At 27.8% G+C, this 72,089-nt stretch overlaps 3 protein-coding genes across 4 annotated transcripts; all 3 read left to right on the forward strand.

The window, feature by feature from the left end:
• Window positions 1-806: 806 nt before the first annotated feature.
• LOC145831864 (pecanex-like protein 1) lies at window positions 807-31,509 on the forward strand. Of its 2 annotated transcripts, none has more exons than XM_082939210.1 (46): window positions 807-1,051; window positions 3,089-3,242; window positions 4,474-4,497; window positions 4,908-4,983; window positions 5,176-5,203; window positions 5,520-5,577; window positions 6,536-6,583; window positions 7,078-7,109; window positions 8,256-8,327; window positions 9,009-9,184; window positions 9,426-9,509; window positions 9,734-9,816; window positions 9,992-10,084; window positions 10,442-10,546; window positions 10,651-10,717; window positions 12,734-12,827; window positions 13,074-13,300; window positions 14,073-14,224; window positions 16,067-16,250; window positions 16,882-16,977; window positions 17,043-17,130; window positions 17,415-17,563; window positions 17,981-18,167; window positions 18,852-19,029; window positions 19,717-19,827; window positions 20,099-20,196; window positions 20,436-20,533; window positions 20,815-20,956; window positions 21,355-21,447; window positions 21,652-21,795; window positions 22,000-22,142; window positions 22,726-22,903; window positions 23,392-23,630; window positions 23,972-24,121; window positions 24,431-24,555; window positions 25,047-25,192; window positions 25,549-25,659; window positions 26,190-26,423; window positions 27,923-28,050; window positions 28,419-28,579; window positions 28,654-28,792; window positions 29,151-29,380; window positions 29,828-29,954; window positions 30,148-30,281; window positions 30,479-30,620; window positions 30,724-31,509. In XM_082939210.1, the coding sequence occupies exons 1-46, from the start codon at window positions 899-901 to the stop codon at window positions 30,806-30,808; spliced, it is 5,766 nt and encodes a 1,921-aa protein (XP_082795336.1). In that variant the 5' UTR covers window positions 807-898; the 3' UTR covers window positions 30,809-31,509. The 2 variants fall into 2 exon arrangements, with proteins under 2 accessions (XP_082795336.1, XP_082795337.1); XM_082939211.1 differs by having other exon boundaries at window positions 13,074-13,285.
• Window positions 31,510-45,940: 14,431 nt separating this feature from the next.
• LOC145832374 (pecanex-like protein 1) lies at window positions 45,941-50,091 on the forward strand. Its single transcript, XM_082939692.1, has 9 exons — window positions 45,941-46,027; window positions 46,419-46,546; window positions 46,829-46,989; window positions 47,206-47,344; window positions 48,178-48,407; window positions 48,848-48,974; window positions 49,431-49,564; window positions 49,763-49,904; window positions 50,007-50,091. Exons 1-9 carry the CDS (start codon window positions 45,941-45,943, stop codon window positions 50,089-50,091), a joined length of 1,233 nt encoding a protein of 410 aa, XP_082795818.1.
• An 18,281-nt stretch (window positions 50,092-68,372) lies between these two features.
• Window positions 68,373-72,046, forward strand: LOC145832375 (pecanex-like protein 1). Its single transcript, XM_082939694.1, has 9 exons — window positions 68,373-68,548; window positions 68,866-68,979; window positions 69,262-69,422; window positions 69,640-69,778; window positions 70,138-70,367; window positions 70,807-70,933; window positions 71,385-71,518; window positions 71,717-71,858; window positions 71,962-72,046. Exons 1-9 carry the CDS (start codon window positions 68,373-68,375, stop codon window positions 72,044-72,046), a joined length of 1,308 nt encoding a protein of 435 aa, XP_082795820.1.
• The last annotated feature ends 43 nt before the right edge of the window (window positions 72,047-72,089 follow it).

Raw genomic sequence — 72,089 nt, forward strand, 5'->3', positions numbered from 1 at the left:
GCTGACCGAATCGACTAATAGTAAGGGTTAGGAGGGGTATTAGTGATAGTGAAAAATAAAAAAAACACAGTAAAATACAATGAATAAAACAATAAGTGAATAAAAAGATGGGTGGATATTATGCAGGTAGGAATTGATCGCGGATGGGAATTGTAAGTATACCATTTTTTATGGTAAACATTTTAAACCAAAAAAAAAAAACTTTAAGATAAAATTAATTAAAAAATAAGTATAAAGCTAACCAAATATAAATTTTAGATTAAAATAAAAGTAACCACTCATTAAAAAAACCATTACTGCCAATTTTAACTATGGCAACCATAGTCTATTATGGGCACCACTTCGTTTTCTCCCTAAAACTTCTAATTTATAATTATTTATGTTCACTTTTGTGTAATCTAAATTATATTAAGAAACCTGATGATCTGGACGGTATGACGGTAGGATAGGAGCATTGCCGCCCGTTGCGCTTGTCGATTGGGTGTCTGCTGAGCCTATGAACTGCTATGCTAATTAGTTTGGGTTTAGGTGCCTATTCTTAGCAACAAGATACATGTAACGAAACAAAAAAAATCAGAAAAAAGAGCTCCGTCCGACAGTATCTCCTTTTTCGAAAAAAAACAATTTTCTGTTTTCCCTTTTGACGAGAGTAACTACAAAAATTGTTTGCTTGACTCTTTTACAGAACAGGGAACTTACCGTACATGATATTTCTCCTTACATAAAAATTATTATTTAGTGTACTACTTAAAATTTCAATATAATTGATATAAAACTTTAGTACTTTTCTTACTAGGCCTTCTAGATTATTTTATATAAATATTTAAAGTAGCATGAAAGGTACCCAATAGAGATGAAATAGAAATAGTTTTGATGATAATTAACTGATAAAAAGCATATGAAAGCTTATGTTATTAAGTTTCTCCAACAAGGAGTTTGGGCTTCTTTATCAGGAGGATGGTATTATGATGATAACCATAGCACATTTACAAACATATTTCATATGTACTCATGGCTTTTCTTATTTCTTTTACCATTGAAACTTTATTTGGTTAGTTTCAAATTTAAATTTGATATTGTGAAGTTAATTTAACAGTTTCTAGATTAAAAAGTTATAAGCTTTTATCTTATTTTAAACTTATTTTCCTAATATTTAAGTAGCTGAAGGAAAAATACAGCATTGCTTTTCTTTTTTTGCTATATAGTTTGCTAGGGCTATCTGAGGATAACTTGTATTTTGGTACAGTTGTTAATTTGGGTGTGATGAGTTTATTCATAATGCTTAGTTTTTGTCAGATTAATTAAAAAAAAATTAACCAATTAGAGATCAATAAGATTTTTATTTTGAATTATAAAAAGTGTTTTTGTCTTTGTTTTTGATTTTCTTACAATTAAAGTTAAATTTCAACTAATAGGATTTACTTTCGTTTTTTATACATAAAATAATCATTTATTTAATAGTTTTAAAGGCTTGTTTATAAATTAGTTGTATGTAGCGTAATTTAAAAAGAGTCACCAACTTTCAAGCTTTAATTTATACTCAATTTAACATAAGTTAAAAAATTACTTTCTGTTATACATAAATATAAACATAGTTTTCAACTACACTTATTGTACGATTAAGAAAGTTAAAAACTGTTAATATTGTTGTTACAAACTGTTATGATTTTTTCTACATATTTAAAATAAATATGCATGTCCAGTACATACAGTGCATTTAGCTTAGTGGTATTTGGGTCTTAATGATAGCAATGAAAACTGTATAATTAAAATCAAATATTCAACGTATAAATAAAACAAATGTGTATACATAGTTCTACTTTTTAATTGTAAAGAAATATAATGAAATTCAAGTTTAGTATAGTAATAGTTTGTAAAAGAAACAGAACTGTTTCTTTTTAATTTATAATTGCTGAAAATAAGTATATTTTATAATATATTAGATTAGTCTTGTTTTTTGTAACATTGGCAATTTAATAGCTTATGAAATATTAGTTTTTAAAGAGTCAAATTAGTTACTAAAACACTCTATATTTACATAATTTTATTAATTTAAAGATAGTTTTAAATTTTATATTGCTTTGTACATTAGGTTAAAATGTATTTAGTTAAGAGTTACTTTTAAATAAAATAGTTTATACAATTAACTGAAATAGTTTTTTTACTACTTAACTAGGAGTATCAAACTGAATTTTTTTAAAACAAATAGGTTTTTGCTCAATTTTGATTTGAAAACTTTACTACAGGGTTGCCACACATTCAGGCTACTCAGACTTGTATAGATATTTTTCAAAATCTCAAGTTCACTTTTACTCACTTAGGCTAGCTTTTTATTTCAAAGAGTGGCACGCCTGTATCTATTAAATATACTGGTTTAGTTTAAAATGGATTCATGTCTTAAAACTACAAGATCCTACTTAAGGGCATAGATTTAAATAAAATTAACAATTGCTTTTATACTTAAGCTTAAAGTTTGAATTTAAGTCACATTTTATAAAGTATAAAAATGTTAACTATTATTTGAAATACAGTAATTTTGTAAAATTTTTCAAAACAAACATATAAACCACAATTTTTTTAATGTGAATTTCATTGGAAGCTTAAAGTTTTTCTAAAAACTATCTTCTTTTTTTTTTAGCTAAAATCCTAAATTTTTCAGGAAGTGTTTGTTTGTAATTTTCAGAAAGTATGTTGTATATAATTAAAAAAAAGGTTTATGACCAAAATAAATGAATGTTAAAGTATTTTATGTTTATATTAAAAAATCAATCAAAAATTATTTTATAATTTCATAATGATTAGGCCGAAAAAGTTTTAAAATGGTTGCTTAAAATTTGAAGAAAGACTCTAGTTGATTTTTTTGTCTTTTCAATTTGTGCCTTCATAGGATTGTATGATGCTGTCAAACTTTGGTTGCTTATATCTGAAAAATTATTTAAAGTATTAAAAAATGGTAAAGAAACTGTTGGTAAATTAGTTATTAATGTAAAAATAAGACCAAATTATAAAAAAATTAGTATTAAAAATTCTTAGTTAAAGTTACAAAATTTAGTTCCATAATATTTAGAGTTTGAAAAAATATTTACAGATAACTGACCTGTCTATTATCACTTCTTCTGTTTATTGCATAGTAGATGTGTTGTTCCTTGCCTTTCTAAAGTTTACTAACTTTCATTTTCACAAGGCATTTGATAATGGTGAACAAATTAAAATAAAACAAAAAGAGCCAGTATCTGTTCCAGGTAGCTTTTAAATATTTTTTATCTAAAAGATTACAAAAACTATTACTTTTAAATATGCTTTAATTTATGTATATTTGAACTAAGCTTTGACAAAATAACTTATTTATGCTCATAATATTATGAATAAATTTGTTTGTGAACATAAAAGAATAAAAAAGTTTCAGAGAAAAGGAAGTTTTAATTATTTAAAAAATATGAATTCTAATAAAAAACTATATTCACTGCAATTAAAACTATATTGTACTAAAATAAGATAAGTATATATACTAATAATAGTATGAAATATTTACACTTTTTTTTGGTTAATAATACTTATGTTAGTAGCTATTATTAAAGCGTATATGTTTATTAAGTAGGTTATATAGTTTATGTTTAAACTTAGTTTGTAGTAATTATTGTTTTGTGTTATAGAAGTTTGTTGTAGCAATAGGGTGGTCACTAAACCCAGAATCCTGGGAAAACCTTGAAACTGAAATTTTAAACAAAAATCACTAAAAAACCTGGATCTTTGAACATTTTTTACATGTTAAGTGAAGAAATTTCGATACGTCACAAAAAAAATCAAATCAATAAAAAACTTTTATCATCGTCAAGTGTTTTAATATTAAAAAGGAGATTTCAAGTAGCTTTATAGTATCTTTTCAATGTCGTTATACTATTCAACACAGTTTTTTACTTTCAAATTAAAAAAAGACCCAAAAGCAAAAACTTTCAAAAACCTGGAAGAAATTTTGAAAACCTGAAGAAAATTTTTGAAAGCCAGTGGCCACCCTGTAGTAACTAACTATTATTTTATTTTTTTTAGTTTCTGTAAAAATAATTAAAAAAAATTAAACTCCAACAAGAAAATTTTTGTAAACTTAAGTTTTTACTTTCAAATATTTTGACTGTAAACTACCAAAAAAGTGATGGATTAATGTAAATTATATTAGTCTGTTCTTAATAAAAGTTTTTATTATATATTTTAACTAAACTCACTTGTATACTTAAAACAAAAAGTTATATTTTACCTTAACATTTTCTTTAAGCAACTTGTAAATTAAATTAAGCTTTGATCTATGATTTATTTTACTATAGCATTTATATTCATATATTCATAGTTCAAACATAGTTCTACCTATCTAACTACTTCGTTCTGAAGATAAGTTTTAAACGTTGAAACTTAGTAAACAATATGAAAAGTAGTTGTTTTTTGTTTCTAAATATCTAACTATGGATACTGTTTACACAGGTCCATCTGCAAAGCGAACTGATAGTTAGTTATTCGATTTTAATTTGTTTTGTATTTTACATTAGTCTTAAAGTTTTGTAATTAGTATTCAGTATATTTTTATATTTAAGCTTATATTAATTTTACTTTTGAATATGATTTTTCAAATGAAACTAAAATACATTTAAGTTTAAAACTTTAAAGAAATTATTATGTAATGGTATCAGTATTTTTGAGGATTTAAAAATTTTTTAATGTTTCTTTTTTCTAATCTAAATTTGTTTAACTTACACTTTATTATCACTATTATTTGTGTTTGAGTTTTTGAAATAATGTAGATTGTTTATTGAATTTATTGTGGTTTTGTTTTATATTAAGAAACAAATCATTATTTAAAAAATTATTGTTATTAATATATAGCTTTGTTTGAGCCCAAAATAATTTTATTTTTACAGAGTCTAATACTTTACCAATTAGTAGTAATCAAGTAAGACTTTCGGCTTTGAGTGATGAAAGTTTGAATACTGATAGGTATATATTTTTATATATTTATTTTATTAAAATATTGATTTGAGTACATATTTAAAAAAATTATAAATACTTAACTACTTTTGTTAAAACAACATGTGTAACATAGATTTTTTTCAAAACAAATGAACTAAATAATTTTTGTCATATAATGAGTTTGTTTTTTACTTAATACTATTTTTTTTTATATTTCAGAAAACTATTGGATCAAACTCTTAAAAGAGTAAGTTGAAGTTATAGTAATTAAAACTAAAAAAAAAAGTATAATTTACTTGATAAATTACTAAAACACTTAAAATTTTTACTTTTATGAATTGTTACTAGAATGATGCAATAAGGTTACAAAACTAGTCTTTGCTTATTTTAAGTACCCTAAAAAACTATGAAAAAATATTTAAGTAATAAAATGCAGTACTAAATTTTTCTAACATCAATAGAGAAAGGTTAATTATTTTGTTTGAAACAGTAGTAGGTTGAAAGATTTATTTTTAGTTAGTATTTTAAGTTAACTTTTAATTCCTAAAATTTACTAAAATCAGAGCTCATCAGATGAAAACAAAATACAGGACACCATTGACACAGATGAAGACTTTTCAGGTTTGAATTTTTTTCGATTTTTAAACTATTATTTTTGTTAGATGAATCTAATTTTTAAAAGTCTAAAAGAAAATAATTCTTTAAACAGCGTTTTGATTTAAAAACTACATTTTTATTTAGAATATACAAAAACAAACAGCAAAACTAAATACAAAGAAAACAAAAATTTGTAAACAATTTTAAGCCTACATGTTTCACCAAAAATAGTTATGAAAATTTAACTGAACAATTTAATTAAAACATAGAAAAATATTATGATAAGGTATAAAACTACAACATTGTCATATAAATGCAGGTTACCCTTTTAAAGGAATATTTTTTCTTATAAAAAGCGTAATTAAAAAATACAAAATAATGATCAACTATGGACCATTTGCTGAAAAAAAAGTTTATCAACTTAAAAATGATGTATTAGGCAAAAAAAAGTTACAAACAACATAACAAAAGTTTAAAGTAAAAGCAGAGTTGACAGTACAACAAAAAACTATCTAAATATATAATGCATAAACGTATATAGATTAAAGCTTTAGTTTGAAGTGAATTTTTTTAAGTAGAGTCAAAAAAAAGTTAACATAATGATATGTAATAATGCAACAATTAGTAACTAAATTAGTTTATAAATCTAATATTACATGAATTATTACAAGGTTGAAAACTAAAACTGAAAAAAAAGTACTTTAAATTAAAGAAAAACTCCTGTGTCAAAAAACTCTATTTCCAAATATTTAAGAGTAGTTTGATTTTAAATGTAAACCTCTTACAACTTATTGTGTCATATTGTAAGTTTAATACTCAAAATTTTAAGAAAAATACTTGCATTTTATTATTGTTTGTTTAAAGTTTATACTGTTAGCTGATAAGTCAGCAAAGTCACGTTGCTTATCCAAAGATAGAGAAAAATCGTTAATTGCACACATTTTTTAAATGTATGAGAAATTTTAACATGTATTAATTATAGATTCTCAGAAAACTGAAAGAAGAGTGAAAGTCCATGCTAGATTTGACGGTAAATTTTGCAGTTTGATTGTTTTACTAGAAAAATATTTTTTCATTTTTTTTTTTTCATTGTTTCCTGCATTAAAAAAAAAGTTTCTAATTTTGAACTTGAACTTTCAATAATAAGATTTGAAACTGTTTCGAAAAAGTTATAATACAACTTTTGTACTTATACTTAATAAATATTATATAGTTTTTTTAGAAAGTAAGAACTTTACTGAATATTTAAACTGATAAGTTGTTTTAAGTCAAAACTGTTTTTTCAGTTTAATTACTTAACTTTATTAATAAAACGTATTTTGTTTTTATGTCATAGCTATTAAGTTTCATATTTAGGTCATACTATTTATAACGAAAAAATTAGGCTAACATTCCAAAATTTTGTTTATTTTACTTACGTTTATGAAATAATTTAAAACTATTATTTTAAGTGTTTCTTGTATTAAAATTAACTTACACTAACAATAATAACAAATAACTTTAAAAAATAACTTAAACTTGCAGAGATGCAGAGCACAAGAAAAAGAATACGTAATGTGAGTTTATATTGACCAAGTAGTTATCTAAATGTTGCTTAATTTGAAGACATTTATTATATACCAAAGTTTAAAAGCATTTCTGTCAACTTTTACATTTAATAAATTTTCAAAAACAAAGGAAAAATTGTGTACATTACGAACTAAAATTTGATGAATAAGCAGAATTTAAAGGTATGTGTCTTCTAGAAAATCATACTACACCATCTAGTTTGCTTTATTGTACACAATTTTTTGCAGTATGTGTCTAAGCTAAGTGTCTGCTTTCATAAATTAAGAAGGGCAAAGGCGATCCACCATTTTTATTTTCACAATATTAACATCGGCTCTTATTTTAAAGTTTAGAACGTATTCTAAAAGCTACTTTTTACAGAATAAAAAAGTTTCGATGAACTTTTGAGATATAACCAGTTTGGTAAAAAATATCAGATACAACCGTTTGGAATCAAAAATTTTTAAGACCAATTTTCCCTGAACTTTGAACAATTTACCAAAAATCTATCTCCTTCATTATTTTTTACACTATTGACCTCAAATTTTCAGGAAAATTCCCTTGCGTTATAAGAAAGACACCTATTATAAAATTTAAAAAAACTAAAAATTAAAAATTTTATGATCAAAAGAAGAAAAAAAAACTTTTGAAAAATCATTTCAAAACTAATAAAAACCATGTTCTTGGACAAAATTGGGTATATAAAATAACAAAATATTGAAAAAGGACCTACTAAGTTAAAAAATTTCCTACAATAGGATTGTTTATTTTAAGTTAATATTAAACTAAAAAAGTTTGAAAAAGATCGCAAAAAAACTGTAGGAGAAGATATTTTTTAAATGAAATAGTCTTTGTTTCACCTTTCTAACTTTGCTCTTCAATAATGATCCTATTGGACTCTCTGACTATATCCCCTCATATCTCAAAAACATATTTCAATTTTAAGAATTAGTAAACCAACTGTTAGCTAAGGTGAAGATTTTCAAAATAGATCACCATATAAAAAGTGCCTAACCCCTCTATGTCCTTAATAGTGTTAAACAAGAAATATTATACAAACTGTTTTTAATTAATAATTACACATGAGCGTTTATTAAATACATTTTAAATAGATTTTGTAACATAAGTTTTGCAAATTTAAGTTTTTACCACAGACAATTCCTGGACCATCGAAATCAAGATTGTCAAGCGAAGAAGAATCTAATGCCAGCACACTTGGAAAGAGAGTTAGATCTTTTTTATTTTAATTACTTACAAAAACTACATTTTACTTAACAAAAATTATAATTTATGTATATGTCTAGTTTTATTAACTAAAAGTAAAATTTTATGAGTCTGATTGAGTTTTTATTTCTTCTTTCAAGGTTTGAAATAAAGGCTGCCTAAAAGATACTTTTAGTTATTTCAGAAATTTATAAATAAAAGTATTTACTAAGAATCTTTAAAATGTTTTTCAATGGTTTTTGTGAATAATAAACATCTTTTTTAACTTTATGCACACACAGAGTAGTAAAAGTATCATAAAATATTTTGTGCAATTTCTTACTTTGTAAACCTAAAAAATAAAATTTATAATCAAGATATTTTGTGAACATTATTTTATTAAATTAATGTTAAAAGTAGAATTATTTTTTTATAATTTTTGAATAAAAGTTTTACTTTAAAGAATGATTTTGGAAGCAGAAAAACTAGTTAATTCTAAAAAAGTGTTCAGTGTTCTAAACTGACTGTAAAATGTTAGAAAAATATTTTAATTAAGTTTAAAAAAAGTGTGTTCTGTTAAAAAAGTTTGTTCATTTTAGTTAAAAACTAGAATAAGAAAAAAGGATAAATTTAAGTTGTCACTTGAACAAACAATCATTTTGATTCTCAACACACCATTAATAATTCAACATAAAAACTCGCAGCAAAAGTTGAACATGAGCGCCGACAAGAGGAAGTTTTTCAAAGTGGTGAAAACGCAAGTTCACGATCCTCACGACCTTATGGAGGATTTCAACGACGACTCCTCATCCTCGACATTAACCAATTCCACCGTCAGAAAATTCCTCAGCCAGAACTCCCTGAGCCAAGGCGCTAACAGGTTTGACACCGTTTTTGTTAATACATAAGTGTTAGGTTAGTTTTATGATCATAACGTCAAGTTGGTTATTTTGTTTACTCAGCAAGCTCTCTTGGGTTATTTAGAGTTAAATTTTGAAGGAGTTATAAGTTTCAATATTCTGCAAGTTAAATTATGTTTTTAAATAGATGTAAACGTGATTAAATTGTAATAAATATACATATTGAATTTTATTTTTTAATTTATATTTTAATTAAAACAGAGAATCACCATTTAGCCATGAAAAAGAATATGAAAATCAGAAAGATAATAGTTCTTTTGATGTTAAAGACAATTTTAATAAAAAGTTTGTTGAAACTTAAAAGCTTAGTGTGAATTTTTGCTTATAAAACTTAATCAACTGATAAAGAAAGTATCATTTTTAACACAAGGTAACTAAATTGTAAAAATATTTCAATTAAAAAAGTTCTCTATGCATCCTAGATATATTAGTTTCCAAATTTTTCATGTAAATGAAAAAGTAATTATTTTTAGTAAATTTTTTAAAATTGAAAAACTAAATTCAAACAGTGAAAATAGTGAAGACAAGGATTCGGAAGATATTTTTGAAGTCAAGGATGAAGGCGATCAACCTTCTTGCAGTAAAACATTAGGTTTTAGTTTGTTTACAGTTTATATAACATATAATTTTCAGCTATAAGTTAAAGTAATTGATTTTATTAATATGTTTTTGATGGTTAAGTCAAATTAAGAAAACTTATAAAGGAAATTTATAGTATTTAATTTAAAATTAAGTAAGTAACTTTAAAATTTTTTTTTGAAAAATAGAAACTCGTCCTCGGAAAATCACCAACGAAAACAGAAATGTGCGTATATTACGAAAATACAACGAGCGAGCTCCATGGGTAGCAAGACATAATGGTAACTTGTATTTAACAGTATAAATTATTTTATATTATAATAACAAATACAATGTAACATGTATAATTATTTTAATGAAGCTTAATATTAACTGGTAGCAAACAAATTATCTTAATAATATATAAGATGATGATATTGTTTAAATTGGAAAAAAAGCTTACATTTGGTTAAAAAAAAATCTCACTAAGATATCTCAAAGACAAAATAATTTCAACAATTAAAGTAAACTTTTGTTCTTTTCAAAGTTCATATGTCTTTCTATCTATACGCCCTATCAAAAAATTTTTTAAGAGCTATCTAGTTTGGCAAACTTCATTCTTTTAATCTTTTAACTAAAATGTTTAAATGTTTCAACAGACTTCTCTTCAAGATACTCGGAAAGCGGCAGAAAAAGACCAAATAACGCGTATATAACTCAAACTGCAAATCCGTCAGATTCTGCTGGTTTTCATCATGTAATGAGTTGGTTTTTGTTATACTTACTTGTCTGATAAAAGTAAACTTTTATACTAGCTTTTATATTGTCTGATTGACATATGTATATGCAAAATAATAAACATTTTTAGACAATTTTGTTCCTGTTCCTTCTGCTGGGCCGTCATTTGCAGTTGATGATGAAAACTCTGAAAAAATGTTAGTCTTTTTTGATTGACTTAACTTAAATAAGTTTTTTTAATGAATTGTCATAGTTAATGCGGGCCAAGAAATAAATTTTTGTAGTAGTTGTTTAAATAATTTATTAATTTAGCTGTATGTTCTTTGAGTAGACTGTTTGTACTACGTATTTTATTGTTTAAAATCTGTTAGAAAGTAGTTAAAAAACATTTATAATTTTTGTTGGTCTGTTTGTATTTACTACCTATGCAATTAGACTTGATATTAGTGTAGATTTGAAAAAAAATAAATCATATACAAAACTGCAATTTAAACTATGAAGAAATGTTTTTTTTTTGACGAATACATTATCTTAGGATTTTTGCAACATGATTAGTAATTTATAAAGTTTTGTATTATTAGTCATATATGTAGTTAAGATATTTTTCTTGCATGTCTACGTAAAAGTTTTATATAGTTAACCCTGAAAACTCACATTTAAGAGCTATAGAATGCTTAAATACGTTGTGAATAACAGTTTTATTAGAATCTTTATATAATTTAAAAAGTAGTTCTTGAATTAATTATGTAAGTTTGAAAAAAAAACTTTATTACTCAAAAAATTATAAAGGTATTGTAAGTACATTGAACATTTTGTTGCGCCTCATTTAAAACTATAAGAAAATGTTTCTTGTTGTAAGGTTAGACGACAAATGACAAGTTCACAGCCGATTATCTGAGGCTATTTGATGTCATTGTGGGTAAAAATAACTCTTTATCAAAGCAGAGTTTATTAAAACTCTTTTGGTTGCCAAACTCAAGATTATTTGAAATTTTGGAAAATCTCAGGATTACTAAATGTAGCTCAGGATAGTTTGGTTTTTTAATAAAAAATTCAGGATAGTTATAAAGATTTTTCAGCTCAGGCTATTTTTTTTTCTAGATATTGAATGAGATTTAGTTATTCAGTTTCAGTATTTTGTTATTTTAAGTGTTTGCTCTCTTTTGCTAAAAAACTTAACTTTTATTGATTTGAAAAAGTTCAATTAATTTTTTTTCGCCCTGCAGCTAGCTTATTAGTTCTTAAAGGATTTTAAGAACTCAGGATATCTGAACCTAGTTTAAGATTTTTTATAGTTTTTTCACTCAGAGAGTGGAAACCCTGTTACAGTATTTGAACGATAGATGTTAGATGATGAACTGCACATAAAACAGTGCTGTTCTTACATGTACCTAAAAATAGCAATTGAATTGATTTTACAATTTTAAAATGTTATGTGTAACATATCTATTTAGATTTATTTAAGCACTGACGAGGTCTTTGACTGAAACTTAGTTTGTAAAATAAATTCTTGAAAGAATAAATTCATTTTAAAAATGTTTTAGAAAACATAGAACTTACAACTTTTAATGATGGTAAGAATAAACAATGTTATAAGCCTTTAACCAAATAAATCAGTGTTTTTTTTTTTGTGGTGTTGTTGTCTCAGTTTTTATCTTTTTAGAACTTTTAAAGTTGTAATTAGTTACTTTGTTCAATGTTAATTACATATATATTAGTATTGTTTTTTTTTTTATAAACTTGTCTTGCTTGGTAACTCAAATTTAGAGAGACTAGCATTAGTTTATCTTAATGAAGCTTTATATTTACTAATAGCAAGAAATTATCTCAGTAGTTTTATATGTTTTAGTTATAAAACATTGTGCACTACTTAGTGTTTGCAGTATAAGATATTTTATATTTTTTTTAATTCTCAAATAAAAGAATAATATTTTTCTATATGAAAAACTAGGTGAACTCATTTTAAAGGAGATAAAAATTTTACAGTTGATAAAAGTTTGATAAGGTTAATAATTTTGTTTTATATTTAAGATTTGTATTCTTGTAGATAAAACAAAAGCTAAATGTTGCATATACTAAAAATTAGATTAACCAAGGAAATTAGAATTTTTTTTTACTAAGTAAAACTTTTCATTAACATCTAGCAAGAATGATAAAACAAAAATGTAGCAAAGTTATATGTATTTTTTTATTTTACACTCATGATTACGCAGGTCAGACAATGAAAAAAATGACAAAAAAGTTGATGAAAATTTCAGGGAATGCCTGAACAATTTCAAGCAAATAAACACACATGTGCACAACACGGTAAATTTTTTAATTTTAATTAAAGTAATAACTTAATTGTTTAACTATAAAAATCAAACCTTAATTTTTAATATTCATACTAAACAGTTTTATTGCTAAGCATAACCTTTCGATTGATCAAGTTTGTTTGTTATAACAAAGTGCAACCAAAATAAAACTTTTCAATTTAACTAATAATAATTGAATTATTTCAAAGCAAAACTTAAATTGTTTATGATAACGTAAAACATTCGTCATGCAAAACAGGGCGCAAGCAAGCTGGGTCGGTCCCACACCCACCGCGTCGCCATGCCGACCAGGCAGTACCAGTACACGAACTCGGGCAGACTGCGCCGCACCGCCTCCGACGTGCGCCCCCGTCACCTGGCAACCCCGCCGTCGCCACGGAGACCGGCAAGGAGGAGGCACCCGGCGGGAGACGTGGGGAGGAGGGAGGAGGCCGAGGAGGAGGAACGCCTGTTAGTTAGCATGAGGTTCACCAACGAGTTTATATTGAGCTTTTGTGCTTTTATTAGAAAATAAGGTATAACAAAAAAAACTTATTGCTTTTAAACTAACTTGTTGATAAAAGTTCTAACTTGCTTCGTTTCTGTGAGCTTTCAAGCAGTTTAATTGCGCCAATAAAAACAAAAGTATTACTTAAGTTATTTGTGCTTTTGTAACTTACTAGCATGAAAATTTTGTTAAATTTTTACCGTATATTTTATTTTAATTACTTATAACAAATAAAAGCAAATTTACTTTTGAAATGTGCTTTGATTACTAAGATAACTTGTAAAGCAAAAAATAAAGTAGTATGAATTAAAATTTCAAAATTTTCAAATCAAAATTTGAGTCTGTATTTGTTACGCATTAGTTATATGATTGTTTGAGAACTCCGAGTAAATAAAAAATTATAATTATAAAGCTTTGTTTACAAATTTATAATGAACTTTGTAAAATAAATTTAAATTTTTTCAAATATTAAATGTAATGCTGATAAATGCTTTTACTAAATAATTAACTCAACTAAACTTGTTTATCAACATTATGCATAGTGTTTATTAACTGTTAAAGTTTAGAAAAAAAGTTAATTAAAACCAACTAAATACATATTTTTTTTCATAAACTAATTTAATTTATATTGTTTGAAACATATACTGTATAAAATTTATCAATACTACTTGCTTTTGTTTCTAAACAAGCTAAAATGATCAACTTTTAACAAAGGTAACTAAAACAATAGCTAAGTTTATGACGTAACAGGCGTGATGATGTCACAGTGGAAGTTGAAGACGTGACAACAAGCGACGAAGACGCGTCGATGTTGGATTTGTGCTCCACCAATCAGAAGCCGCCAACTCACATCGCGAAAGATCACCACGACACGAGCGAGGGCGCCGTTCACACGTTCACAGGTTCTTATTGGCTGAAATTTTAAATGGTCTTAAAGATTCAAACTTATCATCTTAAACATATTTACCCATGTATGTTTATGTATTCAATTTGTTGGGACTACTAATCGTGATTGAATACTTACCTATTTAGTTACTATCTAATAAGTACTATAGGCTACTTTATATGGGAGCGGGTCTAAATTGCACGAAGACAAAATTGCACAAGGGCACAAAATTGTACAAAGACGATTTTGCACCAAGTGTCAATTTTGCACGAGTTACATTTTTGCACGAGAGTAAAAATTACAGAAAAAAAAAAGAAAAAAAAAAAAAAAAAAAAACTAAAAGAAAATTTGATAAAAAAAAAAGAAAAAAAAGTTACTGACCGAGGGTAAGGGTTAGGGATAACAGTGTTAGTAAAAACAAATAAAAATATAACAAATAAAATTATCAAAAAAAAAAAAGAAGCTACCGAGGGTAAGGGTTAGGGGTTACAGTTATGGTAAAAATTAAAAAATAAATTAACCCGTGCAAAATTGTCTGCTTGTGCAAAAGTGTCTTCGTGCAAAAGTGACCCTTCGTACAAAAGTATCTTCGTGTAATTTTCTCCCCTCGTGCAATTTTGACAGCTACACACTTTTTATGTGCCAGACAAGTCAGTTTGAACAATGTAACTATTATGATATAGAAGCAAAAAACACTAATATAAAAACTCTACTTCAAATATATTATTTACTTTTATAAATCAAATGGAAATAGATAAAACTTAAAATCAATTTTAGTAAAAGTGTTTAACCATCGATGTAGATTACTTAAACACTCAACAATATGGTTATAGTGTACCTTACATCCACACTATGACCCATACCTTAAACTTAACTTAATGATACTGAATATCTACTAGATATGCTACTTATAAAAACTAGAGGCATGACACTGAATAACATATTGTATTTAAAAACCATTGCAAACTCTAACAAACATAAAGAACCATGTACAATATTAAAAACTTTATGCTTTAAAGAATCTTTTGAGTGTTATTAAAACCTTAAAACACAACAATTTTATTTTGAGAATAATAAAAGTAGAATGAGAATTAAATGCTTGAACTTAAATTTATAAAAATCTTTATGCAAATAAAGCATTCTTAAATAAAAACTATATAACTCAAGAAAACTATATACATGTCTATTCTGGAATTACATGTTTACTGCAGCAAGGCTGTGGTACCGACTCTCCCCACCACTCTCTGTAGCTGGTTTATGTAGCTTTGTTCTCAACTTTATTCAACATTACATCAGGAGTTTATTCTCTTCTCTTTAATTTCTCCTCATCCTAACTGTATTAAAATTACATCAGTATTTGGACGCGTCTCATTCTGGGATTTTCCCTTAAACACCAAACGACTATTAAAATACAAATTGATCTCTTGTTACAAGTGAACAATACTTTAAAAACTTATACTAATAAAAAATTTAAAGAACTATAGAAAAAATAAATATTATTTGAATAACAATTGATACACCAAAAAAATATACTGATAAATTTACTTGCAGTATTTACTATATACTATAGGTGTAAATTTCAGTCTCTAGGTCTTATACAACAACTCTTTCTCATAATAATGATAACATTGCCTCAGATACTTGCGTTCTGATTGACTTATTTTATGGTATTTGATTTTCAACAAAATGGAACAGCAGGTGAAACTGGTATTCCATTACAAATCGTTTAAAAAACTTCGTTTAAAGATTCAATAGTTGTATAAATACCACTTAAAGCTAAAACAGCTACAGTTAGATTGTCTTAGTTTTGTATTATAAGTCTATAGCTGAAATAGATTAAAATCTTATTAATTGTCAGACGAGAACGGCAGGGTGATGACGTACACGTTCGGGAACGAGAGCACGCAGACGGCGAGGAGATTGACCAATAGGAGCAGCGCATTCCATCAACTGGCCAGTCAGAGAAGGGAGGAGGAAAGCCCTCTGAACGTCGCCGCTCTCATGGCCAACACACAAGCTTCCAGGACTTCTCGGTTGAGCAGGTTATTTGCTGTTTAATTCGATTGTTGTTGTCGATAATTTAATTTAACGTTGTTGTAGACAAAAACCTTCAGTTCAATGTAAAATTTCGTGCTATCTGTGACTTATTTAGCTAGACATTTATCTTAGAAGTTATTTGTGTTCGTTCGTTACGTCTTACTTAGAAATAAAAACAATTAAAGTTTGGCCTGACAATATTGACGATAAAATTGTTACATTTAAAATTTATGAAATAAAGATTTATTCGTATTTGACATTTAATAATGGTAGATGTAATTTTTTCATAATTTATATTAAGTACGTTGTGAAGTGTTTTATTACAGTTTGAATTTTGCAATTTAAAATAACTTTTCGAAATTTACTTCCTTGGAATGTATAGACATTAGTTTTATACAATAAATACCATTAAAACAAAAGTTTTATTTTTTATTGTCTTCTTCAATGTGTAGATCTCGAATGTGTCTTTTTACTTACAATGTTAATTGCTTGAGACCATTGAGAAAGCGTAAAACATTTGTAAATTGATAAACTAAATAAAATTTTTGTTTCAAAATAACTTATTTATATTAGCTCCTTTAATGTGCAGCTCTCTGAATTTAACTGTTATCCTATCAATAAAAAAAATCTCTACAGAATAAGAAGGCGTAGGACGAGTGATGGAAGGAGAAGTTTTGGCACAGGGGATGCCCCTTCCACTAACAACAACGACAGCAGACTTCGCATGCCAGAGTTTGTAAATTAATATTATAAGTTATATTGAATTATATTATCAACAATTATTTGTTTCGAAACAGCCAGCAAGAGTTGCTTGACGCCATCCGGAGGTCTTTGGATTGGAGAAACGCGAATACTGACAACACGCCTTCGGAAGTGAACTCTCAAGTTAGTTGTCTGCTTTAGTTTTTTATTTTTGAATGATAGTTGTAACTATCATGATTTGATTTTTTTAACGATAGTTATAGCGTGATATTTGATTTCAAAACTAAGTAGTTTATATTTTGATTCAAAAGTTGTTGCATGTAGAACATAGAAAATATACTTATATAATGAAACTGAAAAAAAAATGTTAGAATACTTTAAAAAAAGTTTAAAAAATGGTTTGTTTATTTAATGTCATATTAGTCATATTGAATAACTGTTTTGTTATAAAATATTTTTACTTTTAGCTACTCAGCAACTTGATAAAGTTCGATTTTCCCAAACGAGCGCAGTCTCAAGCCAGCGATAAGTTTTTGTACAAGTTGAAAATATTTCCCTGGCTGAAAGAAATCACAGTGAAGTACGATCGGCTCGCGTTGCTTGATCTTCTCGATAAGTAAGATTTGCTGGTTTATTAAAGCTCCTTATATTTAATATTAAAAATCTGTAAGCAATATTGACAAAGTAATAAAAATGTAATAGCTTAATGTAAAAAATACTAGTTTGTAAAGATCAGTACGCTAATCCGTAAAAATATTGTGATTTTAATCCATTTTAATTTAGTTGTAATAATGATTTTTTATATTAAACAAAATTATCAAATACATAGAAAATTATACTTCAAAAAATCATTATTCTATCAAACCAAACTTTTATTCTAAACACATTAATATTGCTTAAAGTATAAAAAAAAATATTGTTACAAAGTTGAAATAATTTGAGAAACTTATTATTACTGATGATAAAGATAATTTGTACAACTTGCATATTAAGTAAAAATTGAAAGTTTCACAACAACTAACCAACTTAACAGGAACGCAAACAAGTGGGAGTCGCTGGCGTGCTTGCTGCTGATGACGCTCGTGTGCTTGCTGGGAGTTCTCGTGCTCCGCTCCGACCTCGTGTACGATCTGTCCGCGTTGTGGCTGTGCGCCGTCATCGCCTCCTCGCAGTTCTCGCTCATCTGCAGCGTGCAACCTGATTCCGCATCGCCCACTCACGTAAGTGATTTCAATTGTAAAATTGTTTGTATCTTATAAAGCAGTTGAAAGTCTTTGGTAGTCCTTTCTTTTTGGATTTTTTAATGCTAGTTTTTATAATTACTAGGCTGTAATTAGAGTTAAAATGAATAAAATATAGATTTCTCACGCATATTTATGGCTGAAATCAATTTTTAGTTTCACTTTAGATTACTCGATGTTTTTTTAGAATACAAAAAGGAATTAGAAAATAAATAATTTTTATAATCCAGTTCAGTCACAGTAGGTTATTAAAAGTTAATTTATTTATACAAAAACTACTTTTAGATATCTTTAGTACTATGTTCTCAAAACTTAGTAACTGTTAATATCTTTTATAACAAAACCTTTCAATACATATATTAGAAAAAATACCTTTGCTACTTATCTAACTTCATCTTTGAAACTATATTTTTAAAACCACTTTTAAAAAATATTGTAAAACTAAAATAGCGATACTTAAAATGTAGTGCTACACTTCAATGTTTTATAGAAAACTAATTTATAACTATTTTGTTACAAAAGTTTTATATCATAATAAAATTTAACTGTATGAGTTTTAAAAAGATGCATGTAGTCTCAAGATCAAAATAACTTTTTCTGATGAATGTTTTACAGCTTGTTTTAGTATTAAATGCTTTACATAAGGAAATAAAATGATAACAGGGCCACAACCAGGTGATAGCTTACAGCAGACCGGTCTACTTCATACTGAGCGCTTCCCTGCTGCTTCTGTTCAACTACTTGTCGCAACGTTCGAATGTTCAGTTGAACGGAGTCGTTCTCTACAACGTGTTGCTCTTCACCAACTCAACTTTCCTGTTCGCCACCAGATTCATGCTGTGTGAGTGAGACGTTTTCATGTGAACTTTTGTTTAACTTTATGTTGTATGTACACTACTGTATGAATGAGGTTACTAAGATTTGCTAGGTTAAAGAAAAAAAGAAGCACTTAAAAGAAATTTTATAACTTTTGTACTGCTTTACAAATTTTAGTTACTTAGGGTTCCAAATAACTGTACTTATTGTTTTTTATGTACTACTTAATAGTTATACTTTTGAACTTAAACTCATGGTTTATAAGTTTATTATTTTTAAAGTGCTGTTTACTTGAATAAAAATTTTTATTACACAATATAAACATAATTACAAAGCATCTAAGTTATACTTTAATATATAAATTATTATCTAATATAGTTTTAAAGGTAGAATTCTAGAAAAGTGTGTAGCTACTTTAAAGTTCACTTGTTTTCATTAATTATAAAAAAGTTTTTATTGAATAATAAACTATTTGAAAAAGAAAAAAATCTGTTAATTCATTAAAAAGAACTATTTAATTTAAGAATTTTTTAATGAAGTGCAATAGCTTTAAAAAAAAGATTGCTATACTGAGCCACTCAAAACTCAATAACTTGCTTTTAAATCCAGTGTTTCATTATAATTTCAATTCATTTTACTATAAGATGCAGTATGGGTTTATAAAACTTGAATAGTTCTATTTTATTTATTTTAGTATTAATTTTCCAATCAGATTTCGTGTTGTTCCTTCCATTAACCTTCTTGTTCGGCCTTCTCCCTCAAGTCACCACATTCGCAACGTGGCTTCTCGAGCAAATTGACATCCACCTGTTCGGAGGAAGCGGTTAGATTGTAAAAACATAAACTTTAAGTTTTGATTGTTTTTATATATTTATTATAGTCTTGGATGTTAGATTTTATTTTCGCTCTATTTTCTATGCATGTTATGCAAAAGTGTCTTTCTGATTTGTTTCAAGGTTCTTTAAGAAACGTTAAGAATCTCTTATTGATACCTCCGAATGATTTTTTGTTTTATTATTTATTTTATTTTTATAATGGTTGTATTTGAGTAAGGTATTTTAGTACTTAATTTGTATATGTAGTATGCTTTTTAGGTTCAACAAGTCTTTTATCTTCTGCTTACGTCGTATCAAGGAACATTTTAACGGCAATCATTTTGACCATATTCTGTTATTTTGCAATGACATTCAAGGTAGCTTTTACAAATTTTGAACTTTCATATTTCTTTTACTCACACTAAATTGAAAAAATAATTATCTTTACAATTCGTACTTTATACTGTTTACCTTACTGCAAAGTTTATTTGCTGTAAGCGTTTTAGTTGTGTTATATTTATTTAAAATTACCTTAAAACATAACGATTCAGCAATTTTTTTTATCTGAATCAAAAGTGTGAAGTTTTTATTTACAGTTGTAACAATTTTCTTACAGGAGGGTAGCGAGCACATTTTGTTCTCAGCTTTTGTCGGCTTCTTGTTCTTTTTCTGCTACCACATCAGCAGACAGACCAGCTCACCTTTTTTCACCTGGTATTTGTTTTGATTTTTATAGTTGAATAATAATATTTTTTCTATCTTTGTTTTAGAACTTTTTCTTTGAATTCATTTCTTAAGTGGTGCTTGATTAAGTTATATTGAATTTAATTGCTAAAAGTAATTATATCTTTGGTTTACAACTACTTAATTAATAAAGTACTTAAATGTTATTGATTTGCTACTTTAAAAAAGAAGATATTTAAAAGTTTGCGTTTACATTAAGTTTTTAAACTTTTGATTTTTTCACTTTTAGCCTAAATTTGGTTGTTAAACAGGCAAGTTATAAAAAATTACATCAAAAAAGACGTAGAAGATAAAAATAAGTTTGTTAAAAAAGAACAAGAAACCATCAAAAAAGAGGAAGATTACGTGAAAGAGGCTGATGACGTCAGCAAAAATTACGTCATCAAGGCTCTTGTTAGTTGTTTTAATTTTATTGTTTGTAATTACAGAAATATTGTATACTTAAAAGTTTACAATTGTTATAACTTTTAAATAGAATGTTAAACAAACAAAGATAATTTATATGTTTCTTGTTTATTTAAGCATCAAATATAAGTGCTGGTCTGTCAAATTTAGCTTTAACACAGCACTTAAGCATCTGCACAAAACATCGTTTTTTTATATTTGCTCAAAAAGTTAAAGTTTTCTTTTAGGTTAATAAATAAGTAATAAATTATGAAGTATTGTTTGTCTACAATCACTCAGTTTCCTTATTTAATTAAACTATTAAGTTTTTTTTTGTAAAACAAGTTTTGTTTTTAAAGTACTTGCTTAACTACATATATAACTCCTATATGATAATAATTCTACAGAAACAAAGGCTGGAACAGGACATTATATTTTGCCCAGTGATTATTGTCCTGGTTTTTGCAATTCATTGCAGTAGTGTCTTTACAGTTTTTAACGTAAGTTTAATTATATATTACTGAAAATAATTCTTCAAGTATTTTCACGGTTGTTACTCTCTTATACTGATCTCTCTATCCCAGGCTAGATAAGATACATTGTAACTTTTAACTTTTTTGTAGTTAAGATGGTCTGAAATTTTTCGCACAACTAAATTTTGTGATAAGTTGTGTTAAAAATAGTTAGTCAAACTTAACTTTCAGCCTTACTTGTCTTACGTGCTGTACCTGCTGTGCGTTGTTGTTGGTTTCGTTCAACACTACGTCATACCGCAACTACGCGACAACTACCCCTGGTTGCTGTGCAACAAGCCCCTCTTCATGAGTCACGAACACACCATGTTTGAGGTTTGACATAATTTTTTTACAAAGAAATCTTTTTTTTTTCATAAAGTTCGAGCACAATTAATTTGTAATTTAATATACAAATTAAATTTGTAATAAATATTTTCAATATTAGAATCTTCACCTTAAATTTCTTCTTCTGTTAAATTTTTTTTGACCACATGTTTGATAATTTTTTTTATTTACAAATAAACAAAATAACAACAGGTGAAGGAAAAGGCAGTTGTGATGTGGTTTGAGAAGTTTCAGGTTTTCTTGTCGTTCATCGAAAGGAACCTAATCCTGCCCCTGCTGGTCATCAGCCAGATCACAATGGACGCCTCCCATGTCACACGATTGTATGGAAACTTGTGAGTTTTATTGTTTTTTTTGTTTGAAACTGCTTTTATAGTTGTTAGTTAAAAATTTGCAAAACTCCAAACTATTTCAAATAGTAAAGCTTGTATTTTTAAATCAATAAAGTTTAAAATATTTTATTTTTTTATGTTTGATAAATGCCAGTTGTTAGTTAAATTTATATTAAAAAAAATTTAAAACATTAAGCTTTTATAACTAATTTTCAAATTGTTTTATAGTATATATAAAGAATGTTTGTTGTATTATATTTTTGTACATAAACACAAAAATGTAAAAATAATATACAACATAAAAAGTTTAAAAGTTCTTTTTTTTAATTAATGCATTATAAGTTTATTATAATATATTTTCATTCTTGTTTGTTTTTCTACTTTTTCAAGCTACAAGGAGTTAAAATATCACAAAAAATACATAATCACAAACTTTCTCTGAAAAAAGTGGTAAAAAGATTGTTATTATTAACTTTTTTTAAACATTTACTACCAAATGAATCTACAATTTATCATTTTTGTGTTCTAGACCCATATAAAACGGTTAAAAACAACTAGCAAGCAGTAACTGTGTATTATCAAACAGGTTTGGCAGCATATTTCTGGTGATAATATCAATGAAGCTGGTAAGGTCCAGTTACACGCAGCAGAATGTTCAGTACCAAGTAGTAACGTATGCAGTCCTGTTCACCTGGTACGACGGAAGGTGCTTCGACGTTCCAGTTTGCATCAACCTGTTCTTTGGCGGGATTATCTTCTCCAAGGTTTGTTGTGATATTTTGAAAATTACTAGACTCTATATTGTTATGTTGTTGTTTTAAACAGCTTGTTTTTGAAAAGTTCTTAAGTGACAGTTAAATGACTTAACAAAATAGGTTTTGCTAAAAGACACCTAATTATTGGTACAAGCATAGTTGCCATATTTTAGAGATTTTTTTTGCGCTTATGTAAATTGCATGCTAATACACATATAATCTCAAAACTATTGCAACTATCTACAAATTCTCGTTAGTTAATTCTTTATAAAAAAAAGTTATATGTTTTACTTTATCTTTTTTTTTTGTACGGCCAGTAATTTTGTATGTTGACTTATATTTTTACATTAATTTAAAAATTGTTCTTTTTGTCTGTTTTATGTACAAAACAATTTTTTAAACATAGTTTAACCAGATTTGTTGTTAACTCCTAGATTAACAAACAACTTATGTTATCTATTTAATGTAAACATTTTTAAGAAATCAAATTCAAACAGATGCAGGACCTTCTACTGAAGTTGCGCTTCTGGCAGGTTTACGTGGCCCCGTGGCAAATTTCATGGGGTTCGGCCTTCCACGCCTTCGCCCAGCCCTTCGTCGCCCCCCACTCCGTCCTCCTCTCCCTCAACTGCCTCCTGTCAACCATCCTCCACACGCCCTTCTCCCCGTTGCTAGGCAGCGCCATCTTCCTGTCCTCCTACCCCAGGCCCAACAAGTTTTGGGAGAAGGATTACAAGTGAGTTGAACAACTGTTGTTTTGGCTTTAAAGCTAAAAACAATTTTAAATTAGTCTTTAAAAAAGTATAAACTGTATTTGAAAATTAAAATTGCATTTTCTTATTTCTTATAATGAGAATAAAATTTAATGATAAGTTGTAGAAAAAATAAATTATAAGGTATAATATATGAAAGTTTAAAATGTTTTCGTTGCACCAGACAAAAGAAAATGCTGGAAGATATTTTCAATATTATTGTATTCGAAAGTTAAAAATATACTTAGTAAAGTTTACTTTCGATTACAAAGCTAGTAAAACTTACTCATAAAACGTTAAATGCAATAAAATGAATTTTCCACAGTACCAGACGAAAGGACCACTCAAACACCAGGTTGTCGTCTCAGCTTGACAGAGCAACTCACAGCGACGACAATAACCTCAACTCTGTGTTTTACGAGCATCTCACCAACTCATTGCAGAAATCGTTAGCCGGTGATATAGCCATGGGAAGGTAGTATTTATTCAGTACTGTTTCATAATTTTACTAAATATTTTTATTCCAAAATTTATGAGAACATCCGTCTGATTTTTTGTTAATTTTCTCTACAAAGAATAATTTAAAAAGAGTTTGTTCATGATTGTTTGTATTTGGCTGAACTTCAAATATATAAGGTTGTATCTATATGATATATAAAATGTTTAAAATATTCTAAGAGATATCCTTATGTAAGGTATATATAAGTGTACCTCTTGGTAATGTAAAACCTGATAGGGTAAGTCACATAATATTTGTTGTAATTTTATATATTTTAACCACCAGATGGGGTACATGTCACGCAGGAGACTGCTTCATTCTCACTTCAGACCATTTAAATGCTATGGTTCATATTGTAGAAATTTGTAATGGAGTTGTCACTTTTCAGCTGAGAGGTCTAGAGTTTTCAGGTAAGAACATTAAAAGTAAATGTTTTTTCTTTTGTACAGGTATATTTTTTTGTTTTTAAGTATTATAAAGTTCTTATTTAGCTTACCTAGATTAAATGTTTGAATATTTCAAAGTCTTCAGCTTGAATAAGCTATTGTAAATATCTTTTTTAATCAAATTTTTTCAAATTAGAAAGTTAAAATACATAGATTTGAATTTTCAAATAAAAAAGAAAATTTATTAGTTTTTTATACTATCTAAGCTTAACATCTTTATGATATATTGCATTTAGCTTAATTACTAATAGTAAAAAATGAAACGAACACATAAACTTTTTAAATTTAATTAATTTGTCTGACCTTTTTTTTTTTATTCGTGCACAATACCCAAACTACTTTTGTACCACAATTTACATTGTACATCAAATAAAAACACTTTAAATCTTGCGCTTTTAAAATCTTACATACAATAAAAACTACTCACAACTTAGTAACTGTGACGTCACACACAGGAACGTACTGCCAGCAGAGGGAGGTGGAGGCGATCAACGAGAGGACGTTGGAACAGAACAGGCACTGCATGTGCTGCAAGCTGCCAGCAATGAAACATTTGCTTTCGTTCAACGCCGCCTTCCACCAAAGATGGATGGCATGGCAGGTTGGCATGTTACGATTATTGGCACCCAAGAATGTTGATAATTTTGCTTTAATAGTAAATTTAAAAGCACATCTTTTATGAGTATAAAAAAAATATTTGGGGTACAAGAGCTTCTCATATTATTTTGTTTTTTTAATGCACAAGTTATAGTTTTTTTTTGCATTGTTTAAACAAACGTCTCATTAATTAAGTTTTCTTTTAATAAACAACGTTTGAATACGAACAATACTTATTCTTTTCAAAGCAGTTTGATTGAATTACACTTCTAAAACCTGTTTAAATGTATGGTTTAATTACTAGCGAATTTATTGTTTTAAGTTTTGCCATGTATAGTTCCACAACACATTTGCGTGCAGGTTTTGGCGCGAAATTACGTGCTGGACGGTTACAGTATTTCGGACAACAACGCATCGACCATGCTCGGTGTTTATGACCTCAGAAAAGTATTGGTTGGATTCATTGTTAAGGTTAGTTTTTATCAAAAGTGTTATTCCAATTTTCTTAATAGTTATGGGCGAAAGCAAACAATGTTTTATCCTCAGTTGAGTTTTTTAAATACTTCTTCAACTTTGTAAAAAAACAGTTTAAAATATTTAATAACCAGTTTATATAGAACCGTATAGATATTTTCTACTTATTAACCACTGGTTATAACCTACACAGTGAAAAAAGGAAGTTTTTTTCTTAAAACTATTTATTTGTATAAGAAGAGACTATTTTATAATATTCTATGACCTATTTTGTATAAAAAATATGTATTTTATAATTTAGTTTTTGCTTGCAACTACTTTATTCACAGTGTTGCAATATTTTAACCAATTTTCAGTAAAAAAAGCATATATTTCACCACATAGATATATTTTTAGTTATTTATCACCGGTTGTAATCTACTTATTTTTTGTATAAGAAGAAACTTGTATAAGTTATTTTATCACCAATTTTAATAAAAAAGTTTGTGCTGTATTATTTTATTTTTACTCATCAACACAATCCACAGTGTTGCATCTACTTTCTGTGCAAGCACCCGTCATTAGACGAGTGGCTTTCAAACGAGCAGATAATGAAAAGCATCCGCGAGAGGTCGCAAGAGCGCAGGTGGGCGGACAACGACGCGTGCTTCAGCGCTGCAATCGACGACGATTTCGATGTGTGGCTGTGCGGAGTGACGTTGCAGAATTTCAACAAGGTTTACCTCCAATGGGTCAAGCACTGCTACCAGCGGAGAGAAAAAGTGAGTTGATGTTTAATTTAATAAATTAGTTATTTAAAAAAAAAATTGTTAAATATTCTTGTGCTAATTAATTTTTACTTACTGTTTTATTTTTTTATTAAAAACTTTTTTTTAGGTTTGTTTAATACTGAAAGTCTATTTAAGAAAAAAAAAGTTGTATAGTTTTTAATAACCTCCAAAATAAACTTATTACTTAAAAAAATGTATAATCATAAACCTTCTTTTATTCTCTTCACTTAATGTTTTGTTATTCCTGACGACAAATGCTGTTAACATTCCAATATATATATATATATATAAAAGGTTTGTTTAAAGATGCAAAACTCAAAGGACTCGAGTTTCGTGACTATTCACTCATCAGCTTTAAAACAAGTTTAAAATAAAGCACAAAACAAAATCACTAATGAAAGTTAAAAATTTTTTGCATAAATAGATTATGACGTAATTTTGAAACTATTAAAAATCATGCAAAACGGCTTGTGCAAAAATTAATTTACCAATCGACAATAAACTAGCAAAAATTTATATAACTTCAGTGAGTAACTATATATTAGGACAGATAACTGAAAGAGATAAAGATAAAATTAAGATGCAAGTTGATATTTAGGTTATTTTAAGATGAAATTAAAACTTGTTAAACTTTAAAAGCAACTTTTTTATATGTCTACAAGACGATACAAACTCGCTTCTTTTGTTTAGGCATCTCTTGTCTTTCAGTGCATATACAACGGCTGATGCTTCTTTAAGACACAGCCTACATATTGGGCTATTGCCGTCGACTATAGGCTGTGCTCTTTTTATGACTTCCAAGGGTATTTCGAAGTCAATGCCGCTGCGCTTTAAGCCACAAACATACTTCGAAAGTTCAGTGTCATTTTCATATATGCCGCCTTTAAACGATTTTTTATGATTGGCGTACCTGAATCTAAACTGAGTCGAGCACAAGCCGACATAGAACCTCGTCTCAACGCCAGAGTTAACTGTGGCCTTGTAGACGATGTTCTCTGAACGGCAATTTTAATAATAAAGCCCTCAAGGTGGGCTCAGTGTGAAAAATTTAATTTATTAAGTTAAATAACTTAATTCTATATATATATATATATATATATATAGAACTAAAATACACAAAATAAACTTTTGCTTGGGACAGCTGTTTCTGCGTTTAATACGCGTCTTCAGCCAAGTTTTATTCAATGAAAAACAAACTTGTAAGTACAGCAATAAAATTATACAAAATTAGGTATTACGTAATAATAGAATAGATACTTTTTCGTACATTTTAATTTTGAACTCTTTATTACTACTACTTATTGGTATGCTCTTTAATGAATAATTGAAGTTTATAGGTCTTAAGTCGTGTATACTTTTAATCATCTTTAAAACTTTAGAGACTCAGCTTAATTAAAAAAGCGAGAAACTTCTTACTTGTTTTTTGAAGTCTGTTGATGTATATATATATATATATATTAGTTCTCAAGTTTCAAATATTATTTTTCAAGTCACGTGACGAGAGAGGAGGGGGAGAACACGGTTGCGCAACCGCTTTCAAACTGCCTCTTTTGGCTTTTGCGCTGACCGCGTTCGCAAGGAGGGTCTTGTCCAGCGCATCGCTGACGTTGGCTCCCAAGTTAGTTCACCTCTATCAAACAAATAAACTTCAGTCAGTTTTTATTTATGTATTAGTTAAATTAAAAATGTTTTTTAATAAGTTTATTTTCTTTTTTTTTATTATATCAATTTTAATTTTGCTCTAGTTATGTAACTTAATTCAATGTTGCTTTATTTAAGCGAATAAACCTCGTTTAAATAAATGGAGGTTTTATTTTTGAGGAATCTTTAAATAATTTTCACAATTTTGTGAAAATTTATAATGAGACAATAATTTTTGAGATTTCTAAACTTTTGTCGTAAAAGTCTTTAAACCCACTTTAGTACCTCATAAAATACTATTTTAAATTTTTCCCCATCATTTGAGCCACTTTTTTCACATTTCAGCTTGGACGCGTTCTTGTTCGGGCTGCACTCCGTGTTCAAGGGCGACATCCGGGTGCAGTCGCATAAAGACGAGTGGGTGATGAGCGACGTCAACTTGATGAAAAATGTCGTCCAACCTGCAGTCAGGACCGCTTTGAAGCTGCACCAGGACCACTTCACTTGTTCGTTTGATTTTTTTTCTTAGTTTATTAATTAAAACTGTTATTTAGTTAACTTGTTTATAACAACTTGACAGATCCGGACGAGTTTGAGGATGACGCGTCACTTTACGACTCGATCGCCGAAATATGCGAGGAGATGGTCATCACCCACGAGGGGGATCCCCTGTGGCGAAGATCGGTGCTTGGCAACGCGCCCAACTTGCTCGCACTTCGGTTCGTTGTGTAAAATATTTATTCAGTTCTTGTAGAGTATTGTTGGTTATAGTATAAAAAAAAAACTATTTATAAATTTTTAAGAAGTTTTCAAAAACCTCAAATTATTATTAAAAAAAAACCATTACTTTATTTGTTAAAAGAAATATTATACTTAAACAAGCAGTGATAATTCCAACCCATGCAATTCACAAAAAATAATAAAAAAATGTTTGCAAATCTTGTTATCCAACAAGGTAAAAAAAACTTTAATGAAATGAAAATAGTTATTACTATTAAAGAGTCACATACTTAAACAAGATATTGAACGATAAAAAATTTACCATTTCAAAAACTTTAATAAAAAAACCCTTCACAGGAGGCAGGTTTCGGAGGCGTTTGTGGACCAGTACAGCGTGGTGAAACTGCAGTACAAGTCATTGGGTTTCACTCTCGTGAGAGTCAACCGCGAGTGCGTCAGAGGGTTGTGGGCCGGTCAGCAGTCCGAACTGGTGTTTTTAAGGAACAGGAACCCGGAGAGGGGTTCCATACAGAACGCCAAGCAGGTTTTGAGGAACATGATTAACTCTTCTTGCGACCAACCCATTGGTTAGACTTTGTTTTAGTTTTATTTTTATACCTACCATTTTCAATTAAGTTCATATAAGTTTAGATTATTCCGTTTTTTAATAAACTTTTTCGAAATAGCACAAAATTTCTTTTTCAATATACTAATGATTTTCAAATTGTTTGATATGTAATATAAAAATAAAATTATTTTTTACTTTTATTGTTATGTTTTAACTTTTTAGTTTTTGTTATAAAACTTTTCATTTATTATGGTACCAAATAGTTCATATATTACTTTGATATTAGTAGTAACTATGTCCTTGAAAACTAAATGAAAAATTAAACTTAAAGTAGTTAGGTTTTATTTTTGTCGAAATTTTTTGAAGAGCCAATTATACCGTGTATTTTCTCTAATAATCAAGCTAACTTTAATTGGTTTGTTTTTTAATCATCTTAAAGCGATTTTAATCCTAGCTTCTTAAATAGGTTATCCTATTTACGTTTCACCGCTGACAACGTCCTATGCTACTTCGAATGAAGATTACAACAAAATTATTTTCAAGCCTCTAACTGTGAAAATTTTTCGAAACTGGTTTACTTCTATGGCAAGATGGTAGTATTTAGTTTCATTAAAACTTTTCTGTCGTCCTACTTCATTAAATTGTAGACGTTTACATTTCTTCCTAGTTACATTTTTATAAGAAACTGTTATCATTTGAAACGGAAATTAATCAATACAACAATTAACCTAAATTGTTTTGTGTTTAATATTTTAAATTTAATAAAAAAATTATCCATGACAACAGTATCCGGGAAAGTTGCACTGGTGGGTGCAACAGCGGTGGTGGTTACCATGGCAACCCTTCACCTGGTAACCAGCAACCGTCTGTCATCAACATTCCCATGGCAACACTGGTGCATCGCACTCCGTCTATAGCTGGTTTGTTTTCCAATTAAGAATGAAGTATAAAATAATTTTGTTTTGGTATAATTTTTGTCAACTGAATATCTGTGTTACTTAACTATTTAAAAAGCAATATACATAAAAGATTTCATTGTTGAAAGTATTTTAAAAAGAATATTTTTCTTGATACAAAGCAGACTTAATTCTAACAAAGACCAATAAAACTGTTGTAGTGAGCAACTTGTCTTCGCTGACTAGAGATCATCAAAAGCAAACATCAGGCAAGCAAAAAACACCCGTCGTCAATCAGTCGTCTGGTTCCTGCCAAATATCTGATAAAAAACCCCCTATTTCAATACTCAAGCCCGGTATCAGGTTTGTAAATATTTATAACCGTGAAAATTCTGTATATTACTTTGAAGTTTTCTTGTAGATAGTTTTATAGTCATTAGATTTTAATTTTTTAATTTATTTTTAGCGACAAATCTATTGGGAGCTCAGTGCATAGCGACGAAAAAACATCACCTCAAAAAAGTACATTTGGAACGACGTCAAAATTGTGATTTACACAAATTACCATCAACTTAGTTTCACACAATAAGTTGTGCTCCTTAAATTTATTTATAACTGAATAATCAGCAGTTTATGATCTTTTTTCGCTATACAATCTACAATAACTACTTAATGTCTATACGCTCTGATATGCTAATACAATGTACATAATCATTATTTAAGTATTGCAGGAGGTTTAGTTAAGCAATTTAAAAAGTATCAATTAGTTCTTGTTAAGTTTATAATTACACCTGACGCCAATTTTGTGAAGATTCGGAAGCGTCATTTGTTTTCAGAACTTAAAGTAAACTTCAAATAACTCTATTTTTAACAAAATAATTATCTTAATAAAACTTATGCACTTCGACAGTAAAGAGCATTTAGTTAAACTAGTTTTTTATAAAAAAAAATTTTAAATTTTTTTTTTATAACTATAATTATTGTTCCCGTTAATATTTGGAAATAGCTTTTGATTATCAATTACAAAAATTTAAGTCAATTAAAACAAGTTTTTTAATTAGCATGCTATAGCTATTTTTTAATTGATTTGTATTTTCATGTTCGTTTGTGTTTTTTGCTTTAGTTTTTATCACATTTTGAACTCATTTAAATTTTATGTGGTGTTTTATTACTTATTCCATCCAATTTTGATAGAATTAATAATCTTACTTCACAACGTTTTAGTAAAACTATTTTGATTTTAACAATCATAAAGGTAACTACAGTTTTTTTATTGCGTTTCGAATATCGAGTTACATAATAAACAAAAAAAAAGTTGTTAGTTTTTACTAATTAAAATCATTACAACTATTTTTTGATTTCTAAAAAACTGTTGAGTTGTAGTAGTAACAAATAAATCCAATGTCTACATCAAATAAATAAACAAATACAAAATAAGACCTTTATTGAATTTTTATGAAAATAAATATAAGTTAGTTTACTGTTAATAAAATTAAAACAGTATCAAGACAAGCAAACAAGCACTCATTGTTCTTACTACTTACAAAAAGTGTTTTTCTATAAAGTATCTTTATCTTACCCACCAAAGTTTATGCTGAAAGGCTAGACACTAAAGTACAATTTAAAACTCTGGTTAAGCTGGATAAATTACATGGGTCAACTACACGATAAGGCTTAATAACATTATTGTTTTGTCTAAGGTGATTTAGGGATATGTTTATTAAACTAAGCATTTAATACAAGTTTTTGTTTTACTTTTTCAGTATATCAAAAAGTTTAAAACAAGTAATAAGCTTTAAATTTTTAATACGCTAAAGTAAACTGTTCTTATCACGAGCGAGCTTTCCTTTTTTTTTCGAGTTCTAGTGCAAAAGCTTTATACCAAACTAGACTTAAATGTTAAAAATTTATTAATCGACTTGTACATAAATTAATGTATGCTTTTATTTTACAAATTTTTATTTCAGATATGTATATGAAAATATTTTTTTGTAAAAGAACAATCAGTTATAGAATTTTTTAGCCTGTGAAAAAAAACAACTTTAAATATTGTTATATCTAGCTTTTGTAAAAGTTTGACTTTTAGTTCTAAAAAAGTACAAAGAAAAAATTAATTTTAACTGTTGGTAAATTAAATTGTACTTTTCTTTATTGACTTAAGTTAATGCATTTAAAAACTATATAAGCTTTTTAATACCCATTTTTGGTCTTAAGAACGATATTTTTTACTTAAACAGTTTTTGTTTATCCTCAAATCGACAAAGCTTGCGCTTTAGTAGCTTTGAAATCAAAACGATGATTTTATTAAACATAAAGTGTTTTGCCGCGTAAAGATTTAGATTTACTAATGTTAGTAAATGAAATAAAAAACTGGAAGTACACAAAGTAATCTACTAAACTTCTTTTCACCTACTAGATGTAACAAGTTCCGGTTAAAAAAAAACTTATAATTGTTATGTTTTCTTAGTTTTGTCGTTAATGATAAATATTAGTTATATATAAGATGTATAATCATGATAAAGAACAATTCAGCAATGATTGTTGTTGTGTACTAAAGTGTTTTTATACCTTTTTTAAATGATTGCATAAAGAAAGACCCATTTTATTCCATAATGTTATAGTTTTACAAAGAATAACTTTTTTCTCAAAAGCATTCTTGTTGAAAAAAAAAGTTAATAGTAATGATTATGTTTATTGGGGGTATTTGTGTTATACATTTTATTTTTCATACCGCTAAAAAACTTGTTGGAAATATGCTAAAGGCAGCATTTCTTTTAAAACTAGTAAATTAAAAAAAAAAAACATTTTGAACAAAAATATCTGTATAAAATTCTTAACAAATGTTGTACTTTTTAAATCCTTGATACCAAAATTTATTACTAACTAAATCTATGTATAACTGTGTCGTTATTTCGAAGATTTGAATAGATATTTTCAAGTCTTAAATTAAAGAAGGAGAATTTAACGTTTGCTTAGTCAGTTTTTTTTTTGTAGACTGAAAACTAATGAACTAAATGTTAAAACTTTCAAAGTTGTTTAAAGTATAAGTCAGTAAATAATAAAAATGCTTAAAATTTTACCAATACTCTTATATTTTTGTAACTATACAGAGAGTAGACAAAAAATCCTATATGTTTTACATTTATACTTTTATTGAAAAAACGCAAAAATTCTTGCTTTTTAAATTAAAATACAAAGCTATTGGTCTACTTTTTACATTTTTATTGTAAGTTACTGTAAATATTGAAGCCTTATTGACCATTATCTACACAAAGATAAACAAGATACACAATTGCGCTTAAAAATATTTTTTATAAGTAAAACAAAATCATTTTGTTCAAAAATTTACTTTAAGGAATTTTAGCGTGAATTTTTCTACTTTTTTAATACTTTTGCTCTAAAATGATGTTAATCAATGAAGTATCAGTTTTAAGAAAAATACTTTTTACCAGCTTAACAATTTATTAATAAAGCAAATTATTTTCATTTATGAACTGTTTATTTTATGTTGTTCATTAAAATCATTATTTTCATATCCAAATCTGATCACATTTAAAACTCTCTCACAACTCACCACTCATCATCACTATCAACCACACTCTCACGCTTTTTCGTTGTCCACATTGCATTCATTTTTTCAAAGGTTCGCTACCGCTCACACTGTCACAATCACTCTCACAATCACTCTCACAGTCACTCTCACAATCACTGTCACAATCACTCTCACAATCACTCTCACCATCACTCTCACAATAACTATCACTCTCACAATCACTCTCACAATCACTCTCACAGTCACTCTCACAATCACTCTCGCTATCACAATCACTCTCATTGTCACAATCACTCTCGCTTTCAATGTCTGTCTCATCAACTCTTATCTTAAACAAGTCCCACTGGCTCTCGCAAGAATCTTGTATCTTGATAGAACTCTCGCATACATCTACACGGTTGCTTTCACTGTCTTTCATGCTTTCTGTTCCAAAAAGAGTTTTGACCTTAAAGCTTCCCACCTCATTGCTTTCCTTTTCATTGAAACTCTCCGGTTCAACAGCAGGTTTTTTATAACGGCTCTGCCTTTCACCAGTTTCATCACCATCACAATCTCTGAGACTTTTTAACTCATCACCTTCATTATCGTCGTCATCAGAGTGTTCTTCTTCACCATCGCAACTATCACTATTATCATCACTACTCTCTTCCTCTGGAGCCATCATATAACTGTCGCTCAAGCAAAGATCTGTGTAATTCAAATAGCAATTAAGTTACCAACTTGTTATAACTTTCGATTAACAAAACAGCGTATTGAATATGTTGTTGAGAAGTTTATGAAAACACGTTAAAAAATTATTAATTTAAAATACTACTTACCGTGGAGTGTAAAGTGAGGAATTTTATCTACATAGATCGTCGTGGATTCTATTGACTCTGCTTCTGTAAAAGATATTATAGTAATTTACGAAACTTAAGTTTGTAAACATTTTAGTTTGTTCTGTTAGGGACGTTTCTTGAATATGCTGCAGTGTTACAAATTTAAAATAAGTTTTTAGTTTGTTTTTACGTTGTATTTTATTTTTTTCGTTTAATGAACTTAAAAAAGAGTTGATTACTGTAAGTCGTAACCGTTATATGTTGAAAATTCATGACTTGTTCTTACAAAACATTCTGTTAAAAGTAAGAAAAAAGGTTATTAAATAGTTTAACTTATAAAAAAAATGTAAAAATGTTTTAAAGATATACCTTCAACGGATCCGTGTTCATTTTCCGCTGCTGTTTTAATCTGATCTTCATCTTCTTCAGCAGAAGTTTCTTCATCTTCTTCAGCAGACGTTTCTTTATTTTCTTCAGCAGAACTTTCTTCATTTTCTTCAGCAGAACTTTCTTCGTTTTCTTCAGCAGAACTCTTTTCGTTTTCTTCAGCAGAAGTTTCTTCAGTAGAAGTTTCTTCAGCAAAAAATTTCTCTAGTAAAAAGGCAGCAATTTTTCTACGAACGCTCCTTGCAACTTTGATAAAAGCATCAGCCTAATTTGTTTGAAAAGTATTGTTAATAAACATTTGCAGTTAAAAGTGCAGCAATATAAAGTTAATGATTGATGTGTTAAAGTATGTCTAAAAAGTTATTATCTTTAAACTATTTCAACTATGTTTTAAATTTTTTTAAATGTTTATACTATAAAAAGTAACTGAAAATTGAAATATGTTTTTCATTTAAAATGTTATTATAAAGAACAGTAGTGTATCAAAACAATAAGAAAGTTTGTCAGTCTAACATTTTTGGAAAAAACACATACACCATTGTTTAAAGGCAAATTCTCATCAATTGTATAATTTTAAGTGAAAAACTAAAAACTTACCAACAAAAGAACAACTTTGCTAAGAACATGAAATGAGATCGTGTTCAGTTTTTTAACGGAAATAGTGAACCAATGCTTTACAGTTTGCAGCTTAGATACAACCAAGATGAAATAAAAAGGAGATACACTTGCTATAATTATCAAAGATTTTGCTATCAGCTGAAAAATTTTGTGAAAACCAGAAGCACAACGTTGAAAAATATACTTTAGTGCGACAATCAAAGCAGCAAACCTGTATTTAAAATATTTCTATTGTTTTTAATGATAACTAATATTGTTAGTTACTTCTAAAAACGATAGTTTATTTACTTTTTGAACTCAATGCAGTAAAATTAAATGTCTTGTACCAATACATCTAATACTGTATGGTCACTGAGTTATTTTTGTAATTATATAATAGAAATAATAACACTTAAGTATAACTTAATTTCAATTTTTCATACTATTTAGTTCTCTGTATGCTAACTTTGGCAAAAAAAGTAAATGGAAAATAATAACTAGTTAAATAAGGACCATAATATGTTTTTTAAACTATGCTAAGAGTTTTGTCTGAAATTAGTAAATAGTCTGAGACTCTGAAGTTCTAATAAAGATATTAAAATATTTGTTGTGCCTATTTCCAAAGGTTAACGCTAGTATTTTACAAACTGTTTTTTTTTTGGCTATTAATTTTTTTTAAATAGTCTATACGCAGGAGGTGAAAAAATTCTTGATTTAATTGTTTTATTATTGAATAGTTTTGATGTCAAATTTTACGTTATAATTAACTATTATAATATAGTATTTTATATAAAAATGTTTACTAACAAGTATTTTGCTGCTATCTTTGCCAAAGAGAATTCAACTATCGTGAGGAGTTCCGAGCCTAGATAAAACTTTTCTGCAATTTTTACTCTTTTCTGTCCGTATATTGTATTTATCTGACCAATGATCGTCTTTTTTTCTTCCTTTGGTTCAGGTAAGATCCATTTTTTTATTTTATCTAAGAACTTGTCGTTGCTTTCTTCGGGTTTCTCAACGAACCCTTCCAAAAAGTCTACTACTTTTTTTTCGTATGTCACTGATTTGTCTATGTTGTCAATAACCTCAACTTCTATCATAGTATTATTCTTTACTATGCTTAAGATCAATTTTGTACTTATGATGCACAATGAGCACAAAAATAGTGCTTGAAGTATTTTTTTCTTCATAACCGGCATTCTGATTACTAAAAAATATATGTAATCTTACTATTTTATATTTTCAACCAAAATATAAAACAACGTCATAATTAGTTTAGTAACTATAATGTGTATTTTAGAAAAATATTTGTTTAAATTACTGTTAAGTATAGAAAATGATTTTTTTTTATATAATAAATTCAAATAATTTATTTAATTAAATACTAGAACAGGGGTCGGCAGGCGGAAGGTACTCGGGGGTCAAATTTCGAATTTGAAATATGTTCGGGGGCCGTAGTTTTAGTCAGACATTTTAAATTATTTAGTTTTAAACAGTCTAATACTTGAGTCTAAGTTATATATGTATATAGGGCTTATTATTAAAAGATAAAAGTGCGCTTTTTGTCTTAATGAACTCACTATGTATCCAACTAACTATTAATTTCATACTTGGTAATTTAAGTACTTAACTACCACCTACTAGCACAAAACTAAGTTTTTTTACTTTAAAAAAAATCTATAGTTTTGCTCAAAATTTAAAGATATCTTCAATAGGATTGTTTATATTAAGTTCAGTATATACTTAAAAACGTTTGAGAAAAGTTTTTTAAAAACTTTAGGAGAATATATATTTCAATTTAATAGTCTTTTAATTGCCTTTTTAATTTGGCCTTCCTATAATGAATCTATTGAGTTCTCCGACTTTGTACCCTGATATCTCAAAAACTAGTATGAATTTTACAAAACGGTAAAAAGTAACTGTAAGCTAAGTTAAAGATCTGTAAATAAGATTAACATGTAAAATAAGTGCTTCCCCCCAATGGTCTTAATATACATGACAATTAATAATATAATAACTTAAATATTAATTTAAAAACTTGAAAAAATAAAATAATTGATCTTATATTATTATCTATTCATAATGATGTTTTTACTCTTTCTTTAAAAATCAACTATTAAATGCAGTGAAAAAGTTTTTTGATGAAGAGCTACAAATAAATTAATTGTTCAGCAAAACACTTAGTGTGATTAAAGAAGTACCTTTTTATTTAAATACTGTGCAAAGGTTGAAATTACATTGGAAACTACTAAAATGTGCATTAATGAGAATTATTCAATAAGTACTAATCTCATAACTTACGAAATCCAAGAATAGCCCAAGCAAATTAAAAGCATTTTAACAGAAACTTTAGATCAACAGAAGCAGGAAAGACCCCAATGTTTCTACTGTGAAGAAAATCTCATAAATGTACAATCTGTCTTTTTAATTTTTAAGTTTAAGCGGTAAAAATATTATTTTATATAACGTACAAAATATAGAATAATTCAAAATACAGAACTTTAACCAAAAAAATCAACTTATAATTAAATTATTAGTGTGCCGCAACAACATGCTCGCCTCAGAATTACCTTTTGCGGGCCGCATCCCATTAAAACTAAAAAACTGCTCGCGGGCCGCAGATTTACTCTTCGAGGGCCACATGCGGCTCGCGGGCCACGTGTTGCCGACCCCTGGACTAGGAAATAAAAACCAATACAAAAGTTGTGCTATAGTTTATAAATTAGTTCAGGAGTCAGCAAACTGCTGCCTGTGGGCCACATTATTTTTTTTTATTAATTCATTACAAGTTTGCTACTTTAAAATTTTGCTTTTCAGCTTCATGATTTTTAATTAGTCAGTCTAAAATAACCTTTTATTTTAACAAAAATGCTCATAAAATGTGTTTTTAAGTAGTTGCCAATCTTTATTTTATGTCATAGAAAATAACTATGTACAAACTCTTTAAAAGTTTGCAAATCCAAGTTTATACTTTTAAACCAATTAATTTACCATACTTAAGAAGACATTCTTAAGTATGCGACTCGATAACCGAAAGGTTTTTCGTACAACAGGACCTAAAACCAAATATTTTGAGTGATTATTGTCGTTTAATGAACAGTAATAAAATATAAACAAACTGTATTAGCTCGAAAATTTTGCGTAGAATTTTTTTAAATTTAGATATATATAGATTTTTTAAATTGGCTTCTAAATTTATGTTGTTGCAAACAATACTGCAAAACCTTCAAAATTTCTGTATTATGAACACTTTAAAAACTGGTTGTTCTTATTTTTTAAGAATTTACAAATTCGGTTTGATATAAAAGGGTAATATTTTATGTTGTGCTTAAAATTGTGTACAACTTTACTCTGTAAAAGATAACAGGCTTTACAAAAAGCTGTAACAAATCAATTTCTTAGTGACCAATACCAACAAATGACCGATTCATGATTTATCGTAACAACCCGTTTGTAGATTGATAACTACAATTCATTCAGTTGTGACTGACTGATGAATCCTAATCAGGACGAAACCGGTCTCAGTCCACCGAAGGCTTGTGGTCTGATGATCGAGATGATCAAACCTTGTTAACTCGTTCAATTCTATTTATCACTAAAGTAAAAGTAGCTTTTTTGCTAAAGTAAAAAATCTGATAAAGAAAGTATTATTAATTTTTATTATATAAAGTTGTTTTTATAAAAACTTTTAAACTCTATATACAATTTTTTTAACTCTAGAAAATTTTTAAGTCTATATAGGGTTTCTCAAAAAGGCTATATTGCCTCTTTTATAAGTTGGGACCAATAACTAGTAAGGGAAGCAAAGGGAATGCAGCTATTTTAAGTTTTTTGGCAGTTGTAGAATAATTAATGAACTTAACTTACACTACACATTCTGAGGTTTGTAATGAAGAGTGAAAAAAGGTCACCCTGTTACTAAAACTACAACTGATAACGCGAATATTTTTATTTTCTAGACCGAAAAAACAAAACGCCTTCAGATCCCAGTCCCTTTTGTTGTTAAATTAAAATTAACGTAAGTGTGTTTCCGTTGATTAAAAAAATCCGAAAACTTTGACATTTTCTAAAATGAGTTTTTATAGACGTTAATTTAAATTTATCAAAGTATTTTTCTATATGAAGTAGTAATGCTATCGGATTTTAAAAGTAAAAAACATATCATAAAAACAATTTTTGTAAATAGAAGTACTCTTAAATTATTAAAAATAAATAAATAAATAATGTAAAAACTTAACGATCTATTTTAGTATTGCTACCCACACTCAAATAAACAGTGGTTTAAAAAATTGTTTCTTACTAAAAAACAGTTTACTTGTCAAAAACGGAATCTTTTTTTATTAAAAATATTTATTATTTTATCAATTTTTATAGTAAATGCATATGTTTTGTTGTTAGAAACTTATTTTGCGCGAAAAAAGGCAAATCTAGGAATGGGCAATGTAAGGCCTGCTAATGCTTACTAATTTAAAGTGGAATCCGGTCAGCAAAAGGAAAAGCTTCTCTCTGCAATCATGTAAATATGATCTGGATACCAAGTTTTGAAACTTAAACTAGATATAGTAGTTAAAAAAATTCACTTAGAATAAGTATTTAGTCGAAGTTAATTGGGTAATTTAGTAATTTTGGTGAATTATAACAAATCAAAATGCCCACAAAGGACTAAATTTTTTCACATCTAACCTGCCGACTAAATTCTTTGCCCGCCTATAATGTAAGTTAAGAATGTAAGTTCTTATAAATGTTACATTATATGTATTATTTTTGTTAGCTTTAACTTTTACAATATTATATTTATGACTTACCATAAGTTAATTACAAGAAACTTTAAAAAATTGATGTTTTCTAAACTTATTTAAAAAAAGCTTCAAGCTTTTTTATGACATTAAAACTAACACTCTTTTTGTTTCATTAAAACTAAGTTGTTGAGATATAAAAACACTTTAGTTTTTTGTTGCCAAATCTAAACGTTTAATTTTTTTGTACATGCAAATGTCAAGTTTATCAAGTTATTAGTCATATAAAAACTTTAGAGCTTAGATTTTTTTTAATTTATAACAAGTTTTGCAAAAATGTCCTGAACTCATCTATTTTAATTTTAAAACAGCTGTTAGATGAGTTGCAGATAATCAATTGCTCTTGTAAAAATAACGTTATTACAGTTTTTTCTTACACTTTTTAAAAATTTAATATAAGTTTACAAACCATTGAAAAAATAAAAATGGCTGTTAAATTTGGTCTTGAAAACTTTTGTTCATTTAATCTGCTAAGATTTTTTTCTGCTGTGACATACGTTTTAACTTAATTAAACATCAAATTTGACAAAAGCAATTTGAAGGTTTTTACAATAAAAGTTTAGAAAGAACTCTGACTCTTACCTATATTTGTTAAATTTAGATGTTTTATTAAAACTTTTGTCCGCAAAGGTTGGTCTTTCAATGTGTTCCTTATAAAAGGCTACCAACATTTAATCTATCCTGTAACTATAAAATATAGATGATAGCTTTTAGACTTTAAGTACATTATGTTTATACGTTTTATGTATACACGTCCTGGACATGACGTAAAACTGTTCTGGTGTATGACTCGATAACCGAAAGGTTTTTTCGTGCACCAGGTCCTTGGACCAAACTTTTTGAGCGTTTTTTGTCGTTCAATAAACAATATATACACTTTGATCGCTAACTCTAATCTATTTTTTACGAAAAAATTACTTGTTAAGTTTTAATTTTTAATTTTTAATTTTCAATTTTTAACAAATAGTACTATAAATTTAATTAAAAACTATTCAAATTAAAATAAAGCAGTAAAAAAAACTTTAAGTATTTATATTTAGTCTAAATGCTTTATTCAAACTTACAAACATCATTTTAGACTACGGCTGGGTAACTTTTCTGGTGAGCGGGTCAGATTTACTAAATAAAGTCTTTTGAGGGCTGGACTTGTTAAAATGTTCTTACAAGCCACATAATAAGAAGAAAATTGATATCATATAAAGTTTTAAAATTTTTTAAAAGAAAACTATATTAAAATAGTTTTTGAATAATCACTATAGTGTACTTAAAAACTAAGTTTCATAATATTTTTTATAAAAAGTCTCAGTTTTATTTGTTATACATTACTTTTTTTAATTTGTTCTGAATTTAAAGTTTTAGTTTTCCTTATATGTTTATGTTGTAAAGTTTGTTAAATATAATATTAGTTTTTCAAACGTCTTTTTATGTATACCAACGAATAAAAATCATGTAACTTGTTAGATTATTAAGTAAAATAAGTTATGAGGTACATAAATACATTTTTCTGAGTGGTTTTACATAGAGAACTGTATTGAGACATTTAAAAGTGTAAATCAATTATTGAAATCTAATTAAGCTTGCTTTAAAATCTGACTTTCTTCAAATCAAGTTAAGAATAAGAAAGATAATCTGAAAGATAATGGTTATAATTTAGAAAGATAATCTAGTCTATATAGTTGTTTTAGTATTACAAAATTAAATGAAAGATGTCTAAATTACTGATTATACGTTATAAGGGATCGACATTTTTGTCTTTTTTCTTAAAGGTTTTTAAAAGTAAATCATTTAAATGAATATAATTTTTTAAAGTTTATTATGAAATTTTTACTTAACGTATATTTAGTTTATACACTTTTTTAAACAGATTCATGTCACTTACAATTTTTGTTAAACTATAGTTATTGATTGTTCAGTATACAAATAAAGTAAATACTTCAAAGTTAAAATTTTTAAGTATAATAAATTAATACTTTAGTAAATTAATGTTTAGTGCATAAAAAACTGTAATGCATATTTAAGATAATTTAAAGTATAATTTGAAAAGCTATCTAACAAGTAATTAATATTTAGTTTATATACAATTAGACTATAAAATATCTTTAATGTAAAAACTTTGTTTTTCCTTTTTTGCTGGAAAATAGTAAATAAGCATTAAAACTGTAAATATATGTAAATCATAATTAACTATAAACAGTAAATTTTAGTTACTTATTTTCTTATTAAACTATAAGCTTTAAGTCAACACATTAAATTTTCAGTTTTTTAAATGGAAGCCTCATCGCTACCGTCCAGGAACATTTGCTCTTCGCGTGATCCGCAGACCCCAGAAGTCAACTGAGCTCTTTATCTACAAGCTGCCCTTTCAGCGCCTCGTTAGTGAAATCGCTCAGGACTTCAAGATGGATCTGCGTTTCCAGAGTGCTACGATCGGTGCACTTCAAGAAACTACTGAAGTTTACTGGTGAAGTCTTTACAAAGACACTAATTCGTGTGGCATCCATGCAAAGAGAGTGACATTTACCAAAATGTATAAAGCATCTGAGGAGAAATAGCCTGATCCGTATAAATTGGATTACTGACTGCTGGTAGACTCTTACCTGCTGACTGCTTGGGAAGTCTTTTAGACTGATACGTATTTAAAGAATTGTTACTAATATTTTTAAAAGTGAAATTAGTTTATTGTAAATCGTTTCAAATTTATTTTTTCTTAGAATATTTTTACAGTTGCTTGTTTAAATTCATCTTTTAGTTCATATGTTTATATTTTTTTAGTAAGTTGTTTTTTTGGTCATTTCAAATAGAAATTTGCAACAAAATATTTTGCTAGTTTCATATTAATCCTAAATAAAAATTTCAAATAATAGACAAATTTTCTAAATTATCTAAATATATCTTTTATTATTTAATTGACCTGATAAAAATTGTTCATTGCAGTCGATATTGTTACATTAGACAATACTTTGTTAATAAAATTTAGTATATGAAAAACTAAGTATAAACTTATTGTAGCAATATTTAAGTAAGACCAAATAGTTTTTATTATATAAGTTCGAACTATATTTAAATTACCTTTTTAAGATCTTAAATTTATAACTTACTAACGAACAATAAACGCAATAATAGTTATCATTTAATCTAACAAAAAAGTATTAATTTCTTATGTAATAAAATATATATCATTTAAATAACTCGTGTTGCAAGCAAACTGGAAATTCCGAATTCATAAGGTTCTGAAATATATAAAACACAAAAAACATCAAACTTCTTGTAAAAGTTGTTCACATATAACAAATGAGAAAGATTGCATTTTCTTAAAAGTACTAGTCAACTACTAAATTCTATTTTACTTAGAATGCAAATTTGTAAAATATTGTTGTTATCTGTTAATTATAGGTATGAATATGTTCTAATTTTTGTACTTTAAAATGTTTATAATTACTACGAAATCGAGTTAAATAGATAATAAGGTATTATTTGAGATTATTAGAAGAAAACTAAAAAATAATTTATGTAACAACAACAGACTTTTTTCTTCACAAAGTCAATTTGTTTATCAATATTTAACTTTTGCAGCAACCCAATTAAAGTTATTAGTTGATTTATCTTGAGCTTTCAATTTGTTTAGTTTTGTGTGATGCGAACAATATTATGTTTAATTAAAATAATTTTATAGACATCTTTCAACATCTTTTACCAAAAATTTTCTATTAAGCTGAAACTAAACTATCAAAATAGATAAACTTCTATAACTGCAGTTAAATGTTAGTTCAGTGTATTTATAAATACTTCAAATTAAACTGATAAAAAGTATTTCGCTTAAAACTGATACTTCATTGATTAACATCATTTTAGAGCAAAAGTATTAAAAAAGTAGAACATATATTAGAGGCGTCACGCTAAAGTTCCTTAAAGTAAATTTTTGAACAAAATGTTTTTAGTTTTACTTAAAAAAAAACTAAGCGCAATTGTGTATCTTGTTTTATAGTTAATGGTCAATAAGGCTTCAATACTTAAAATAATTTACAACAAAAATGTAGAAAGTAGACCAATAGCTTTGTATTTTAATTTAAAAAGCAAGGATTTATGCATTTTTTTTAATAAAAGTATAATTATAAAACGTATAATAATTTTTGTCTACTCTCTGTATAATTACAAAAAACAGTTTTACTTCAATTTTAAATAAAAAGTCAATTCTTAATAATATAGTTCACTTAATCTATAAACTTTAAATTATTAGTCAAAAGTTATATCGAATAATGCAGTCTATCAAATACTTTTATTTTAATATCTAACCTGAATGAAAACTTTAGCAATTAGTGTTTCAATACACTTTTTAAACTTATTTAATAAACTTTAACACTAATTACCAATTTGTAAACTTAAATTATACCTTTCACTTTTAAAATTTTGAATCTTTTATAAATTTATGCTTTTACTAGTAAATAAATATATCTTTCTTGGTTGAGTTTTTTCACAAACTAATTACAAGAATGATAAAGTCTGTAATACAAAACATAACTAAAATTAGGTAAATACTTCTACAACTAGTGCCCAATGACAAAAATTTAAATTGCAGGTTTTATTGACAAAAATTTAAATGAAAATTTTACTTATTTTTATTATAAAGATATAGAAAAACAATTTAATTAGTAGTTCTTGTTGACAAGCTTTTCTAATAAATAAACTTTAAGGTTCATAAACTTCTGAAAAAAAAATGTACTATGTAAACTAGTGATAGGTTTTGTTAGGGGTATGCAACATAAGGTCCGCGAAGTGATAATAACCGGCCCACCAATGTTTACAAATTATAAGTAGTATTCGGCCTGCGAAAGGTAAAACTTCTACCCTCGGGCATGTAAATCTGGTCCATTAAACCAAATTTAAAACTTACACTCTATATTCTCGATTTTGAACTGAAGAGCAAAAAGTAAAAATATTTTAGGTATAATCAACTGGAGATTTAAAACTTACACTAGATAGAGTAATAAAAAAAAGTTCTAATACAATTAGTATTTTTCAAAATGAATTGGATAATTGAATAATTTTCTTAAACTAAATGAAAAAAAGTGCTCAAGATAGGGTTACCACCTGAAGCGTATAATTATTTTTTTACTTACTAACCACTGGTTATAACCTACACAGTGAAAATAAGTTTTTTTCTTAAGACTATTTATTTGTATAAGAAGAAACCAGTTTACAATATTTTATAACCTATTCTTTTTAAAAAAATATGTACTATTTAGTTTATTTTTCCTATTTAACTAATTTATTCACAGTATTGCAATATTTTAATCAATTTTCAGTAAAAAACACGTAGTTTACTACATAATTATCTTTTTAATAATTAATCACCGGTTATAATCTACCTATTTTTTGTATGAAAGAAAACAGTTAGTAATTTTATCACCAATTTTAATAAAGAAGTCTGTGCTGTGTAGTTCTATTTTTAATCATAGACATTATCCACAGCGTTGCATCTACTTTTTTTGCAAGCATCCGTCGTTGGACGATTGACTTTCAAACGAGAAGATAATGAAAAGTATCCGTGAGAGGTCGCAAGAGCGCAGGTGGGCGGACAACGACGCGTGCTTCAGCGCCGCAATCGACGACGATTTCGACGTGTAGCTGTGCGGAACACGTTGCAGAATTTCAACAAGGTTTACCTCCAATGGGTCAAGCACTGCTACCAGAGAAGAGAAAAAGTGAGTTGATGTTTAATCTAATAAATTCCTTATTTTAATAAAAATTTGTTTTATTTATTCCTGCTCTAAATAATTTTTACTTACTGTTTTATTTTTTTGATTAAACACTTTTATTTTAGGTTTGTTTAATACTGAAAGTCTCTTATAGAAAAGAAATATTAAAATGTTTCTAATTAACTTCAAAATAAAGTAAACACTTTAAAAATGTACAATCATAAACCTTCTTTTATTCGCTTAACTTAATGCTTTTGTTATTCCTGATGCCAAATCTTGTTAACATTCCAATATATATACTTTTAATTTTTAAGTCACGTGACGAGAGAGGAGGGGGAGAACACGGTTGCGCAACCGCTTTCAAACTGCCTCTTTTGGCTTTTGCGCTGACCGCGTTCGCAAGGAGGGCCTTGTCCAGCGCATCGCTGACGTTGGCTCCCAAGTTAGTTCACCTCTATCAAACAAATAAACTTCAGTCAGTTTCTATTTATATATTACTTAAATAAAAAATGTTTTTTAATAAGTTTATTTTCTTTTTTTTGTTATATCAATTTTAATTTTGCTATAGTTATGTGACTTAATAGAATGTTGTTTTATTTTAGTGAATAAACCTTATTTAAATAAATGGAGGTTTTATTTTTGGGAAATCTTTAGATAAAATTACCTTATGTAATCCTATATTTAACTTTTCCTCATCATTTAAGCCAGTTTTTTCACTTTTCAGCTTGGACGCGTTCTTGTTCGGGCTGCACTCCGTGTTCAAGGGCGACATCCGGGTGCAGTCGCACAAGGACGAGTGGGTGATGAGCGACGTCAACTTGATGAAAAATGTCGTCCAGCCTGCAGTCAGGACCGCTTTGAAGCTGCACCAGGACCACTTCACCTGTTCGTTTGATTTTTTGTTGAGTTATTTTAAATTAAAAAAAGTATATATAGTTCTTTTATTGTTAATTTGATAATTCATTCCATTTATAAATTTATTAAGCTTTAAAGTTTTTTCTGGTAAATTGTTTAAAGTGTTTAGAACTTTTTTAATAGTTTTTCTATTTGTTTATTAATTTAAACTGTTATTTAGTTAACTTGTTTATAACAACTTGACAGATCCGGACGAGTTTGAGGAGGACGCGTCACTTTACGACTCGATCGCCGAAATATGCGAGGAGATGGTCATCACTCACGAGGGGGATCCCCTGTGGCGAAGATCGGTGCTTGGCAACGCGCCCAACTTGCTCGCACTTCGGTTCGTTGTGTAAAATATTTATTCAGTTCTTGTAGAGTATTGTAGGTTACATAAAAAATTTTTTTTGTAAACTATATAATTTTTAAGATGTTTTCAAAAACCTCAAATTTAAAAAAATTTAAAACAACCATTACTGTATTTGTTAAAAGAAGTATCATACATATATCAAACAAGCTATGATAATTCCAACTCATACAATTCACAAACACTGATAAAAAACTCTTCTGTAAATCTTATCATCCAAGAAGGTATAAATAACTTAATGACAAGATAAAAGAAAAAAAATATTTAAAAAATGTAACAAAAAACATTTCATTTTTTCTTAAACTTATTTGAGTACTTTTTTAGTAAGTCCTGTCAAAAATTGTATCTTACTAAACCAAACTGAATTGAAATTGAAATAAAATTATACTGTAGTTTAAAGTTTTAAAATATAAAATGATGTAGTGATCGAATGTAAAAAATATCTAAATACTTGTACTATAGAACTTTGTTGTACTAATATAATTCTATAGCATAAGCATTGAGTTAATTTTCACATTCGATTTTTACGTCATTTTATATTTCAAAACTTTAAACTACAGTATAATTTTATTTCAATTTAAATTTAGTTTGATTTAGTAAAATATAATTTTTAACAAGACTTACTACAAAAGTGTTCAAAAAAATGAGGAAAAAAATAAATTTGTTTTGTTATATTTTTAAAATAAGTTATGCGCCGGAAAAAAGCTGGTTTAAAAAAATTATTACAACTAAAGAGCCACATACTTATCAAGATATTAGAAGATAAAAGTTTAACCATTTCAAAAACATAAATAAAAACCCCTTCACAGGAGGCAGGTTTCGGAGGCGTTTGTGGACCAGTACAGCGTGGTGAAACTGCAGTACAAGTCATTGGGTTTCACCCTGGTCCGTGTCAACCGTGAGTGCGTCAGAGGGTTGTGGGCCGGTCAGCAGTCCGAACTGGTGTTTTTAAGGAACAGAAACCCGGAGAGGGGTTCCATACAGAACGCCAAGCAGGTTTTGAGGAACATGATTAACTCCTCTTGCGACCAACCTATTGGTTAGACTTTGTTTTAGTTTTATTATACCATTTTCAATTAAGTTCATATAAGTTTAGATTATTCCGTTTTTTAATAAACTTTTTCGAAATAGCACAAAATTTCTTTTTCAATATACTAATGATTTTCAAATTATTTGGTTTGTAATATAAAAATGAAATTATTTTTTAGTTTTATTGTTAAGTCTTAACTTTTTAGTTTTTGTTATAAAACTTTTCATTTATTATGGTACCAAATAGTTCATATACTACTTTGATATTAGTAGTGACTATGTCCTTGAAAACTAAATGAAAAATTAAACTTAAAGTAGTTAGGTTTTATTTTTGTCGAAATTTTTTGAAGAGCCAATTATACCGCATATTTTCTCTAATAATCAAGCTAACTTTGATTGGTTTGTTTTTTAATGATCTTAAAGCGATTTTAATCCTGGCTTCTAAAATAGGTTATCCTATTTACGTTTCACCGCTGACAACGTCCTATGCTACTTCGAATGAAGATTACAACAAAATTATTTTCAAGCCTCTGACTGTGAAAATTTTTCGAAACTGGTTTACTTCTATGGCAAAATGGTAGTATTTAGTTTCATTAAAACTTTTCTGTTTTCCTATTTTATTAAGTCATAGACGTTTATATTTCTTCGTAGTCACATTTTTATAAGAAACTGTTTTGTATAAATTCAATCACATATGTATTTACCATAACTATGAAATGAAGTATTTGCTTTTATTCTTCAGTTTTCCATTATTAAAATGAGTAAAAGTATTTAGTGAGATATTTGTTTACTAACTAAAATCTTTTACTGTTAGTATATGTAAAAAGTTTAAATTTATTAAAATAAAGTATGAAAATTTATCACAAGTTTCTAGAAGTTTAAAAAATTTAAATTATAAAATTGTTCAAAAAGTAATAAATAGTAAATAAAGAAATATTTTAAAATACGGAAATTAATCAATACAACAATTAACCTAAATTATTTTGCGTCTAATATTTAAAATTTAATTAAAAAAAAATATCTATGACAACAGTATCCGTGAAAGTTGCACTGGTGGGTGCAACAGCGGTGGCGGTTATCATGGCAACCCATCACCTGGTAACCAGCAACCGTCTGTCATCAACATTCCTATGACAACACTGGTGCATCGCACTCCGTCTATAGCTGGTTTGTTTTCCAATTAAGAATGAAGTATAAAATAATTTTGTTTTGGTATAATTTTTGTCAACTGAATATCTTGTGTTACTTAACTATTTAAAAAGCAATATACATAAAAGATTTCATTGTTGAAAGTATTTTAAAAAGAATATTTTTCTTGATACAAAGCAGACTTAATTCTAACAAAGACCAATAAAACTGTTGTAGTGAGCAACTTGTCTTCGCTGACTAGAGATCATCAAAAGCAAACATCAGGCAAGCAAAAAACACCCGTCGTCAATCAGTCGTCTGGTTCCTGCCAAATATCTGATAAAAAACCCCCTATTTCAATACTCAAGCCCGGTATCAGGTTTGTAAATATTTATAACTGTGAAAATTCTGTATATTACTTCGAAGTTTTCTTGTAGATAGTTTTATAGTCATTAGATTTTAATTTTTCAATTTTTTTCAGCGACAAATCTATTGGGAGCTCAGTGCATAGCGACGAAAAAACATCACCTCAAAAAAGTACATTTGGAACGACGTCAAAATTATGATTTACACAAATTACCATCAACTTAGTTTCACACAATAAGTTGTGCTTCTTAAATTTATTTATAACTGAATAATCAGCAGTTTATGATCTATTTTCTCTATACAATCTACAATAACTATTTAATGTATATACGCTCTGATATGCTGATACAATGTGCATAATCATTATTTAAGTATTGCAGAAGGTTTAGTTAAGCAATTTATAAAATATCAATAAGTTCTTGTTAAGTTTATAGTTACACCTGACGCCAATTTTTTTAAGATTCAGAAGCGTCAGTTGTTTTCAGAATTTAAAGTAAACTTCAAATAACTCCATTTTTAACGAAATAATTATCTTAATAAAACTTATGCACTTCGACAGTAAAGAGCATTTATTTAAACTAGTTTTCTATAAAATTTATTTTTACTATTTTTCTTATAAAAAAATAACTATAATTTATTGTTCCCTTAAATATTTAGAAATAGCTTTTGATTATCAATTACAAAAATTTAAATAAATTAAAACAAGTTTTTTAATTAGCATGCTATAGCTATTTCTTGATTGTTTTGTATTTCTATGTTCGTTTGTGTTTTTTTCTTGCTTTAGTTTTTATCACATTTTGAACTCATTTAAATTTTATGTGGTGTTTTATTACTTATTCCATCCAATTTTGATAGAATTAATAATCTTACTTAACAACGTTTTAGTAAAACTATTTTAATTTTAACAATCATAAAGGTAACTACAATTTTTTTATTGCATTTCGAATATAGAGTTACATAATAAACAAAAAAAAATTGTTAGTTTATACTAAATAAAATCATTACAACTTTTTTGATTTCTAAAAAATTGTTGAGTTGTAGTAGTAACAAATAAATCCAATGTTTACAAATAAACAAATACAAATTAGACCTTTATTGAATTTTTATGAAAATAAATGTAAGTTAGTCTACTGTAAATAAAATTAAAACAGTATCAAAGCAAGCAAACAAACATTCATTGTTCTTACTACTTACAAAAAGTGTTTTTTTATAAACTATCTTTATCTTGAAATTTATGCTGAAAGGCTAGACACTAAAGTATGATTTAAAACTCTGGGTAAGCTGGATAAATTACATGGGTTAACTACACAATAAAGCTTAATAACATTGTTTTGTCTAAGGTGATTTAGGGATATGTGTATCAAACTACGCATTTAATACAAGTTTTTGTTTTACTTTTTCAGTATATCAAAAAGTATAAAACAAGTAAACTTTGAAATCTTTAACACGCTAAAGTAAAGTGTTCTTATCAAGAGCGAGCTTTCTTTTTTTTTTGAGTTCTATTGCAAAAGCTTTATACCAAACTAGACTTAAATGTTAAAACTTTATTAATCGCTTGTACATAATTAGTGAATTTTATAAATTTTTATTTTAGATATGTATATGAAAATATTTTAATGTAAAAGAACAATAAGTTATAGAATCTTTTTAGCCTGTGAAAAAAAAACAACTTTAAATATTGTTATATCTAGCTTTTGTAAAAGTTTAATTTTTTAGTTCAAAAAAGAAAAAAAAAAAACTGGTAGTAAACGAAATTGTAGTTTTCTTTATTGATTTAGGTTTATTGCATTTAAAAACTATATGAGCTTTTTAATACCCATTTTTGGTCTTAAGAACGATATTTTTACTTAAACAGTTTTTGTTTATCCTTAAATTGACAAAGCTTGAGCTTTAGTAGTTTTGAAATTAAAACGATTATTCTATTTAAACATAAAGTGTTTCGCCGCGTAAAATTTAGATTTACTTAATTAAAATGAAATAAAAAACTGGAAGTACACAAAGTAATCTACTAAACTTCTTTTTACCTACTAGATGTAATAAGTTCCGGTTAAAAAAAACTTATAGTTGTTATGTTTTCTTAGTTTTGTCGTTAATGATAAATATTAGTTATATATAAGATGTATAATCATGATAAATAACAATTCAGCAATGATTGTTGTTGTGTGCTCATGTATTTTTATACCTTTGTTAAATAATTGCATAAAGAAAGATTTTATTCTACAATGTTATAGTTTTACAAAGAATAACTTTTTTTTTTTAATTATTCTTGTTGAAAAAAAAAATAATAGTAATGATTATGTTTATAGGGGGTATTTGTGTTATACATTTTTTTCATACAGCTAAAAAACTTGTTGGAAATATGCTAAAGGCAGCATTTCTTTTAAATCCAGTAAACTAAAAAAAAACATTTTCAACAAAAATATCTGTATAAAATTCTTAACAAATGTTGTACTTTTTAAATCCTTGATACCAATTTTTTTTACTAACTAAATCTACGTATAACTGTGTCGTTATTTCGAAGATTGAATAGATATTTTCAAGTCTTAAACTAAAGAAGGAGAATTTAAGGTTTGCTTAATCAGTTTTTTTTTGTAGACTTAAAACTAATGAACTAAGTTTTAAAACTTGTTTAATGTAAAAGTCAGTAAACAATAAAAATGCTTAAAATTTTACCAATACTCTTATATTTTTGTAACTATACAGAGAGTAGACAAAAAATCCTATATGTTTTACAATTATACTTTTATTGAAAAAATTCAAAAATTCTTGCTTTTTAAGTTAAAATACAAAGCTATTGGTCTATTTTTTACATTTTTATTGTAAGTTACTTTAAATATTGAAGCCTTATTGACCATTATCTACACAAAAAGATAAACAAGATACACAATTGCGCTTAAAAATACTTTTTATAAGTAAAACAAAATCATTTTGTTCAAAAAATTACTTTAAGGAATTTTAGCGTGACGCCTCTAATATATGTTCTACTTTTTTAATACTTTTGCTCTAAAATGATGTTAATCAATAAAGTATCAGATTTAAGCAAAATACTTTTTACCAGCTTAACAATTTATTAATAAAACAAATTATTTTCATTTATTGACTGTTTATTTTATGTTGTTCATTAAAATAATTATTTTCATATCCAAATATGTTCACATTTAAAACCCTCTCACCACTCATCATCACTATCAACCACACTCTCACGCTTTTTCGTTGTCCACATTGCATTCATTTTTTCAAAGGTTGCTTTATTGCTTTCTGAAAGCATACACACTTTATGCTCGTCGGTGTAACGGTACGAGACAAATTTATCGCTACCGCTCACACTGTCACAATCACTCTCACAATCACATTCACAGTCACTCTCACAATCACTCTCACAATCACTCTCACAATCACTCTCACAGTCACTCTCACAATCACTCTCACAGTCACTCTCACAGTCACTCTCACAACCACTCTCGCTATCACATTCATTCTCATTATCACAATCACTATCATTGTCACAATCACTCTCGCTATCAATGTTTGTCTCATCAACTCTTATCTTAAACAAGTCCCACTGGCTCTCGCAAGAATCTTGTATCTTGATAGAACTCTCGCATACATCTACACGGGTGCTTTCACTGTCTTTCATGCTTTCTGTTACAAAAAGAGTTTTGACCTTAAAGCTTCCCACCTCATTGCTTTCCTCTTCATTGAAACTCTCCGGCTCAACAGCAGGTTTTTCATAACGGCTCTGCCTTTCACCAGTTTCATCACCATCACAATCTCTGAGACTTTTTAACTCATCACCTTCATCACCGTCGTCATCAGAGTGTTCTCCTTCACCATTGCAACTCTCACTATCTTCATCGCTACTCTCTTCCTCCGGAGCCATCATATAACTGTCACTCAAGCAAAGGTCTGTGTAATTTAAATAACAATAAGGTTACCAACTTATTATAATTTTCGATTAACAAAACAGCTAATTGAACATGTTGTTGAGTAGTTTATGAAAACACGTTAAAAAATTATTAATTTAAAATACTACTTACCGTGGAGTGTAAAGTGAGGAATTTTATCTACATAGACCGTCGTGGATTCTATTGACTCTGCTTCTGTAAAAGATATTATAGTAATTTACGAAACTTAAGTTTGTAAATATTTTAGTTTGTTCTGTTAGGGACGTTTCTTGAATATGCTGCAGTGCTACAAATTTAAAATATGTTTTTAGTTTGTTTTTACGTTGTAAATTATTTTTTCGTTTAATGAACTTAAAAAAGAGTTGATTACTGTAAGTCGTAACCGTTATATGTTGAAAATTCATGACTCGTTCTTACAAAACATTCTGTTAAAAGTAAGAAAAAATGTTATTAAATAGTTTAACTTATGAAAAAATGTAAAAATGTTTTAAAGATATACCTTCAACGTATCCGTGTTCATTTTCCGCTGCTGTTTTAATCTGATCTTCATTTTCTTCATCAGAAGTTTCTTCATTTTCTTCAGCAGAAGTTTCTTCATTTTCTTCATCAGAAGTTTCTTCGTTTTCTTCATCAGACGTTTCTTCATTTTCTTCAGCAGAAGTTTCTTCATTTTCTTCATCAGAAGTTTCTTCATTTTCTTCATCAGACGTTTCTTCATTTTCTTCAGCAGAAGTTTCTTCAGTAGAAGTTTCTCCACTTTCTCCAGTAGAAGTTTCTTCAGCAAAAAATTTCTCTAGTAAAAAGGCAGCAATTTTTCTACGAACGCTTCTTGCAACTTTGATGAAAGCATCAGCCTAATTTTTTTAAAAAGTATTGTTAATAAACATTTGCAGTTAAAAGTGCAGCAATATAAAGTTAATGATTGATGTGTTAAAGTATGTCTAAAAAGTTATTATCTTTAAACTATTTCAACTATGTTTTCAATTTTTTTAAAATGTTTATACTATAAAAAGTAACTGAAAATTGAAATATGTTTTTCATTTAAAATGTTATTATAAAGAACAGTAGTGTATCAAACCAATAAGAAAGTTTGTCAGTCTAACATTTTAGGAAAAAACACATACACCATTGTTTAAAGGCAAATTCTCATCAATTGTATAATTTTAAGTGAAAAACTAAAAACTTACCAACAAAAGAACAACTTTGCTAAGAACATGAACTGAGATCGTGTTCAGTTTTTTAACGGAAATAGTGAACCAATGCTTTACAGTTTGCAGCTTAGATACAACCAAGATGAAATAAAAAGGAGATACACTTGCTATAATTATCAAAGATTTTGATATCAGCTGAAAAATTTTGTGAAAACCAGAAGCACAACGTTGGAAAATATATTTTAGTGCGACAATCAAAGCAGCAAACCTGTATTTAAAATATTTCTATTGATTTTAATGATAAGTAATACTGTTAGTTATTTCTAAAAACGAGACTTTATTTACTTTTTGAACTCAATGCAGTAAAATTAAATGTCTTGTACCAATACATCTAATACTGTATGGTCACTGAGTTATTTTTTTAATTACATAATAGAAATAATAACACTTAAGTATAACTTAATTTCAATTTTTCATACTATTTAGTTCTCTGTATGCTAACTTTAGCAAACAAAGTCAATAGAAAATAATAACTAGTTATATAAGGACCATAATATGTTATTTAAACTATGTTAAGAGTTTTGTCTGAAATTAGTAAATAGTCTGAGACTCTGAAGTCCTAATAAATATATTAAAATATTTGTTGTGCCTATTTCCAACGGTTAACGCTAGTATTTTACAAACTGTTTTTTTTTTGGCTATTAATTTTTTTAAATAGTCTATACGCAGGAGGTAAAAATTTTCTTGATTTAATTGTTTTATTATTGAATAGTTTTGATGTCAAATTTTACGTTATAATTAACTATTATAATATAGTATTTTATATAAAAATATTTACTAACAAGTACTTTGCTGCTATCTTTGCCAAAGAGAATTCAACTATCGTAAGGAGTTCCGAGCCTAGATAAAACTTTTCTGCAATTTTTGCTCTTTTCTGTCCGTATATTGTATTTATCTGACCAATGATCGTCTTTTTTTCTTCCTTTGGTTCAGGTACGATCCATCTTTTTATTTTATCTAAGAACTTATCGTTGCTTTCTTCGGGTTTCTCAACGAACCCTTCCAAAAAGTCTACTACTTTTTTTTCGTATGTCACTGATTTGTCTATGTTGTCAATAACCTCAACTTCTATCATAGTATTATTCTTTACTATGCTTAAGATCAATTTTGTACTTATGATGCACAATGAGCACAAAAATAGTGCTTGAAGTATTTTTATCTTCATAACCGGCATTCTGATTACTAAAAAATATATGTAATCTTACTATTTTATATTTTCAACCAAAATATAAAACAACGTCATAATTAGTTTAGTAACTATAATGTGTATTTTAGAAAAATATTTGTTTAAATTACTGTTAAGTATAGAAAATGATTTTTTTTTATATAATAAATTTAATTAATTTATTTAATTAAAGACTAGAACAGGGGTCGCCAAGCTGAAGGTACTCGGGGGCAAAATTTCGAATTTGAAATATGTTCGGGGGCCGTAGTTTTAGTCAGACATTTTAAATTATTTAGTTTTAATCAGTCTAATACTTGAGTCTAAGTTATATATGTATATAGGGATTATTATTAAAAGATAAAAGTGCGCTTTTTGTCTTAATGAACTCACTATGCATCTAATTAACTATTAAGTTCATACTTGGTAATTTAACTACTTAACTACCACCTACTAGCACAAAATAAAGTTTTTTTACTTTAAAAAAAACCTATAGTTTTGCTCAAAATTAAAAAAATTCTTCAATAGGATTGTTTATATTAAGTTCAGTATATACTAAAAAGGTTTGAGATAAGTTGTTTAAAAACTTTAGGAGAATATATATTTCAATGAAATAGTCTTTTATTTGCCTTTTTAATTTAGCCTTCCTATAATGAATCTATTGAGTTCTCCAACTTTGTACCCTGATATCTAAAAACTAGTATGAATTTTACAAAACGGTAAAAAGTAACTGTTAGCTAAGTTAAAGATCTGTAAAATAAGATTAACATGTAAAAAAAGTGCTTCCCCCCAATAGTCTTAATATACATGACAATTAATAATATAATAACTAGAATATTAATTTAAATACTTGAAATAAATAAAACAATGATCATATATTATTATCTATTTATAATGATGTTTTTACTCTTTCTTTAAAAATCAACTTTTAAATGCAGTGAAAAAGTTTTTTGATGAAGAGCTACAAATAAATTAATTGTTCAGCAAAACACTTAGTGTGATTAAAAAAAGTACCTTTTTATTTAAATACTGTGCAAAGGTTGAGATTACATTGGAAACTACTAAAATGTGCATTAATGAGAATTATTCAATAAGTACTAATCTCATAACTTACGAAATCCAAGAACAGCCCAAGCAAGATTAAAAGCATTTTAACAGAAACTTTAGATCAACAGAAGCAGGAAAGACCCCAATGTTTCTACTGTGAAGAAAAGCTCATAAATGTACAATCTGTCTTTTTAACTTTTTAAGTTTAAGCGGTAAAAATAGTATTTTATATCAGGTACAAAATATAGAACAATTCAAAAAACAGAACTTTAACCAAAAAATCAACTTATAATTAAATTATTAGTTTGCCGCAACAACATGCTCGCCTCAGAATTACCTTTTGCGGGCCGCATCCCATTAAAACTAAAAAAATGCTCGCGGGCCGCAGATTTACTCTTTGAGGGCCACATGCGGCTCGCGGGCCACGTGTTGCCGACCCCTGGACTAGGAAATAAAAACCAATACAAAAGTTGTGCTATAGTTTATTAATTAGTTCAGGAGTCAGCAAACTGCTGCTTGTGGGCCACATTATTTTTTTTTATTAATTCATTACAAGTTTGCTACTTTAAAGTTTTGCTTTTCAGCTTCATGATTTTTAATTAGTCAGTCTAAAAAAGCCTTTTATTGCAACAAAAATGCTCATAAAAGGTGTTTTTAAGTAATTGTCAATCTTTATTATAGGTCATAGAAAATAACTATGTACACACTCTTTAAAAGTTTGCAAATCCAAGTTTATACTTTTAAACCAATTGTTTTACATTACTTAACAAGACATTCTTAAGTATGCGACTCGATAACCAAAATGTTTTTTCGTACAACAGGACCTAAAACCAAATATTTTGAGTGTTTTTTTGTCGTTTAATGAACAATAATAAAATAAAAACAAACTATATTAGCTTGAAAATTTCGCGTAGAAGTTTTTTTAAATTTAGATATATATAGATTTTTTTAATTGGCTTCTAAGTTTATGTTGTTGTAAGCAATACTGCAAAACCTTCAAAATTTCTGTATTTATGAACACTTTAAAAACTGGTTGTTCTTATTTATTAAGAATTTACAAATTCGGTTTGATATAAAAGGGTAATATTTTATGTTGTGCTTAAAATTGTGTAGAACTTTACTCTGTAAAAGATAACAAGCTGTAACAAATCAATTTGTTAGTGACCAATACCAGCAAACGACCGATTCATGATTTATCATAATAACCCGTTTGTAGATTGATAACTACAATTCAGTTGTGACTGACTGATGAATTCTAATCAGGACGAAACCGGTCTCAGTCCACCGAAGGCTTGTGGTCTGATGATCGAGATGATGAAACCTTGTTAACTCGTTCAATTCTATTTATCACTAAAGTAAAAGTAGCTTTTAAGCTAAAGTAAAAAATCTGATAGAGAAAGTGTTATTAATTTTTATTATATAAAATTGTTTTTATAAAAACTTTTAAACTCTATATACAATGTTTTTAACTCTAGAAAATTCTTAAGTCTATATATGGTTTCTCAAAGAGGCTATATTGCCTCTTTTATAAGTTGTGACCAATAACTAGTAAGGGAAGCAAAGGGAATGCAGCTTTTATGAGTTTTTGGGCAGTTGTAGAATAGTTAATGAACTTAACTTACACTATACATTCTGAGGTTTGTAATGAAGAGTGAAAAAAGGTCACGCTGTTACTAAAACTACAACTGATAACGCGAATGTTTTTATTTTCTTGACCGAAAAAACAAAACGCCTTCAGATCCCAGTCCCTTTTGTTATTAAATAAAAATTAACGTAAGTGTGTTTCCGTTGATTAAAAAATCCAAAAACTTTGACATTTTCTGAAATGAGTTTTTATAGACGTTAATTTAAATTTATCAAAGTATTTTTCTATATGAAGTAGTAATGTTATCGGATTTTAAAAGTAAAAAACATATCATAAGAACAATTTGCTGTAAATAGAAGTACTCTTAAGTTATTAAAAATAAATAAATAAATAATGTAAAAACTTAACGATCTATTTTAGTATTGCTACCCACACTCAAATAAACAGTGGTTTAAAAAATTGTTTCTTACTAAAAAACAGTTTACTTGTCAAAAACGGAATCTTTTTTTATTAAAAATATTTATTATTTTATCAATTTTTATAGTAAATGCATATGTTTTGTTGTTAGAAACTTATTTTGCGCGAAAAAAGGCAAATCTAGGGATGGGCAGTGTATGGCCTGCTAATGCTTACTGATTTTAAGTAGATTACGGTCAGCAAAAGGAAAGGCTTCTCTCTGCAATCATGTAAATCTGATCGGGAAACCAAGTTTTGAAACTTAAACTAGATATAGTAGTTAAAAAAATTCACTTAGAATAAGTATTTTGTCGAAGTTAATTGGGTAATTTAGTAATTTTGGTGAATTATAACAAATCAAAATGCCCACAAAGGACTAAAAATTTTTCACATCTAACCTGCCGACTAAGATCTTTGCCCGCCTATAATGTAAATTAAGAATGTAAGTTCTTATAAATGTTACATTACATGTATTACACTTGTTAGCTTTAACTTTTACATTATTATGTTTATGACTTACTATAAGTTTATTACAAGAAACTTTAAAAAATTGATGTTTTCTAAACTTATTTAAAAAAAGCTTCAAGCTTTTTTATGACATTAAAACTAATACTCTTTTTGTTTCATTAAAACTAAGTTGTTGAGATATAAAAATACTTTAGTTTGTTGTTGCCAAATCTAAACGTTTAACTTTTTTATACATACAACTGTCAAGTTTATCAAGTTATTAGTCATATAAACTTTGGAGCTTAGATATTTTTATTTATAACAAATTTTGCGAAAATATCCTAAATTCATTTATTTTAGTTTTAAAACACCTGTTAGATGAGTTACAAATAATCAATTGCTCTTGTAAAAATAACGTTATTACAATTTTTTCTAAAACTTTTTTTAAATTTAATACAAGTTTATAAACCATTGACAAAATAAAAAAGGCTGTTAAATTTTGCCTTGAAAACTTTTGTTCATTTAATCTAGCCAAGATTTTTATCTGCTGTGACATACGTTTTAACTTGATTAAACATCAAATTTGACGAAAGCAAGTTGAAGGTTTCTACAATAAAAGTTTAGAAAAAAGACTCTTACTTACATATGTTATATTTAAATGTTTTATTAAAACTTTTGTCCGCAAAGGTTGGTCTTTCAATGTGTTCCTTATAAAAGGCTGCCAACATTAAGTCTATCTTGTTACTATAGAATATAGATGATAACTTTTAGACTTTTAGTAAATTATGTTTATACGTTTTATGTATACATGTCCTGGACATGACGTAAAACTGGGCTTAATCACTTTTTTCACAATTTAGTCTTATTTTATTGAGTTGTAACTAAGCTATGAGTTGCTCTTTGCAGATTTTTAAAGCTCAAAATATTGTTAAGATAAAGCTGGTTGAAGTCGGAGACTACAATAGTACTAATCAAGACCCCCTAATACCTAAAATGACTTCTAAAGGGGATTTTCGTTACTTTAAAAAAATGTCAGGCTAAATTGGTCTCAGTCAGACTAAATGAAAAAAATTTCGCGCACGAACCCTGTCGATGACCGAAAGGTTTTTTCGTGCACCAGGTCCTTGGACCAAACTTTTTGAGCGTTTTTTGTCGTTCAATAAACAATATACATACTTTGATCGCTAACTCTAATCTATTTTTTACAAAAAAATTACTCGTTAAGTTTTAATTTTTATTTTTTAATTTTCAATTTTTAACAAATAGTAGTGTAAATTTAATTAAAAACTATTCAAATTAAAATAAAGCAGTAAAAAAAACTTTAAATATTTATAATTAGTCTAAAATACTTTATTCAAACTTACAAACATCATATTAGACTACGGCTGGGTAACTTTTCTGGTGAGCGGGTCAGATTTACTAAATAAAGTCTTTTGCGGGCCGGACTTGTTAAGATGTCCTTACAAGCCACATAATTAGAAGAAAATTGATATCATAAAATATTTTTATAATGTTTAAAAAAAAAACTTAATTAAAACTGTTTTTGAATAATCACTATAGTGAACTGAAAAACTAAGTTTCATAATATTTTTTATAAAAAGTCTCAGTTTTATTTGCTATACATTACTTTTTTTTTAATTTGTTCTGAATTTAAAGTTTTAGTTTTCCTTATATGTTTATGTTGTAAAATTTGTTAAATACAATATTAGTTTTTAAAACGTCTTTTAATGTATACCAACGAATAAAAATTATGTAACTTGTTGGATAATTAAAAACTCATTTTGAAGGATATAAATACATTTTTCTGAGTGGTTTTACATAGAGAACTGTATTGAGACATTTAAAAGTGTAAATCAATTATTGAAATCTAATTAAGCTTGCTTTAAAATCTGACTTTCTTCAAATCAAGTTAAGAATAAGAAAGATAATCTGAAAGATAATGGTTATAATTTAGAAAGATAATCTAGTCTATATAGTTGTTTTAGTATTACAAAATTAAATGAAAGATGTCTAAATTACTGATTATACGTTATAAGGGATCGACATTTTTGTCTTTTTTCTTAAAGGTTTTTAAAAATAAATCATTTAAATGAATATAATTTTTTAAAGTTTATTATGAAATTTTTACTTAACGTATATTTAGTTTATACACTTTTTTAAACAGATTCATGTCACTTACAATTTTTGTTAAACTATAGTTATTGATTGTTCAGTTTACAAATAAAGTAAATACTTCAAAGTTAAAATTTTTAAGTATAATAAATTAATACTTTAGTAAATTAATGTTTAGTGCATAAAAAACTGTAATGCATATTTAAGATAATTTAAAGTATAATTTGAAAAGCTATCTAACAAGTAATTAATATTTAGTTTATATACAATTAGACTATATAATATCTTTAATGTAAAAACTTTGTTTTTCCTTTTTTGCTGGAAAATAGTAAATAAGCATTAAAACTGTAAATATATGTAAATCATAATTAACTATAAACAGTAAATTTCAGTTACTTATTTTCTTATTAAACTATAAGCTTAAAGTCAACACATTAAATTTTCAGTTTTTTAAATGGAAGCCTCATCGCTACCGTCCAGGAACATTTGCTCTTCGCGTGATCCGCAGACCCCAGAAGTCAACTGAGCTCTTTATCTACAAGCTGCCCTTTCAGCGCCTCGTTAGTGAAATCGCTCAGGACTTCAAGATGGATCTGCGTTTCCAGAGTGCTACGATCGGTGCACTTCAAGAAACTACTGAAGTTTACTGGTGAAGTCTTTACAAAGACACTAATTCGTGTGGCATCCATGCAAAGAGAGTGACATTTACCAAAATGTATAAAGCATCTGAGGAGAAATAGCCTGATCCGTATAAATTGGATTACTGACTGCTGGTAGACTCTTACCTGCTGACTGCTTGGGAAGTCTTTTAGACTGATACGTATTTAAAGAATTGTTACTAATATTTTTAAAAGTGAAATTAGTTTATTGTAAATCGTTTCAAATTTTTTTTTTCTTAGAATATTTTTACAGTTGCTTGTTTAAATTCATCTTTTAGTTCATATGTTTATATTTTTTTAGTAAGTTGTTTTTTTGGTCATTTCAAATAGAAATTTGCAACAAAATATTTTGCTAGTTTCATATTAATCCTAAATAAAAATTTCAAATAATAGACAAATTTTCTAAATTATCTAAATATATCTTTTATTATTTAATTGACCTGATAAAAATTGTTCATTGCAGTCGATATTGTTACATTAGACAATACTTTGTTAATAAAATTTAGTATATGAAAAACTAAGTATAAACTTATTGTAGCAATATTTAAGTAAGACCAAATAGTTTTTATTATATAAGTTCGAACTATATTTAAATTACCTTTTTAAGATCTTAAATTTATAACTTACTAACGAACAATAAACGCAATAATAGTTATCATTTAATCTAACAAAAAAGTATTAATTTCTTATGTAATAAAATATATATCATTTAAATAACTCGTGTTGCAAGCAAACTGGAAATTCCGAATTCATAAGGTTCTGAAATATATAAAACACAAAAAACGTCAAACTTCTTGTAAAAGTTGTTCACATATAACAAATGAGAAAGATTGCATTTTCTTAAAAGTACTAGTCAACTACTAAATTCTATTTTACTTAGAATGCAAATTTGTAAAATATTGTTGTTATCTGTTAATTATAGGTATGAATATGTTCTAATTTTTGTACTTTAAAATGTTTATAATTACTACGAAATCGAGTTAAATAGATAATAAGGTATTATTTGAGATTATTAGAAGAAAACTAAAAAATAATTTATGTAACAACAACAGACTTTTTTCTTCACAAAGTCAATTTGTTTATCAATATTTAACTTTTGCAGCAACCCAATTAAAGTTATTAGTTGATTTATCTTGAGCTTTCAATTTGTTTAGTTTTGTGTGATGCGAACAATATTATGTTTAATTAAAATAATTTTATAGATATCTTTCAACATCTTTTACCAAAAATTTTCTATTAAGCTGAAACTAAACTATCAAAATAGATAAACTTCTATAACTGCAGTTAAATGTTATTTCAGTGTATTTATAAATACTTCAAATTAAACTGATAAAAAGTATTTCGCTTAAAACTGATACTTCATTGATTAACATCATTTTAGAGCAAAAGTATTAAAAAAGTAGAACATATATTAGAGGCGTCACGCTAAAGTTCCTTAAAGTAAATTTTTGAACAAAATGTTTTTAGTTTTACTTAAAAAAAAACTAAGCGCAATTGTGTATCTTGTTTTATAGTTAATGGTCAATAAGGCTTCAATACTTAAAATAATTTACAACAAAAATGTAGAAAGTAGACCAATAGCTTTGTATTTTAATTTAAAAAGCAAGGATTTATGCATTTTTTTAATAAAAGTATAGTTATAAAACGTATAATAATTTTTGTCTACTCTCTGTATAGTTACAAAAAACAGTTTTACTTCAATTTTAAATAAAAAGTCAATTCTTAATAATATAGTTCACTTAATCTATAAACTTTAAATTATTAGTCAAAAGTTATATCGAATAATGCAGTATATCAAATACTTTTATTTTAATATCTAACCTGAATGAAAACTTGTCAGTGCAATTAGTGTTTCAATACACTTTTTAAACTTATTTAATAAACTTTAACACTAATTACCAATTTGTAAACTTAAATTATACCTTTCACTTTTAAAATTTTGAATCTTTTATAAATTTATGCTTTTACTAGTAAATAAATATATCTTTCTTGGTTGAGTTTTTTCACAAACTAATTACAAGAATGATAAAGTCTGTAATACAAAACATAACTAAAACTAGGTAAATACTTCTACATCACCCCCAAGGTTTTATCTACTAAGGAGATAAAACTCTAAATTTACCTAGCAAAAGTTTTTTTATAAAACAATTTGTTACAACAAAACACTTTTTTCAGGTCTAAAATTCAACGAAATTTAACTCAAAAAGGCAAAAACATTTTAAAAATTACGATTAACTTAGTTCACTAATAAATGATTTGTTAAAACAAACTACAACTTAACCAAACAAACTGTAACAAAAAATTTGAGACTTAATCTTTACTTTTCTTCACTCAGTTGCTGAATACAAGCATTTAAAAATTTAATTGCTTCACCGATTTGAACTTTTCAGCTTTGAAGAACGAAACCACACGTCATTCATCTAACCACCTTGAAACTTCACTTATTTTGCTGATAAACATCTTTATCATATTTTCGACTTTAAACAAAGTAGAAGGTGCATTACTGATAGCATTAAACACTGACGAAATACTGCTACACTTGTTTTCCAAATACTCGATACCAACCAACAGTTCGAGTTTTTGAAAGTCAATCTCTGCGTCCTCATCCAAAATCACTTTGAACAGATGGCTGTTAGACTAGTCTGCTGCAAAGTCAACTACAAACTTTAGGACGTCACTATTGGACTGAAACTCATTCATTAGACAATAAAACATTAATTTACAGTGAACATTCCAACTTGACAATAAATGAATATCAGCAACATCGGTGGCACGAAGCTTTTGAAAAGCATCATAAAGTCTTACAGGGAAACGCTGCAAATAATCCGATAATTTCACACACTCATCCCGGCCACATTGTTGTTTGCAGTAAACTTTGGCTGTCTGTTTGCTTTTCTGTAGAAAGTATAAGTCAAGAATATATAGATCAAAGCAAATCCGAGCCATTCCAGTTCTGCATCAATTTCGAAGAAAACCATTAGTACAGAAGAAAATTACACAATGCTTCACAAAAAGAATCTTCCTTCTATAAAAAAATAGAACATTAAAACTTTTCTTGACATCTTTTTTCTTAACCTTACAGAAAAGACAAACTTTTACAGTGGTATGTTTGCCTTTCTCAGATAAGGGATACTACTTAGAGATTTGCAAATAGGAGGGGTAAATCTTCTCAGAAACTTACGATTTTGAGCAGTTAAGCGACCAGATCCTTCAACTTTGACAACACATTGATGGCAGTCCTTCACTTCCACCACCACTCTACTATTCCCCCACTTGCTAGGAAAGTTACCTGTTCGATTTAGTATCACGACATGATCACCGCAATTCAGTGGTGGCAACGATTTTGTTTTCTCACTTATATTTTCCACATACTTAACAAAACAAATACTGAGAGATTCTTCCTTTTTATTCCAAACGTCACGCCACATTTTTGAGATCTGCGGGTTATTGTAGGTCATAACACTCTTTCTGGCGTAAGGTAATGACTTCTTTAAATTTCGTCGCGATCCAGTGTGTAAAAGTACGTTTTTCTGTCCCTGTACCTCCTTTTTATTCTTCGCGTTTTTCCGCTCGAACATATTTTTCTACGACCTCGGATGCAAAGACCATCACAGTTATGTGTATACAATCAACAAACTATAAGTGCATTTGACTCATCAGCATAATTTTGATGACTTTGATAAACTTTTTTACGGGACTTTATCCAGCATTTTTTACAGGCAGAACACTCAATATACCTCATATTTTTACTGCTCCAAACAAATTTATCAGTTGATTTATTACATATGCTACAAATTGTTTTACCACTTGGTTTTTGTGTGGTTTTCTTTAAGGATTTGCATACATTTGGTGTGTACAATCCACCAACTAGAAGTGCATTTGACTCATCAGCATCATTTTGGTGACTTTGATAAATTTTTTTACAGGACTTTAACCAGCACTTTTTACAGGCAGAACACTCAATATACCTCATATTTTTACTGCTCCAAACAAATTTATCAGTTAATTTATTACATGTGTCACAAGTTATTTTACCACTTGGTTTTTGTGTGGTTTTCTTTGAGGATTTGTATGAGAAAACTGATGCTGTAACAGCGGGTTTTGACATTGCATCACGTGCCATCTCTTTTCCTTCAATATAACCGATTGTCTCATTGACATTTTTCTCATCTAGATTTTACCATCCTAGCACCTCTTTACGGATATCCTCATCGGCTAAACCTGTTACTATGACATCTTTTAAAATTATGTCTGTAAAATCTATTATTTGATTACAGCCATCCTTTGGGCATTTACATGTGTACGAGCGTGTACTGGCTTTTCCCTTTAAACGGGCAGCAAATGATCTAGTGTTTTCAGTAAAATCCTGTCTTGCATTAAGAAAGTCTGGTCGTCGTACAACAACTGAATAACTGCAAGCTGCTTGATCATCCTTAAAAGCTCTTGCTCACATAAATTTACTACATCTTCATGTCCCTTCAGAATAGCATCGCCTAAATCTTCCTCACAGCACTGGTACAGTTGACGGCGTTTTTCTACATCTGTCATCTCCATGCTATCTTTAAAAATAGTCCACTTTTGTACAAATATGTTCCAACCCTCTTCACTGCAGTCTGTCCCTATTCGAGGACGGTCCATTTTTGGAAGCTTTGGTTTTGAAGAATTTGCATTAATGTGTACATTGTTGTGAATGATAAGCAAAGAGGCAACTACAGAAGCATCGACGTCTGGTGTTTCATATGTGCAACTCTCAAGAGGGCGTTTAATCACAGGCATTGTTGATTCAATTCAGCTTGACTTTATCATAAATAAATATATCTTTCTTGGTTGAGTTTTTTCACAAACTAATTACAAGAATGATAAAGTCTGTAATACAAAACATAACTAAAATTAGGTAAATACTTCTACAACTAGTGCCCAATGACAAAAATTTAAATTGCAGGTTTTATTGACAAAAATTTAAATGAAAATTTTACTTATTTTTATTATAAAGATATAGAAAAACAATTTAATTAGTAGTTCTTGTTGACAAGCTTTTCTAATAAATAAACTTTAAGGTTCATAAACTTCTGAAAAAAAAAAGTACTATGTAAACTAGTGATAGGTTTTGTTAGGGGTATGCAACATAAGGTCCGCGAAGTGATAATAACCGGCCCACCAATGTTTACAAATTATAAGTAGTATTCGGCCTGCGAAAGGTAAAACTTCTACCCTCGGGCATGTAAATCTGGTCCATTAAACCAAATTTAAAACTTACACTCTATATTCTCGATTTTGAACTGAAGAGCAAAAAGTAAAAATATTTTAGGTATAATCAACTGGAGATTTAAAACTTACACTAGATAGAGTAATAAAAAAAAGTTCTAATACAATTAGTATTTTTCAAAATGAATTGGATAATTGAATAATTTTCTTAAACTAAATGAAAAAAAGTGCTCAAGATAGGGTTACCACCTGAAGCGTATAATTATTTTTTTACTTACTAACCACTGGTTATAACCTACACAGTGAAAATAAGTTTTTTCTTAAGACTATTTATTTGTATAAGAAGAAACCAGTTTACAATATTTTATAACCTATTCTTTTTAAAAAAATATGTACTATTTAGTTTATTTTTCCTATTTAACTAATTTATTCACAGTATTGCAATATTTTAATCAATTTTCAGTAAAAAACACGTAGTTTACTACATAATTATCTTTTTAATAATTAATCACCGGTTATAATCTACCTAATTTTTGTATGAAAGAAAACAGTTAGTAATTTTATCACCAATTTTAATAAAGAAGTCTGTGCTGTGTAATTCTATTTTTAATCATAGACATTATCCACAGTGTTGCATCTACTTTTTTTGCAAGCATCCGTCGTTGGACGATTGACTTTCAAACGAGCAGATAATGAAAAGTATCCAAGAGCAAGAGCGTTCGCAAGAGCGCAGGTGGGCGGACAACGACGCGTGCTTCAGCGCCGCAATCGACGACGATTTCGATGTGTGGCTGTGCGGAACACGTTGCAGAATTTCAACAAGGTTTACCTCCAATGGGTCAAGCACTGCTACCAGAGGAGAGAAAAAGTGAGTTGATGTATTTAATAAATTCGTTATTTTAATAAAAATTTGTTAAATATTTTTGTGCTAATTAATTTTTACTTACTGTTTTATTTTTTTGATTAAACACTTTTTTTTAAGGTTTGTTTAATACTGAAAGTCTCTTATAGAAAAGAAATATTAAAATGTTTCTAATTAACTTCAAAATAAAGTAAACACTTTAAAAATGTACAATCATAAACCTTCTTTTATTCGCTTAACTTAATGCTTTTGTTATTCCTGATGCCAAATCTTGTTAACATTCCAATATATATACTTTTAATTTTTAAGTCACGTGACGAGAGAGGAGGGGGAGAACCCGGTTGCGCAACCGCTTTCAAACTGCCTCTTTTGGCTTTTGCGCTGACCGCGTTCGCAAGGAGGGCCTTGTCCAGCGCATCGCTGACGTTGGCTCCCAAGTTAGTTCACCTCTATCAAACAAATAAACTTCAGTCAGTTTTTATTTATATATTACTTAAATAAAAAATGTTTTTTAATAAGTTTATTTTCTTTTTTTTGTTATATCAATTTTAATTTTGCTATAGTTATGTGACTTAATTCAATGTTGTTTTATTTTAGTGAATAAACCTTATTTAAATAAATGGAGGTTTTATTTTTGAGAAATCTTTAGATAAAATTACCTTATGTAATCCTATATTTAACTTTTCCTCATCATTTAAGCCAGTCTTTTCACTTTTCAGCTTGGACGCGTTCTTGTTCGGGCTGCACTCCGTGTTCAAGGGCGACATCCGGGTGCAGTCGCACAAGGACGAGTGGGTGATGAGCGACGTCAACTTGATGAAAAATGTCGTCCAGCCTGCAGTCAGGACCGCTTTGAAGCTGCACCAGGACCACTTCACCTGTTCGTTTGACCTTTTTGTTGAGTTATTTTAAATTAAAAAAAGTATATATAGTTCTTTTATTGTTAATTTGATAATTCATTCCATTTATAAATTTATTAATCTTTAAAGTTTTTTCTGGTAAATTGTTTAAAGTTTTTAGAACTTTTTTAATAGTTTTTCTATTTGTTTATTAATTTAAACTGTTATTTAGTTAACTTGTTTATAACAACTTGACAGATCCGGACGAGTTTGAGGAGGACGCGTCACTTTACGACTCGATCGCCGAAATATGCGAGGAGATGGTCATCACTCACGAGGGGGATCCCCTGTGGCGAAGATCGGTGCTTGGCAACGCGCCCAACTTGCTCGCACTTCGGTTCGTTGTGTAAAATATTTATTCAGTTCTTGTAGAGTATTGTTGGTTATAATATAAAAAAAAACTATTTGTAAATTTTTAAGAAGTTTTCAAAAACCTCAAATTATTATTAAAAAAAAAACCATTACTTTATTTGTTAAAAGAAATAATATACTTAAACAAGCAGTGATAATTCCAACCCATGCAATTAACAAAAACTAATAAAAAAATGTTTGCAAATCTTGTTATCCAACAAGGTAAAAAAAAAATTTAATGAAATGAAAATAGTTATTACTATTAAAGAGTCACATACTTTAACAAGATATTGAACGATAAAAAATTTACCATTTCAAAAACTTTAATAAAAAACCCCTTCACAGAAGGCAGGTTTCAGAGGCGTTTGTGGACCAGTACAGCGTGGTGAAACTGCAGTACAAGTCATTGGGTTTCACCCTGGTCCGTGTCAACCGTGAGTGCGTCAGAGGGTTGTGGGCCGGTCAGCAGTCCGAACTGGTGTTTTTAAGGAACAGAAACCCGGAGAGGGGTTCCATACAGAACGCCAAGCAGGTTTTGAGGAACATGATTAACTCCTCTTGCGACCAACCCATTGGTTAGACTTTGTTTTAGTTTTATTATACCATTTTCAATTAAGTTCATATAAGTTTAGATTATTCCGTTTTTTAATAAACTTTTTTGAAATAGCACAAAATTTCTTTTTCAATATACTAATGACTTTCAAATTATTTGATTTGTAATATAAAAATGAAATTATTTTTTAGTTTTATTGTTAAGTTTTAACTTTTTAGTTTTTGTTATAAAACTTTTCCATAATTATGATACCAAATAGTTCATATACTACTTTGATATTAGTAGTAACTATGTCCTTGAAAACTAAATGAGGAATTAAACTTAAAGTAGTTAGTTTTTATTTTTGTTAAACTTTTTTGAAGAACCAATTATACCGTTTGTTTTCTCTAATAATCAAGCTAATACTGATTGGTTGTTTTTTAATTATCTTAACGCGATTTTAATCCTGGCTTCTAAAATAGGTTATCCTATTTACGTTTCACCGCTGACAACGTCCTATGCTACTTCGAATGAAGATTACAACAAAATTATTTTCAAGCCTCTGACTGTGAAAATTTTTCGAAACTGGTTTACTTCTATGGCAAGATGGTAGTATTTAGTTTCATTAAAACTTTTCTGTCGTCCTACTTTATTAAATTGTAGACGTTTACATTTCTTCCTAGTTACATTTTTGTAAGAAACTGTTTTGTTTATTCAATCACATATGTATTTACCAAAACTATGAAATGAAGTATTTGCTTTTATTCTTCAGTTTTCCATTATTAAAATGAGTAAAAGTATTTAATGAGATGTTTTTTTACTAACTAAAACCTTTTACTGTTAGTATGTGTAATAAGTTTAACTTTTTAAAAATAAAGTATGAAAATTTATCACAAGTTTCTAGAAGTTTAAAAAAGATTCAATTTAAATTGTTCAAAAAGTAATAAATAGTACATAGAGTTATATTATAAAATACGGCAATCAATCAATACAACAATTAACCTAAATTCTTTTGTATTAATATTTTAATTTTAATAAAAAAAAATATCCATGACAACAGTATCCGGGAAAGTTGCACTGGTGGGTGCAACAGCGGTGGCGGTTACCATAGCAACCCATCACCTGGTAACCAGCAACCGTCTGTCATCAACATTCCCATGACAACACTGGTGCATCGCACTCCGTCTATAGCTGGTTTGTTTTCCAATTAAGAATGAAGTATAAAATAATTTTGGTTTTTATGTGTAATTTTTGTCAACTGAATAACTTGTGTTACTTAACTATTTAAAAAGCAATCATAAAAGATTTCAATGTTGAAAGTATTTTAAAAAGAATATTTTTCTTGATACAAAGCAGACTTAATTCTAACAAAGACCAATAAAACTGTTGTAGTGAGCAACTTGTCTTCGCTGACTAGAGATCATCAAAAGCAAACATCAGGCAAGCAAAAAACACCCGTCGTCAATCAGTCGTCTGATTCCTGCCAAATATCTGATAAAAAACCCCCTATTTCAATACTCAAGCCCGGTATCAGGTTTGTAAATATTTATAACTGTGAAAATTCTGTATATTACTTCGAAGTTTTCTTGTAGATAGTTTTATAGTCATAAGATTTTATTTTTTTTATTTATTTTTAGTGACAAATCTATTGGGAGCTCAGTGCATAGCGACGAAAAAACATCACCTCAAAAAAGTACATTTGGAACGACGTCAAAATTGTGATTTACAAAAATTGCCATCAACTTTGTTTCACACAATAAGTTAT

Source organism: Thalia democratica, chromosome 3, assembly GCF_965202585.1.
Source record: "Thalia democratica chromosome 3, ktThaDemo2.hap1.1, whole genome shotgun sequence".
Taxonomy (NCBI): domain Eukaryota; kingdom Metazoa; phylum Chordata; class Thaliacea; order Salpida; family Salpidae; genus Thalia; species Thalia democratica.

Excerpts from the sequence above, each read along its gene's own strand:
- LOC145832375 (XM_082939694.1), top strand. The coding sequence starts at position 68,373 with ATGAAAAGTATCCAAGAGCAAGAGCGTTCGCAAGAGCGCAGGTGGGCG. Across the intron at positions 69,423-69,639 it reads GCACCAGGACCACTTCACCT|ATCCGGACGAGTTTGAGGAG; the intron begins GTTCGTTTGACC and ends ACAACTTGACAG. Across the intron at positions 71,519-71,716 it reads TCGCACTCCGTCTATAGCTG|TGAGCAACTTGTCTTCGCTG; the intron begins GTTTGTTTTCCA and ends AAACTGTTGTAG.
- LOC145832374 (XM_082939692.1), top strand. The coding sequence starts at position 45,941 with ATGAAAAGTATCCGTGAGAGGTCGCAAGAGCGCAGGTGGGCGGACAAC. Across the intron at positions 46,028-46,418 it reads CAATCGACGACGATTTCGAC|TCACGTGACGAGAGAGGAGG; the intron begins GTGTAGCTGTGC and ends TTAATTTTTAAG. Across the intron at positions 49,565-49,762 it reads TCGCACTCCGTCTATAGCTG|TGAGCAACTTGTCTTCGCTG; the intron begins GTTTGTTTTCCA and ends AAACTGTTGTAG.
- LOC145831864 (XM_082939210.1), top strand. The coding sequence starts at position 899 with ATGAAAGCTTATGTTATTAAGTTTCTCCAACAAGGAGTTTGGGCTTCT. Across the intron at positions 18,168-18,851 it reads ATTCCGCATCGCCCACTCAC|GGCCACAACCAGGTGATAGC; the intron begins GTAAGTGATTTC and ends AAATGATAACAG. Across the intron at positions 20,197-20,435 it reads ATTTTGCAATGACATTCAAG|GAGGGTAGCGAGCACATTTT; the intron begins GTAGCTTTTACA and ends ATTTTCTTACAG.